The sequence below is a fragment of the Mytilus edulis genome, chromosome 8, assembly GCF_963676685.1.
Source record: "Mytilus edulis chromosome 8, xbMytEdul2.2, whole genome shotgun sequence".
In the NCBI taxonomy this organism is placed as follows: Eukaryota; Metazoa; Mollusca; class Bivalvia; order Mytilida; family Mytilidae; genus Mytilus; species Mytilus edulis.
In genome coordinates this window covers 27591887-27644941 of record NC_092351.1, presented here as the reverse complement: position 1 = coordinate 27644941, position 53055 = coordinate 27591887, and the positions used below count along the sequence as shown (strand labels likewise).

General features: G+C 31.8%; 2 protein-coding genes across 2 annotated transcripts; one reads left to right on the top strand and one right to left on the bottom strand.

Annotated features, from left to right (window-relative positions):
- The first annotated feature begins 6803 nt into the window (after positions 1-6803).
- On the top strand, positions 6804-8199 carry LOC139486953 (orexin receptor type 2-like). The gene has a single exon (XM_071271994.1). It carries the CDS (start codon positions 6879-6881, stop codon positions 8166-8168), a length of 1290 nt encoding a protein of 429 aa, XP_071128095.1. The 5' UTR covers positions 6804-6878; the 3' UTR covers positions 8169-8199.
- Positions 8200-25132: 16933 nt separating this feature from the next.
- Positions 25133-33795, bottom strand: LOC139485249 (uncharacterized). Its single transcript, XM_071269549.1, has 5 exons — positions 33640-33795; positions 31374-31401; positions 27259-27384; positions 26638-26694; positions 25133-25394 (listed from the first exon to the last, which is right to left on the bottom strand). The coding sequence occupies exons 1-5, from the start codon at positions 33685-33687 to the stop codon at positions 25261-25263; spliced, it is 393 nt and encodes a 130-aa protein (XP_071125650.1). The 5' UTR covers positions 33688-33795; the 3' UTR covers positions 25133-25260.
- Positions 33796-53055: the final 19260 nt, after the last annotated feature.

Here is a 53055-nt window from a genome sequence, read left to right as displayed (position 1 = left end):
CAAATTTAAAGGGATCTCATAAACAAAAGAAATTACAAATAATTTAACAAAAACAGCTTCAGTTAATCTATTAAAATAAAAAAGTTGTGTATTTCTGTCGAAAGGAAAAATACGTCCACCAATCCGAATTTTTGAGCAAATGTCTGAAATTTCGACCTATTTTACACGAAAAGTAGCACATAAAGATATATTTTTTTATAACATTTTTCATATAATCATGATAAAAAAAGTCTGCATGCAAATTTTCATCAAAATGTCAGTATGGGATCAGTACTGAATCGTATGCCCTTAACTCCTCGTTTATATCGACAGGGAAATGTAATCAGTATTGTACAGGCTGATTTATCCATATTATGGCAGATTTGCTCATATGATTTAATAAATTTCTATATATAGTTTCTCATAAGCCTATCTATTTTGGGTTTTTGTCTTTCATTATTGTACAACATATATTTTATAAGTATATGACAAGTATATGACACTTTTTATTATTATTATTTGGTATTTTTATAAGTTTACAACAGTTAAAAACAATGTTGATAATTATCTGTGCATTTATATAAAGTATACTCTGAGGTATAGTATATGTATACCTATATAACTTTGATTCCATGTATAAACTTTAAAGTTTTTTTTGTTTGAATCATTGTTTGTCGATCATTATTTTTTTTTAATTGTCAAGATTTCTTAATTTACTGTTCTTTAATTATAACATGCTAAAGCGTTTTGGTTTTAGAAGGAATGATTAAATAAATTTAAAAACCAGTACGACCCGAGTGACTGATGTACGTGACATATTTGGTAGGGAAAGGTGTAATTGTAATGGGCGCTATTAACACAAATTGTCGGATACGGATGGTTACATTAACAGCCAGACGCTATATTGATGAAATTTTGCAGCCAGTTGACATTCATGCGCGTGCGCATTCAACTAGATTGACTTATATACCATGAATGTGTGTAATTTATTATTTACGTTTATAAGGTCAGATTAATTAGGTGTTGTGTTTTTAAGTCCGTTAGTATATTACCACTAGTTGTCTGTTGTACAGTACGACTCCTTACAAGAAACGTTGATTCCGAACGGATTATCAGCTACAAAAACGTGCCTTACGATACCCCATATTTCAGACGCATACTTTATAACCGGGATGACCATGTTGTCATATAGCTGTGTGTATATTTCGAATTCCATATTTCCGATATGCAAGAATTTGGATGTTAACGATCCTTATGATCAGCTAGCTACCGCCGACAGCTCATTGACAGAAAACTTATAGTCGATGTTTTCTGATAGTGTTAGACCTAAATTACGGTATTTTTTTTCGTAATCTAGTTTCTTTTGTCCGAGTCTGAACACAACATCTGATCTACTCGCAGATGCCTTACGAACATGGATTTTTCAATTTTCACATTAAGACGATCTGTCCAATCATGTAAAATGTTGAGTTGAGACTGTGAGCCTTCATTTGAGTCCGAAATGAGAACGATGTCATCCGCGTTAAAGACACAACTGAACATTTCGTTTCCAACAAATGTTCCTTGAGAAAACCCTTTGATGAGTGGCACCAAATCGTAAATGAATAACTCAAACAAAGTAGGTGCGAGATTGTCTCCTTGGCGTACAACGGAATCTACCGAAAACCAGTCTGTAAACATTGTTGGTCAAAGTCTAATAGCACTTTTCAAATTTGAATAAAGACATTTTATAACTTTGAACATGTGACCGTGAATACCTGCACCTGATGAAATAGCGTGGTTATGTTATATTTCACATGGCCATAAAAAGGGAGGTTTGGCATGCCACAAAACCAGATTCAACCCACCATTTTTTCCTTAAAAAATGTCCTGTACCAAGTCAGGAATGTGGCCATTGTTATATTATAGTTCGTTTCTGTGTGTGTTACATTTTAACGTTGTGTTTCCGTTGTGACGTTTGTTTTCTCTTATTTTTGAGTGTGAATTCACATTACAATAAGACATTTCACCTTACTTATCTATCCCGAATTCATTTATTTGGTTCTGAGGTTATATTTGTTATTCTCATAGGATTTCGTCTAATGCTTAGTCCGTTTCTGTGTGTGTTACATTTTAATGTTGTGTCGTTGTTCTCTTCTTTTATTAAATGAGTTTCCCTCAGTTTTACCATTTAATGAATGGTTGTTATTTATTTAATTATTGACTCTTCACATTGAATAATCCGCGAAGCGGATTATGTTAAATGTTAAGAGTCAAACATTAATTTTATGGTTCAATAAATTCAAAATAAATTATTGCCATTCACTATAAATAAATTTCTATCAAAAATAAGGCTCAAAGATATATATTAATACGAATAACAACGTACACTGATGTTTGAGTATGAATACACAACGTTTGAGTGGGCGTGTCGCCATAAAAATTGATATCATTGAAAATAAAGCTAATTATTTTAACCAATCAGAAGACAGTAAATTTACCAAATTTATTTATTTAGTATTGGCCTGAAGGCTTTTTCAACAGTTTACATCAGACTTATACACCTACAACTTAATGGATCGCGATAGTCTTATCCCTTTTAAGTAATGGACAGATGATACTTTGGCACCAGGCATCAGGTACTATATAAAGGCAACAGTAGTATACCGCTGTTCAAACTCATAAATCCATGGACAAAAAACAAAATCGGGGTAACAAACTAAAACTGAGGGAAACGCATAAATATAAGAGGAGAACAACGACACAACACTACAATGTAACACACACAGAAACGGACCAAGCATCAGACAAAATCCCACGAGAATGACAAATATAACATCAAATTCAAATACATGAATTAGGGATAGACAAGTACCGTGACACGTCTTATCGCAATGTCAATTTACACTCAAAAATAAGAGAAAACAAACGACGCAACGTTAAATTGTAACACACACAGAAACGAACTATAATATAACAATGGCCATATTCCTGACTTGGTACAGGACATTTTTAAAGGAAAAAATGGTGGGTTGAACCTGGTTTTGTGGCATGCCAAACCTCGCACTTTAATGGCAATGTTAAATATAACATTGAAATGACAACATAATATTACAGGACTACAATACAAATAAATAGGAGAACGTATTAGACAAAGAAACACATGATGCCATTCGAAAAGCAGACTTTGTACAGTTCAAGTAATACATTAGTCAATTTCTCACTTTTCAAACATTCGTTAGGCAAATTATCTTTACCATTTGCTTTCCCGTTTTTTTAACTTAAATAATGCCCTTTTTAGTTCTTGGAATGAAATCGACTCAATAACGTCCGTAATGCCCCTGGTGTCATCTTCTTCCTGAACATCAAAATTATCAAGTTCTTGTTGGAGTTGTTGATCAGGGTTTTGCACTTTGAACTGATTATCGACGTTTACGACTTTGCTATTGAACAGATTAGAATTCTCTTCTTTCCAACTCTGCAGGATGTCTGAGGGATTATGAGACACGAACCCATCAAGCATATTTACGCAGTCAATATTTGTGCGCGTTTTTCCAGGACCTAATTTCTTAACTTCTCGCCAGATTTCTTTTGGATTTCAGCTGTTGAACGATTTTATCTTGTTCAGTCAAATGATAGTTAGGAACTCTGGGAAATTCTATCGTTATACTAGTTTATATGTTCCAATTTAAAAATACGTCTGACGAACGATATTTCGTTCCTGTTTTGGTATTATTTGATTTAGTTCCATCAATTGTGTGCTCGCTGAATGGAATAATTGTCAACTCTTTACAATTAATTATAAGTGATGATCTAGTGCGGGATGTTTTATATTTCGTAAATGGGAGTGTAGCATATACAAGGATACATCTGCTGCGTTGTATAGCTATTCAACGATATCTAAAAAAAATCTGTAGGCAGCAATCTTTGACTTTAAAGCGCAGACGTTTAATGATTGTATTATCATGTATTGGTGCGTTGATAATTGCGCTTCCTCTCCTGTTTTCATACGAAGTTATGAATTTCACGCATGACGGAAAAGTGATTGGTACACGTCCCACTAAAATTAAATATAAGACAGAAGCCGCTACTGTCAGTTATGGTATAGCTGCGTCTGTATTTGTGATTCAAGTGTATATAATGTTTATTGAACTACATGGGAAAATTGGCTGTACTTTGTATCGACACTTCCAGGGAATGACATTCAAACAGACTTGTATTCGTCTAACAAAAAAGATAAAACGGTCGGCAAAGGTGACCAATGAACAAAGCTTGAAAACGAAGTTCATTTTCAAGCTGTTAATTTCAGTCCAAAATCGGAAATCAACCAAACCAATCATAACGTAATCGACACATCGATAATTGAATTCAAAACAAACTCAGTTGTACCTCCTTGTGAATGCATAGCCCGAAGCAGCATTCTCACAGCAGGAAAAAAACCTTGAAAACTAAGAGACCAACCTCAAACGCTATTGTGGTGTACACAAATGCTCTACAGAAACGAAATCGTAAAGTAAAAAACAAATTTACACTTATGTTCCTAGCGATAACTATTGCGTTTCTCATCAGTTTTGCACCTGTAGCCGCTCTTTTGGCCATAGAAGGATTCAATCCAAAATTTTGGGAAACCTTGCAAATTAGAGAATGGAGAATAGTTCTATATTTCTACCACTTATATATTATGAATAACATTTTTAATACCTTCATCTATGCATTCCTAGACATCGAGTTAAGAAGATCCGTCATTTCCTTTTGTTTATCGTTCTGTCGAAAAGACCGTACTGGATGTAAATGTAATTGGTGACAGTATAATTTGTTTTGAATTCAAATGATAATACACACTTGAATGTTATCTTACATAGTGAGTGAACATACAAAACATTGATATCATTTAATCATAAAATTCACCAATTCAATAGAACATTAAAAGATGTGTTTCCTTTATCTTTTTGTAAATTTATAGAATTTGAATATTCTATTAAATATTATATTGTATAAATATTCTATAATTTCTTATAGTTCGGTTAATGCTTGGAGATCTTATTTCTCGAGAAAAAAAGTCAAACATTTAAGAAAACAACAATAAAAAAATTAAAGTTTCATTAAGTTAAGCAGATATCACAAACAGATATCAAACTGAAGATCTTTCGGCAAACTGTAGTTCATTTTGCAAACTGAAGTCCTTTGTGCAAACTAAATATATATAGGATGATGTGGTATGAGTGGCAATGAGACAACTCTCCATCGAAGTCATAATTTATAAAGTAAATCATTATAGGTACGGTTTTCAACGCGGAGCCTAGGCTAACACCGAAAAGCAAGCTATATATATCAAGTACCCCAAAAATTACTAGTGTAAAACAATTTAAACAGAAAAACCAACGGTCTAATCAAAAGTCCAGTCTGCCAAAAGCAAGCAGTATCAATTATGTTTCATTATCCTGCCGCGACATTATATATTTTCAAATATTTTCTTCTGTAGTTATCTTATAACTCATACTATGTTAAAACTTCTGTCATAGCTAAGTCAACTATTTTAAAGCAAGGGCTGTCGTCGTCATTTAACTCTTCACTTTGTTTAACTGGTATCTAGATCTGAAAACAAATGAAGTCAAAAGTAAAATCACAAAAATACTGAATTTATAGGAAAGTTTGATAACGGATAGTTCCTAATCAAATGGTATAATCAAAAGCTCGAATACCTCAAACGAATGGACAACAATCGTCATGTACTTGTACTAGTACAAACTATTAAAAAATTTAAAAAATGGGTATTCCCAAAATTGTGTTTTGAATACTGTGATCATAAAAAACGAGTTTCATAAATCCATGAAGGTTGATGTTTTGTATGTAATGTGATACAAAACTTTAGCCAGAAACGGAACTTGATACTAACAAAGCATATGACATTCACCCTGACGCAAAACCAAACATGAAGGAATGCTATGTTTCGCTAACGTTATTGCGTTGCAGGGCCGAAACATATATTGGAACGTTTTTGTGAAAATATAAACGATGCATTAACAAAGTTAGTGAACTCCAAGGTAAATCCAAAAAAAGAAATTCAATTAAAACTGACAAAAGCAGACTAATGAAATGAATGGAAATCAGCTGCTGTCATACACCTCCATCGGTACATGCAATGTGCATTTCAGGATGGCAATATTTAATTAATTATTATACCTGCATGGCAGTTGTTTGTAGTTCCGTTCTATTAACAACATTCGGAGAGCAACCAAAAAAAAAGAGATAAAAGAGATAATAGGTTAAGGTGACCAAAAATGGAAATCAAATATAGTCACAGACAAAAACATGTAGTTAAATTTGAATTTGAGAAAAGACCCAAGGGAACCGTTTTAGTAGATGATTATACACACATTAAATAGTATACAATTTCTCGATAAAGAAGCTTCCTCTCCAGTCGTGTTTTTCGGTATTGGGCGAATTGCATATCAGTTGGGTTTCCAAGAGAGCGTGTTGACTTGAAAAACATCATAAGTAAATAAAGTAGTATACCGATATTCATAAATCGATTTAGAGAAAACGAATCCGGGTTACAAACTGAAACCGACGGAAACACAACAACTTTTTTTCCATAAGTAACACTTCAATGCGAACGGATAAGTAAAAGCGAAAGGGATTTTCAATCCGGGAAACTGTCTAGCCGTTTATTGACTCAACAATGCCATGGAAATAACAATGAAAATTCAAACAAGTAAATCGTATTGTCCATGATGATTGTTTTATGATGACAATTGGTAATATAATGCAAATGAACACCATAGGAAGGATACACTACATATATATTAGACCACTTAATACACTATGACCGCCAAAGGCTCATAATAAGTTTATGGATGACAGAAAAAACATAAAAATTATCAAATTTAAAAAAAGGAGAGCATCAAATAGAAATATATATGTGCATGAATCTTGGTGTAAAAAAAACATTCCGAAGACTGCAAATGGCATATAATACTTCTGAAGAATTTCTAGAACAGTTGAATACGGAATTTGAAAAGAACAGTCTTGGGAACGTCATTGTGTTGTGCTTGTACATGTTATGCGGTATCATTGGTAATAGCATAGTCCTTGTCGTATATAAATACCAAATGACAGATGCTTCTGGTGAAAGGTATTTCATTCCGATCTTGGCCGCAGCAGACGTTATTGCGTGCGTGGTGTGTTCTGTTTTGGACCTTATTTTTTTGTTATTACATTTGAACTATACAAATAGTATTTATTGTAAAGTTGCGGTATTTCTGATATGCTGTACTGGAACTACGTCAATTTTTCTATTGATGTGTATTGCAATACAAAGGTATTTGAAAATATGCAAAAATATTACACTTTCATTACAACGGAGACGACTAATGATTATCTGTTCATTTGTATTTTCCATTGCAATGGCTTTACCCCTATCTTTGACTTATGATCATATACAATTTTCCAGCGGAGAATATACAATAGGTAAACGATGTGGTAAAATTGAGTATGAATTTCAACTCAAGGGAGCAGCGTATGGAATTGCTTTCAGCTCGATGTCTTTACTAATTCTTGCGTCCTTTGTTTTTCTATATGGACGAATCGGTTGTACTATCTACGGTCATATGAAACCCTATAAATTTAAACGTACCATCGCACGTTTGTCAAGAAATTTCCGTTACAGCAGAAGTACAGATTTTCAAACTAAACAGTCTAGTATAGAGGCCGATGTTGTGTTAAATGAAGAGCAGAATCAAGCAGTTTCTGAGACCAAACTGAATCACCTTACATTAACTGACAAACCGGAACCTCATAATGACAAAACAAGTATTAATGAAGGTACCGTATCTCAAAATGAAGGAAAGATTGTCACGGCAAAGGGAAAAACTTCACGTGTATCTTTTAACTGTAAAAACGAATTGAAAACCCCGCACCCTTTACACAAGAGAAACAGAAGGGTTAAGAACAAATTTTCTTTAATGTTCATGATTATCACATGCGTTTTCGTTGTCAGTACTGCCCCAGTATCTACAATTCTGACGCTTGAAGGAATTTTCCCTAAATTTTGGGAGAACTTATCAAGGAAACAACTTATCATTGTGTTATGGTTATATCATACATACTTGATAAATAATTTTATCAACCCATTGATATATGCATTCATGGATGATCCGTTTCGTAATGCTGCCAAAACTTTATTCCAAAAATGTGTGATGCAGTTTTAAAATTTGTTCTTTCGTCTGAACTCGTGAACTCTAGCATATTTCAAAATGAACAATATGTGTTTTGTATATAAAGAAATGATTTTTATTATTACAAATTTAAATGTAAAAACAATTTTTTTATACTCATAGATTTAAAGTTACATATCTCTTCTGTATGAAGTTTGATACATAATGAATAAAAGCAATGTCTGTTACCTGAAAGATGTGCTTCTAGCATAATGCCTAATAACAAGCGAAGACAGTTTCCATTATTATAATGCAATTAAAGCCCCAAAATGTATAACTTGAAGAAAAAACCTTGCAATGTTTTTTTTTTCTTTAATAATCCATTTTGAAATATTTATAAATAGAAAAAAAAAAACATTGTTGAATTTCAGGTTACAAAAACTCTCAATATTACTAAAAGCAAAGCAGACCATGAAGTGAAAAGTAAAATCACAAAAATATTAAATTCCAAGGAAAATTCAAAACGGAAAGTCTTTTCTTAAATGGCAAAATCAAAAGCTCAAACACATCAGACGAATAGATAGCAACTGTCATATTTCTGACTTGGTATATGCATTTTCTGATGCAGAAAAATGGTGGATTAAACCTAGTTTTATATCGGTAACCTCTCACTTGTACGACAGTCGCATCAAATACCATTATATGGACATCTATGCTTGAACAAAACAATCAAACATAATGGGGATAAATGTCAAAATAAAGGGTACAGCAGACAACATTATGTCATAATCTTAATGACAATTAAAACAAACAAGTATTAAACAAAGAATCACAAAAAGGCATATATCGAATTGAACAGCCTCATTCATTGCTTAATTTTAGATATCCTGGGTTATTGTGTTTTAACTAAAGATAGGTACATTGGGTTATTGTATACTATCTCATATCACCCGTTTTTAATTATAAAGTTGTAACCTTTTTTCAGTCTTGTTTGAAACAAGGCAACAGTACGAATGGTATTTTCTCTTTGAAGGTGGATAAAATTGGTAAAAAGGGGAAATAAAAAGATCTATATTTGACCTTATTTGAATATTCATTGTCACAAGACATACCCTTTGAGAACGCAACTAAATCTGCTTTAACCTGCATGGTAATAGCCTGATCTCAACGAAATTATAGTATTTCCGTTATGACTACCTATAACTGTAATGACAATCGACGTTGTAAGATGGTAACCAGGGTTTCACAACACCAAAAGGGGAAACAAATAAAAATACGATATAGAGGCATCACCGGTGTTATTATTCAAATTTAATAAGTGTGTATTTCTTACGTCCTTTCTATGTTAGGAAAAGAAATTCAAAACTAACCGAACTATTTAGCAGTTATCAATTTTACATTTTTAAAGCAACTCATCCAATAAAACATTTAAGAATGGCGGACGATAAATAACACCGTACAACTACCACATGACAAACAACAGATAAAAGAACACAATATATAAAATATTTCCTGCACATCAGGAACTTTCCCAACAAAACTGAGGGTGATATCATATGCTTCGGAGATAACAAATCCGTCGTGTTGCTAATGAAACTACACATTAAGTTATTGGTCTAAATATGCATGTGCTGTCACATTTGAAGAAAGAGAATGGGGTTGTGGTTACGATAACTGGAACATTAGAAAAGTAACATTTAAAATCTTGCCTTTCGGTATTTAACCTAAACTTTCATATCACATAACATAATTACTGCAAAATTTGTATGCATCACAACAATAATTTGCATTAATTATGCTTTTTTTTTGCTGTACTTATAATATTGATGGTTATAACGTTGTTCTTCTAGATTCGGTTGGTAAAAAACCGATTTGATGCAAAAAGTGGCAGATTGTTTAATATTATAAATAAACTACAATAGGTAGCTAAGAGATCTTAAGGAAACATTATAATCCAGTCATAGTACGTTATTTCCGTTCACAAGTACATACTGTATTCAATACTGCAAGTTGGAAAATAAAATCTGCAACATAAATCCATTTTGGCCAATATATACATGTATATACAGAAATTAGAATATTCGAAAATTCGAAAATAAATAGATCCACGAGCAGCTGAGTAAGCAGATTCTTCAAACGTATATAAACTGCAAAATTTCATTTAAAAAGTATCTTTATTTTCCTAAAACGTAAGATAATGAGATGGTGTCAAATGAGGACAAAATGTTGATACATTGAATAGAGTCAATGCAGTGTTATTTGTTTCTTTATGGACTCTTTGTGACATGAATATACGTCTTAGGGTGTTATCCATAAAAGATGCAAATTTGGGTTAAATCGGTGATCATGAATTTGATTGATTGATTGATTGACTGATTTTGGTGTTTTAACGCCGATTGGTTTTTTCTCTTGTTTGAAGTCATCAGGACCTTTTTCGTGACTTCACAATCCTACGATCAAAAGAGAGTTTATATTACGTCATTTTCAAATTTTGACCAATGACAAACTTAGATCAAACAATTGTAGAACAATCAACAGGTCAGTTAAGTATTAATCTTTTTTTTTTATTTCAATACCAAACTTTGCTGATTACTAATGTCTGGAAAGTAACACCAATTTAAAGGATTTTCTAGATATTCTTTCTATTAACTATCGTGGGTAAATTGACATGGCATTTTCCAGTTGTCTCAATATTTATCTTATCGAATAAATGCAGGATCAAATGATCCTTTAATATTAAGGGAAAATAAGAAAAAAAACTTGTAAAATTCAATTTTACATGACACTCCTTTCCGACAATATGTGTTGAATGCGCTGTCGTATTGTTCTTAAACATTGTATTATGAGAACAATAAGCACTATTTATTTAACGGATACGATTGAACGGATACGCTTCACAAAAAATTGTCTTCTCTTGTCAAAGGATGACATCGTACTTAAAATAAAACAATAGCATATGATACAGGGAACATATTTATATTACATCAACCTTGAGACAAAACACTATTTTTTTATTTTTTTTAAAACAATATCCAAATAATGCATTTGCATCATTTCCAGAATAGTGAAATATTGTATCAAAACCCGTTCTTGAGAAAATCCCTTAGTTTGTGTTTGTTTTGATCTTCGTACAATTGGTATATTATATTGTATGTAATACCACATTCCCTGTCGTTCACAAATAACAAACTATAGAGGTTTCTAGTGGACAATTCTATAAAACATTTATTTTGGCCATTGCAGACAATTTTGCATGTGTAATGTTTTCTTATTTCACATTTCTTTATTAAAATGTACTTGACTAGTGATATAACATAGTGTACAGTTGGTGTATTTATAACATGTATATGACGTAGAGGTTACATTTTTTTGTCTTTTGGTGTGTACTCAACGTACGGTAAAGGAAAACAAAATCAAAATAGCACACTGTCATCACATCTGGAACCAATGATGTTTTTTTCTTTCAGTTATATTTTCTTATACCACACGTACACGCCTGTCCTGTAATCATGTAAATATTCAATAGTCTAGACGAGGCTATTTGATAAATACGAAAAAAGAATTCAGTGACCCCATGATTATTTGCATATTTTAAAAGACAATCCATATACCAACAACATATAGTTATTAAGTAAATTTTCGGAGTAAATATTTACCACTTAATGATTTTAAGACAAACGAAGAACATTTTTGGCTCATTTCATATGCTTTCTATACAAGTATGAACCTTTTTTGAAAGTATTTAATCGGTAATATTTCAGAAATTAAAAAAGATAAATACATTATTTTGTCGATTTTCTGTTAAGGTTCAATGAGGGGTATGCAGATAATTACCAAAATATGTGACATAGCCCATTTACTGTAACTTAATTCTTTCTTTTTTTTAGAAATAAAGGGTTTAGACAGCTATTTATCAAAATCAAAGTTTAAAAGTAACCTTTCTCTAATATAGAATCACTCACAAATGTTTGCGACAAACGAGTTTCTTTCAACATTAATGTAACAACAAGCAATTAAATTTTTTATAATGGACTCATTAAAAACCATAGAACACATATTCAGGACTTGTACAAATGAGTCACACTTGAGATAGAACTCATGCAGGGACAATAGTGCAAGTTTAACCACATATTAACGTTTTAAAATAGTTTAATTTTTAACCGAAAAAGAAGAGAAAAAAAAACTAATAAAAACTGCTGTTTTATGTTACAAAGTATTATATATACACTGACAAAAATGCAAAAATGGCAGCCAGGTAAATATTTAAACATCTAGGTGTAATACTACCAAATCATAGTACGTCAAATCCGGTTGCTTCAGAAAATGGTCGAAAACAAATATTCTCTAGATTTTCATGATTCTAGTAAATTACCCTGCGTAAAATTATGTCATGCATGTTTAAAATCATGACTTTTTTTTATTTGCTGTTTCTTTCAAATATTTTAGAAACTTGAGGTTACATGGTTTCTCAAGCTTGTTTAAAGCTAAAAAGGGTGAACATTTGATAAGTTTACTTCCTGTCATTAAACATTAATAATGCGAAGTATTTCAAGTGTTTTAGCAAGGAATAATAGTTAAAAATCAATGGTAGTATTACTTCTTTGGCATCACAGACAAGATGCATATGCAGTGTACGATATATACAGAATGGTTTCATATCAACGTGAAAAATTAAGTCTCATGGACTTGCACCCGTATGTCAAAAGTAAAAAACATTTTACTTTTTGAAACTTTAAAAAAATAAAATATTGATTTCCTTCCTTTTTTGTTGTAATCTTTTCGAAATCCCACGATGTATTCCTTGTATAATGATCTACTGTGTATGGTCTGCCATATTCGTCCTTTCTCTTCTCATATCTTTCGAAAAAAATATAAAATTTAAGGTCTGTAAACAACCAGAAATGTAATATTTAAAAATAAGAAGAACAAAAAACTACATGATTATCTTTATTTAAGTCACCTGATCAACTTAAATCATGAAATATATGTGTAATATATTTAAAAAAAAAAAAAACAACATATGAATGCATATTAAAATACGATCACGGAAGATTTTAATTGCTAGAATTAAATTGAAGATGTTTACTGTTTCAGTTAATCACATTTAATTAAAATAAATTAAAAAGACACAATTAGCTGTGTGTGTTACATTTTAACGTTGCGTCGTTTGTTTTCTCTTATTTTTGAGTGTAATTTCACATTGCGATAAGACGTGTCACGGTACTTGTCTATCCCAAATTCATGTATTTGGTTTTGATGTTATATTTGATGTTTTATTCTCGTGGGATTTTTTCTGATGCTTGGTCCGTTTCTGTGTGTGATACAATTTAGTGTTGTGTCGTTGTTCTCCTCTTATATTTAATGCGTTTCCCTCGGTTTTAGTTTGTTACCCCGATTTTGTTTTTTGTCCATGGATTTATGAGTTTTGAACAGCGGTATACTACTGTTGCCTTTATTTAGCTGTACTTGTCCTACCATTATTGTTATAGGATTTACTGTGGACTAATTTTACCAATGAAGACTTTACTAAATTCACCATGGTACAAATCGCAGTACACACATGGAAAAAGAAACATTATCATGATTATGACCCTATAACAAGTTGGTCTCTTTAGTAGTACTTTAAGGTAGCACAATACAAAGATTTTATAACTCCGACTCCCAAGTTTTAAAATGCTTTAACTTTCTGAATAATGCTTAGAAATTTATAAAAGTGGTAGTTATGGATATCTAACAGATCACTCTTTCAAACTAATGCAATGTTAGTATTATGCAACAATTATGTAACCAATTATAATGTTTACTGTGGCTAAAATATTTTTCACCAAATTTCCACTTTCAATTGAAATTAGCTTCTGCATAGATATTCATAGAGGGTTGATTTTATTATATGTTGTTCCTATGGCCATTATATACAAAAGGGTGTCTCAGATTTCGGAAAAATGTATAGAACAAATTTTACACCTTATTGAACATTATGTGGTAAGGATGTTTACACTAATTAGAGATTTATGAGAGAATGGAATGCCATAGGGACAATTTGAGACACTATTTTGAAGCCCATGATGTGTTGATTAAGATTTCGTTAAAATTGTCTGTATAGTTAAAGAGATGATAGAGCTAAATTCATTCAAGTGAACTGACCGAGATTTTGCCACTAATTACGTAATAATTGATTACATAATAATTGCATAATAAAAATAGTGCATCCATTTAAAAGATTAATCTTTTATCTATCTATATATACCTCTTTTATTATTTTTTATGCATTCATAAGAAAGTTCCACCATTTTAAAGGTTAGTGATTGGATGTAAAAAAAATCTCTGTATTGTGCTTCCTTAATCCAACTATTTGCTTCATAAAACATTACATGGCATAAAAGTTTTGTTTTCGATTCTCTCGTTCTTTAAGCGTTTGCTTTGAATCTATGGTATTTATTCAAAATTTTCTATATCCTATCCTGATGTCCTTGACTAAAGGTTGCTGCTTCAAAAAAACTCTTAAAAGTTGTTTGACCGTTATGAAATATCTATAACAATTCAATCCTCACAAGAGCTACATGACGGTTGAAACATGTGGAGCATGGCCTGTATACCCTTCCGGAGCACTAGAAATTAAATACAGAATTTGTAAGGGTTCCTGGTACTCAATATTGAATTTCTATTTTGTTGTTTGCCTTTATGTAAATTATTATTTCATCTGTTCAAAAGAGGTCGTTCCTGGTTGATTTGTTCTGTGTTTTTAGGGGTTGATTAAATTTTTTGAAAATACTTTGAACGACAAAATTATTTTATATTTCTTTCTGTGTTACGTTTACATTTTCTGACGTCAAACACGCGGAGCAATGAATGTGGTTTTTAAATTTGATAGATGCTTTTTTGTACCTTTTTGTTAAATATTTGTTTGTTTTGAGATTGTTACATATTGATGACTGCTGTATCCATACGTTAACTATTTTGCCTATTATGTATGTTTTGTTTACGCATCGTTGTAAATATAATGGAATTTTATGCGAGTGGCAATAAAAGTAGAGGTTTAGCGCTATAAAACCAGGTCCAATCTCCCATTTCCTGTACCAAGTCAGGAAAATGACAGTTGTTTTCCATTCGTTTGATGTGTTTTTTTAATTTTACTTGCCATTTGATTAGGGTTTTTCTGTTTTGAATTTTCCTTGGAGTCAGTTTTTTTGTGATTTTACTTTTTAGTGATAGGGGTATGATGTTTTGCTGTGGAAAATACTGAATTTTTCCAGCAATTTAAAACATACCTATTAAGAATATTTATTTTGCGCTTTTTTTCTGACACTATAATAACTCTTTAAAAAATTGATAATCTGGATACAATAGTATAGCCCCTTCCCCTTTCGTTGAACTACGCAAGCTTACAAAATTGTACTATCCATTACACGAATAGAACAGACATCCATAGGTCATACTACCATTTTACACGGATATTGTGATATAGTTTGCGTCATATCTTACATATTTGACTGCAAATCGATATAAACAAAAATCACAGCTTCACTTAAAGAAACAACTTCTTCAAAAAAACAATCTATCTTTTCTACAGGAAAAACTCGTTATAGGAATACTATCTTTGATATTCTTTTTGGAGAAAAGAAACAAATGAATGCGTAAGTTCCAAAACAATTACCCATGCTATTTGTAGGAGCCTGAATCTGTTTGTAAGCTTTTGACGGAAAAGATGGAGGAAAACCAATTTGTATCTTTGAAATTTCCTGATGCAAAGTTTTCATGTCAAAAATGACGGCGACATTTTTTCTCTCTTTTTCTAAATATTTCCTTTGGTCTTCTAACGCAATTGCGGCCATTATCCTTGATCTTGTAGTTGCAATGAGATTCACCAATATATCTCTTTCACAACCAGTCTCCATTGTCCCATCGTGAATCCGATTTCCAAGTTCATTTATCTGGTATCTTCTTGCAGTTTTTCAGCTATTTCATCTTTGACAATACTACTATAAGAAGCAAATTTATCGCGGATATTTGAAACTCTGTGTCTATTGTGTTTTCCAACCATACCTAACCACAAACAGGTAAATTACATGTCTCAAAAATGAAAATATAATCTTCAATTCCTTACATTTATAGTTGTCTTCATCTGGGAACTTTCTTGAAATTCATGTTGTCGTGTTGCTGTTTGCCTTGTATGTAAGCCTCTACAATTTCCACAAAAAACATTGTTCACAGTCGATACAAAAATGTCTTTCTAGAGCACTACTGCAAATGTCACACGTTTTGAATGCAACCTGAGCCATGAGTTTCTCTCTAAAGTTTATATCTGGAAAGGTTAACGAGTTTCAATAAAATTGTTTCACTCTTCTTAAATTTAGTTTAGATACACATTTATGCTAAGAACAACATTTATCTTTTTGATTTATAAAATTTCCTTTAAAACAGATTCGGATTGTCATTGTGCGTATGAAATAATTTTGCATGTTATAACAATGATAAGAAGGGGAACATGGTTAAGCGTACGTTCTGCCATTGTCGTATTAAATAAAAACTTAGGCACCAAATCACAAAGATTAATTTGAAAGGTAAATAAATAATTGTCTACACTTAAAGAAATATAATGTCCTACCTGTATACTTATTTTAGATTAGACAATGTATCTTAATAACACTTCATCAGTGTTTCAACATAGCTGATTTATAAATGTAACACTTTCTAGCTATGGTAAAACCACTTTATGTTTTACATATTATTATCTATTTTCAAATTTTCAAATTTTGAGGGTTTAACAAGCACACAGCTATATGCAACCCCCTTCTTATAAAATTTAAAAAAAAATCAGGATCTTCATACTTATTTTTTATAAGAATCTTAATAATTATGAACGTATAAATCTTTAAGTTAAAACAAAAACCTTCTCAATATCCCGCTGCTGTATCGTAGTTATTTTTCATTTCATTACAACGCCCGTTATCCCATAGTGAAAAAAGCCTTGATTTTTTCATGTTGTTTATTCTCTTCTTTGATTTATTTAGATTTTTTGTAATTGCTAATTTTTTCTCTCTTAATCATTTATATATTCAAAATATCCATCTTATCACTTTTCAACTGCTATAACTTGTAATAAGTGTAAAACATTCGTTTATATTATTTTTGTAACGTTTGAATAAGGTTAGAATTAAAGCAAAATTTTGTTATAATAAAACACCTATGCGACCACGCATCCCATATTGCATGATAGGACCCGACCCTATTTTAGTGTTTCGGCAGTTAAGCTTGGGATGGTCATTTTAAGATGCATTATTTATGTATATATTGACATATTTATATTTCAATTCTTCTTTGGATTTATTTTGTTGTAATACACCAGTACGGTCAACTGATAAAGCATCAGTAATACTATCATCTATTTCCACGTTATCATAACCCCTATCTAATAATTTCACTTTGAAATTAGTTAGATTGTTTATTAATTTATTATGGTCACTTGTTTTCTTATTTGCCCTATTGCTTCACCTTTAATAAATCCTCTGAATACATACTGTGAGTGACAGCTATTTCAGTGCAGAAACAGATAAGAATTTGTTTTCTTTAAAATGTATTTCAAGGTCAAGAATGCCATATGTTGTAAATCTTTGACCTTTAATTACATCAACATGTAAGAACGACATTTTATCGTTTTTGATTTCATAGGTGAACTTTAATAAGGGGTTATAATTATTTGCTAGACGAAAAAAATCTATAATTTCATCTGATGTTCCATCATATATTATGAATCCATCGTCTCTATATCTGCCATGATAGAATATTTTGTCTTTATATTGAAATGCAGAAATAATTTGATTCATATTATTTCGAACATAAGTATGTCACAGATTTCCGGTGAAGGAATTGCACCAATTGCCGTACCTATTATTTGTTTATAAATTTTTCCGTCAAATTCAAATACATTGTTTTCTAAAATGATTCTCAACAAATGTATTAATACATTGACTGGCGAAACATTGACTTTGAAGTTTGATTTGTCAAAACTGTCATAGGCTCGTTCAACAGCACTCAATAAGGCTTCTTGAGGTAGATTAGTAAACATCTGTGTTATATAGTACGAAACCAAAAGGCTATTTGCTATAGGTTTAAATTTCTCAATGATATTGATGAACAATGTAGTATCTTTTATATATGTAGACTGATTTTGAACTATAGGAATAAGAAAATAGTCGACGTAATGACCTATAAGTTCAGTTACGGAACCACATTGTGATATAATTGGTCTGTCAGGTGGAATTATATTTAATTCCTTTAATCCATCATGTTGTATTTGTTTGAATGTCTCCGTTTCAAGACGGTGAATTTTTGGGAGAATATAAATTCTCCCCAAACGTGCATCTCTTAATTTTTGACCATTTGTTAAAAACTTAAATGATATTTTGTCGATTATGCCTTGGTCGTATAATGATTTAACGTACTCAATGACCTGGGTTTTCAATTCTGCCATGTTAAATGAATCTAATTGGCAGTAATGTTGAGTATTTAGTTGTCTTGTAACTTCTGTTATGTAGTCTAGTCTGTCTAAAATAACACAATTTGAATTTTTATCTGGCTTTTTTTATTACTATTGTTTTATGATTTCTCAAATTGCGTAGTTTCTTGCTATTTAGCATTTCTATTAAAACGATGTGCCATTTTTGAGTTCACATCGGTGGATTCTCTTAGCTACGTACCTTTGTTGATCTCACATTGGGTGGCTGAAGAATATTTAGGTTTACACATGTTATAAACCTTGAAAAAAGATCCGCCCACATTCACGTGGGTTGATAGGCGGGGATAAGATAGCAGTGAGAAATTTTCCGTGTTGATGATGTTTAATTGAGCCACATTGTTTTGTGGAATGTTCAAAGTAAATCAGGCCATCAAGTATTTTTAACTCAAGGCTAAAAGCTTTGTCAACCGGAACAATAAATTAGCACTGTATCCCATCAAACAGGAAATGCGGATCGTTCTCAATGCAGAAAACGATTCTAGGTAAGGCGCAGTAGGACAGCCGTCCTAGCATACATTTTGTTTTAATAAAACGCCTATGCAGCCATGCATCCCATATTGCATAATAGGACCCGACACTATTTCAGTGTTTCGGCAGGTAAGCTTGGGATGGTCATTTTAAGATGCATTATTTATGTATATATTGACATATATATATTTTAATTCTTCTTCAATAGATCTAGTTATTATGACATATCTGCCATCATCAGGGGTCCAACTGTCAATTTGATGTTAAAGTCTTTAACTTTGATCTACTAAGCATATCTCCAATACTTTTATGTTTGCTATATGCAACTATTGGTGCTGTATTGAATATTTGTACACAATCTTCGTCGAACTGTAATAAATGCCAGTGTTTCATTATACGTTTCTTTATTTTACGTATATATGGATTATACTTAGTTATTAAAACTAACGGAATATTTTGTATTTCTTTGTATTTATTTTATTGTAATAAATGAGTACCGTCAATTGATAAAGCATCAGTAATACTATCATCTATTTCCACGTTATCATAACCCCTATCTAATAATTTCACTTTGAAATTATCTAAATTGTTTATTAATTTATTATGGTCACTTGTGTTTCTAATTTGCCGTAGTGTTTCACCTTTAATAAATCATCTGAATACATGCTGTGAGTGACAGCTATTTCTGTGTAGAAACAGATAAGAATTTGTTTCTTTAAAATGTATTTCAAGGTCAAGAACGCCATATGTTGTAAATCTTTGACCTTGAATTACAGCAGCATCTAAGAACGACATTTTATCTCGAGCATTTTATCGTTTTTGATTTCATAGGTGAACTTTAATAAGGGGTTATAATTATTTGCTAGACGAAAAAAATCTATAATTTCATCTGATGTTCCATCATATATTATGAATCCATCGTCTCTATATCTGCCATGATAGAATATTTTGTCTTTATATTGAAATGCAGAAATAATTTGATTCATTATTTCAAACATAAGTATGTCACAGATTTCCGGTGAAGGAACTGCACCAATTGCCGTACTTATTATTTGTTTATAAATTTTTCCGTCAAATTCAAATACATTGTTTTCTAAAATGATTCTCAACAAATGTATTAATACATTGACAGGCGGAGCATTGACTTTGAAGTTTGATTTGTCAAAACTGGCATAGGCTCGTTCAACAGCACTCAATAAGGCTTCTTGAGGTAGATTAGTAAACATCTGTGTTATATCATACGAAACCAAATGTTTCCAATTTAAAACCGAAATATCTAAATCCAGGAAAGGACAGTTATTACCGAATAAATTTGATTTATTTAAAGTAAGTTCCTTGGGGTAAATTTCCGCAGTATATTGAAAAAATTCTTGATTATTTAACGAAAAAATATCATCAAGATAATGGTAAGTGTTCTTGAATTTATCAATTAAATGCAATTTCGACGGGTCTTTACTGAGTTTAGTCATAAACTGTGATTCGTAACAGTACAAAAACAAGTCTGCTATTAAAGGGGCACAATTAGTGCCCATGGAGATACCTACAACCTGTCGATAAACTTTGTTGCCGAAACGAACATAAATATTATTAAGGAGAAAATTAACAGCTTCAATCATCTCATCACACCTCCAGTAAGTATATCTAACATATTTATCTTTCTCATTAGAGAAGAAGGCTTTAAATGAGTTGCAGCAAATATATCTACATTCAGCTTTACCAAACGACCATTTAATTAAATAGGAAAACTTTTGTTTAATAAGATAGTGTGGAAGTGTAGTATAAAGAGTAGAAAAATCAAAACTATTAACAGAATCAAAAGGACCATCAAAAGCCCGTAATTTATCTAAAACATCCAAAGAATTTTTTACACTCCAAAAATGGTTTATACCACTGTGTTCATATATTTTATTACAATAGTTTATGCTAGTCTGTCTAAAATAACACAATTTGAGTTTTTATCTGCCTTTTTTATTACTATTGTTTCATCATTTCTCAAATTGCGTAGTGCTATTCTTTCGCCCTTAGTAAGATTGTTTTTTTTTACATTTTTTTCTATTGGTAGACAAGACAATTCAAGCTTTGTTAAATCTATATAATTTTCCAACGTATGGCACGTAGAGGCAGGTTTATATCCTGTATTGTTACGAAATGGATGAAGATCAGTTTTATCTTGACTGAAAATATACCGACATCGTAGTTTTCTAGCAAATTCAGTGTAGTCTTTTAATATAGACATTTTTGCATTTTTTGCTTGATGGCATTGGTATAAATTTCAAGCCTTTCGCCAACAGGATATATTCCTGATTTGATGATCTGCGTTTTGATAGATGAACTACATGCTTTTCCGCATGTGCAGTTTTTGCTGCATATTATATTCATTCAGTTCTTTTTTATTGTAGAATCGGAATTTTTGCTTTTTAGCATTTCTATTAAAACGACGTGCCATTTTTGAGTTCACATTGGGTGATTCTCTTAACTACGTGCCTTTGTTGAGCTCACAATGGGTGGCTGAAGAATTTTTAGGTTTACACATGTTATAAACCTTGAAAAAAGATCCGCCCACATTCACGTGGGTTGATAGGCGGGGATAAGATAGCAGTGAGAAATTGTCCGTGTTGATGTTTAAATGAGTCACATTGTTATGTGGAATTTTCAAAGTAAATCAGGCCATCAAGTATTTTTAACTCAAGGCTAAAAGCTTTGTCAACCGGAACAATAAATTAGCATTGTATCCCATCAAACAGGAAATGCGGATCGTTCTCAATGCAGAAAACGATTCTCGGTAAGGTGCAGTAGGACAGCCGTCCTTGCATACATTTTGTTATAAATCAGTGGTTGTCGTTTGCTGATGTGTTTTTCGTTCATTTTTGTACATAAACTAGGCCATTAGTTTTCTAGTTTGGATTGTTTTACAGTTGTCATTTCAGGGCCTTTTATAGCTGACTATGCGGTATGGGCTATGGCCGTACCGTGACCTATAGTTATTAATTTCTGTGTCATTTGGTCTCTTGAAGAGAGTTGTCTCATTGGCAATCATAACCGTTACACATCTTTTTTTTATATACATATCTTAATTTCTATTCAACTTTTGAAAATGGAAAACAATAAATTTGTTATCAAACATACTTGATTTTCGACTGATTTGAAAAGCTACAGCTGGTTTTTGAGTACTTTAAAATGTGAAACTAGGACTATAAAATTCATGACAACCAGGCAAAACTTTAATAATAATCTATAGTCTATGGTGCATAAAATATTATAAGATAAATAAAAAAATATTGTACACACGATGCATAGAAATCTAGCTATTGACAGCATTTATTCTGAATGTTGAATACTGTAATGTATATCTGAAAAAGTGATGCAGACGCAAAAGAACCAATTGTTATGGTAGCACCTTTATGGTGCCAGTCTTAAAAAGAAATAATAAAAAGCTAGGCACTGGTTTTGTAAAGCTCGTACCTGTAATTTTCACTTCAAGATTGGTTTTCACACGGTAAACACTTAGTTCTTTTATATATAAAATGTATCTATTTTCAAGTTGAAGCGTCGATCAACGATTTCGATAGGCTTATAAAGAGAATCAGTGCGGTCTTTATCGTGGTATCTATAATAGACAATAATACAACGAAAAGTCTCGTGTAGAAATACTTCAATCTCTACTTTATTACTTACCCTCCAACGGAATCGTCATCTGCGGGTTCTTCTGTAACAAATGACCATCTTTGTTGAGCATGTCGGATAAGCGAATGGAGCTGTATAAGCGCCATTGACAATTCCCTCCTAACAAGTTATGTCCCCTTGGTGAAACCGAACGCAGTAACGGACAGTTTTGATTGGATTTGAAATATTGACACCTTCCCAGAAGTAACGCGTTTATATACGCGTATAGTACAAAGAATTTACATTTATTATACGCGTTTACAAAAAAAAATCATTTTCAGCAGTAACATGTATATATACGCGTATATTTTAACAATAAAAGAGTATAAAACGACAATATACGCGTTAAAAACCACAATTTACGCGTATATGTAGGTAATATACGCGTATATAATCGTGCAAATGACATGAACGGCCACTCATAGGCCGGGTACTTGTATATCCTAACAATAAAAAGACACTATAAGTACAGATCTGAGAGTACTCGCAGTTACTGACAGCTAGTTCAAAGCCACTAACAACTGAAAAAAAATTGTGCATCTAAGACTAAATTATCAATCAGTACACACCCAACATCCAATGGATTTAGAGTAAAGACTTCATACACGACCTTGTGCAATGCCAAGATACTGATATCGACATATTGTAGATTCATGACTGTGTATATGTATACATATAATAATAATATTTAGTTTGCTTTTAATTTACTGATAACAAAATCAATATCAATACCAATAAAAACAATATTCAATGATCTAATTACAGTGTTGGATTATTAACCTTTTAGTTCCTTTTTTATGTATTTTTGCGGACAAATGTCTGAAAGACTTATGCGCATGACGAATTTACAGTGGTAAAGTACGATTTACCTAGCCTTCTAACATCTGCCTAATGATACGTTAAAAAAGGAAGGCATGTGTTTAGGGGCATTCAACACACAACATCGAAAACTAAAGACTGAGACACACAAACTAGACTAAAAACCGGAATGATCTCTGATGATTGTTAGATGCACATGTTTGTCTGGCAGATATAATCTTACCTTACCTCATTTTCGTGGTTTATTGGTCAATATTAAGTTTTTATACGCCCGTTTACGGGACGTATTATGGTATACCGTTGTCCGTCCGTCCGTCGTGAACATGTCGGACATTAACGCTTTAACCAATTTGCATGAAACTTTGGGGAATTGTTCTATTGACGTGAACTCCCTTTCGGTTTTTATAAATTTTTGATTTTAGGTTGTCGAGTTATGGGATTTAATTCATAAAAAAAGGGGGAATTTTCCGTTTTCGGACAAAAACTCAAAAATGCTTTTACCAATTTGCAAGAAACTTTGGTGAATTATTTATATCTATTGACATGAGCTCCCTTTCAATTTTAATAAATTTAGGATTTTACGTTTCCGAGCTATGGGGTTTCATTCATTAAAAAAGAGGGATTTTCCAGTTTTCGGACAATAGCTAAAAAATGCTTTCAGCAGTTCTCATGAAATCTACCTTTCGATTTTTATAGAATTTACATTTTACATTTCCTAGTTAAAGGATTTTATTCATCAAAAAGGGGTGATTTTCCAGTTTTCAAACAATACCTTTACAGTGCTTTGAGCAGTTTTCATTAAACTAAGATGCCTGGTTTATATCTATTAAGATATTATTTCCCTTTAATTTTTCATAAATTTCTGATATGACATTGAGAAGTTATGAACTTTATTCTTACAAAATGCGAGGGCGTAGTATGCGCTCATGGCGCAGCTGTTTGTTGTAATTTGGTCTGTTTTTCAATAACCATAATCAGTAGGTCAATTATATTTGATATGATTGTAAGCTGTACATGTCTGTCTGGCAGGGTTCATCTGTCCTTGACCTCATTTTCCTGTTTCATTGGTCAATGTTGAGTTTCCTTGTTAAGTCATTTCCTTACATACTTTACCGATAACGTGAATTATATATGATGAATTGAATGATTGTAAGGTGTATATGTCTGTCTGGCAGGATTCATCTGACGTTGGCCTAATGTTCATGGTTCATAGTCAAGATTTAGTTTTGATGTGGGTTTTTTTTATAAACTTCATGGCGTTGTCAGTTTGTTTTAGATTTATGAGTTTGACTGTCCCTTTGGTATCTTTCGTCCCTCTTTTAAGCAACAGGTCAACTATATTTTGTGTACGTAATGATTTTGAGGTGCATGTTCTGTACATGTCTGCTTGGATTATCGAATCTTGACTCATTTTCATAGATCATTAAATGCATAATGTCAAATCCATGGAATACTTGTTAATCTTTATTTTTGGACTAACAATATACAATAGATCATGAATAGTAAAGCAATTCAGTGTGTGCATTCTTCTTTATAATAGTAAAAACAAATCTGTAGAAAACTCATTTTATTTAGTATTTTAGAACAGCATTATTTTCCACTCTCGTAATAACGAATGCAGTCAGAGTATAGAGTAAAATCTAAATTGCTAGCCGACTTTACAATATGGCCGATTTCTAACTAAATACCATTGCTTTTACAGCATATCCCATTTGTATCATCAAATGGACTGATCTGACAGTGATATCCTTTAGGACAAGCTTGTTGATTCCTGCCACAGAAAACGTCATTAAGAGGATCTCCAACATCACAACCTGTAAGGGGAAAATGTACCCTTTGTATAAAGTAAAATATAAAGAATGTACGAAAAGAGCAAAACAGAGATTTGAAGGAGCCGGAATTGCGCATCTGGTTAAAATAAATTGACATGCAGAAAACAATGGAATAAAACATTTACTGTTATTTTTCGACAACTCAATTTTTAAAGTGGCATTTATATTTAACAAAGGCAATCACTTTCGATATTCCTAATTTCGGACAGTCAGACAAGCTGGCATGTACATGTGGATAGATATGTATATATTTTTAAAGATCGTATAGTTATATTTCTTTTTGTTTTGCATTTCTGTGTTTTACATAGAACAAGATCGTATCATCAAGTACTGTATGTGACTGGCTATATATGCGATTAATTCGAAAAGAGCTTTCTTTCATTTGATTTCAGCGAGTTATTTATTCATAGACAATTCACAAGATCTAGTTTATTTTAACAAGTGTTTTGCTTGGAATCACTAAAATATTATATAATTGGAAGCTTTTTGTTATTTTTTATTTATATTATGTTATATACCATTTGTTATTTCATTGATTAGGAACAGGGGCGGGTCCAGGTGAGGACGTAATGGGCGTACGCCCCCCCCCCCCCTTTTAAAAAATGAAATAAAATATACATGCTCCAAGTCAGGAACCGTTACATAAGTGCATTTCACAATTATTTTATGTTTTATGTCCGCTCGGCAAAAGATTTGATTTTACGCCCCCTCTTTCAAATATCCTAGGAACGCCCCTGAAGAATATTTTCGGAAGCGAGGAATTTGCATTCAAATATTAAATTTAACACGCCATAATATGTCAATGTTCTAATGTCAGGAACCTCATCTCTGATTGCCTTTTGTAATATCTTAGTTAGATTTGTTGTCCTTAAAAAATGCTGTGATAATGACATCGGTGATACTTTCTTTTTCATTCATTTATCGTTTTTAATACTTGAGATGATTTAGAGCTCAGTTACATGGTTCATTATATATAAATTGGTAATAAAAGTGTTAAAATAAAACAAAAAATGTGCAAATATTTCTTTTTAAATTTTCTTTTAATATAAATAAGAAATGCATAATACACAATGCTACTTGCATTGCTACAATGAATATTTTTTCCAATGCAAATCTTTCTTTGAGTTATTATCTCTAAATACATTGGCCTTGCTCTCAATTAAACAGGTTATGAGCAACTACAAATCGACCAGTGTAACACCTGTTTTATAACTGGTATACTTACGCATGCATGTGCTACAACATGGAGGAGATCCACAGCATTTCAGACAAGCCGTCGGTTCTAAAACAAAAATTGGAAATTGTACAATACTCTTTTGTCCTGCAATCTGGAAACAAACTTGTCAACTATGTTAGTGTAGATTGTGAAATAATATAATGCAATTTATTGAGTCAAATTATTATTGATGATCCTTTGTAATTTTACATGATTTATTTGTTATTATTAGTATTATTTCCCTCAAAGTATCTCTCTACCATATCAAACTCTATTATTACGGAACAAGGTTAAAATAATTATAATAAAATTTGAAATCATCGAAATGTAGTAGTGTCAGTTCGACAGTCATGTTTAAGCTGACGTGCCTTTGCCATGCAGCCGAGTTAATGCCACGTCGTCGTCGTCGTAATCATAAAAAAAACAGTATTTTTGATCTATTTTCATGATTTTGTCTTAAATCTCGAAAACTGTGATGGATATTCAAAACAAATCTATAAAAATCTCATTTTATTTAGTATTTTAGAACAGCATTAATTTCCACTCCTAATATCGTAATGCAGTCAGAGTATAGAGTAAAATCAAAATTGCTAGCCGACTTTACAATATGGCCGATTTCCAACTAAATACCATTGCTTTCACAGCATATCCCATTTGTATCATCAAATGGACTGATCTGACAGTGATATCCTTTAGGACAAGCTTGTTGATTCCTGCCACAGAAAACGTCATTAAGAGGATCTCCAACATCACAACCTGTAAGGGGAAAATATACCCTTTGTATAAAGTAAATTATAATAAGAATGTGTTAAAAGAACAAAAAAAAAAGATTCTAAGGAGCTGGGATGGCTCGTCTGGTTAAAATAAATTGCCATACAGAATGAAATAACACATTTTCTGTCGTTTTACGTCTACTCAATTATTTCAAGCAAAAGTGGCATTTATATTTAACAAAGGCATTATCGTTCGATATTCTTGATCTAGTAAAGGCAGACAAGCTGGATTGCACATGTGGATATATATGTGTAAAGTTTTGGATCATATAGACATTTTTTTCTTTTTGTATTGAATTTCCGTGTTTAACATAGAACAAGATGGTTTCAGCTAGGACTGTATATGACTGGTTATGGATATAGGAATAATTCGAAAAAGAGCTTTCTTTTATTTATAGCGAGTTATTCTTGCATACAAAAAAAAATAAGCAGGATAAAATGTGTAAAAATACACCGCACGTTATCCAACCCCTCCACAAAAAAAGAGCAAACTAGCATATCATTTCCTTACTGAAATCATTTATCGTTGACAAATTGTCTGACTCTGGCTTGTTTGCCTTTGTCTTTTTTATTGCCTTCGATAGTAATAATTAAAATGGTCTGTATCAAGTATACTTTTTCGTCTGTTTGTAAAACAGTTGACTTCTTGTACAGTCAATATCGCTGTCTTAGTCAAAACCACTGTCCTGTGGGCAGTCCATATGTCACGATAATGACCAGTTCTTCAATAACTATTATGTTTATTTCATTGAGGAACCATGTTTTTAAAAAATCTCATAAATTGAAATTGTTCAAAGCAAACTAGAGTTATTGTACGATTTCTATAGGAAAGAGTAAAGACCAGTCATAGTGATAACTATAAGCCACTGCCATTCATTTAAGTGCATTTTTTGTACATGAATACAAAATAAAGATTTCTATAATTTTATAATTAACGAAAACATATGGTAAATAATTCAACCACTTTAATATAAAATTGACATCACTCTAAACAGAGAAACAACGCCCCACCGGTCATTAACATGTTAAAGTTCGTTAACGACCGGTTTTCTGGTCCGTTTATTTCTGTTAAAGACCTATCATGGATTTTTTTAATAAAGAATAAAAAACGTCATGTGGCCCCTTGTTATCCAATAAGAGAAGCCAATTCTTAACCGATATGAAAGAAACTGTAATTCGTAGGAACAAATCGCTTGTAATAACTTGTTTACTATAATTTTAACTTGTGAGTAAAAACTTACTTATTTGCATCCCATTCAAATAATTATGTAGCAATGATTAACATATGATAAAGTTACTCAAAATTCAATTTTGTATAAACAATTCTTTTATGAGAACTCGAATGCCATATTTACAGTGTCAAATTACCTGGCCATACGCGTATAGAGGGGGCAATACCTTTTTATGTTAACCTGTTTTGGTCTTTTCCAAGGTGTTGTTAACTGTTGTTTGAAATAAAAATAAACTGTTTACTGTTTTCAACCCACTGTCTGTTATCTTTTATGCTATGTTTTTTGGTCTGAGTTTTAGTTTTTCGACGCTATCAATCAATTTATTTTTTTTACAAAATTTAACACTATAAGGTATAGGGAAATCAGGATTCAGAATTATTTTTTTTTTCATCTGCTTGACCACAATAATTTTTTTCATCAAATTAGGGATCAGAATATTTTTGAGGGAAAAAAATAATACCGCCCTTCCCCCCTTCTTTGAAGTTAAATGTTCGTTCCCTTAATAAAAATGTGTACTAGTTCATATAAAATGAACGTCACATAAATGAGGCCGTTAGTTTTCTCGTTTGAATTATTTTACATTGCCATTTCAGGGCCTTTTATAGCTGACTATGCGGTATGGGCTTTGCTCTTTGTTGAAGGCCGTGCGATGACCTATAGGTGTTAATTTCTGTGTCATTTTGGTCTCTTGTGGCGAGTTGTCTCATTGGCAATCATACCACATCTTTTTTTTATAGTCACACTAAACTCCAAAACATATAAATGAACCCAAATCCAAAAAAAAAAATACAAGACTATAAACAATGACCAGAGGTTCCCGACTTGGGAAAGGCTAAAAAATGTGGCGGGGTTAAACATTTTTTATGAGAACTCAACCCTCCCCTATACCTCTAGCAAATATAGTTACTCTCAGCCCCCTGCTCAATCCCAAGATAAAATCAATTAAAATAATTGAGTGTTTGATTAGTGACATTGACCCAGAGCACATGAATTGAGTTGTGAAAAATAAAGAAAGGAAAAGGGTTACCCTTACCAGCAACCCTCTCGTGCCGTTTCAATTTGCAATTCGCAAAATAACTGAACAGCTTGGCCTGGCAGAGGAGGCAGAAAAATGACGACTTGGTCCTCACTTGCTAGACTTCAGAAATGAAAAGATGGGTCAAAGGCTTTTTCTATATCAGCTCAGAGTTATTGGTACTTGGAGATCGGAGAGATGTTAGCTGCTTCATCTTGAGACACCTTACAGGGTACTTTATGATTTATACATTGGTTTTAATGATTTGCAATAGAGATCAGTATATTTTCCCAGTTCCTTTTACAAAGGCATCTAGGCTATGAATCGTATGATAACACTGAGATGTACCAATAATTTATAAGGGCCTAGTCATAAAAATTAATGGTCGGGTCCTATAGAGGCAAAATGATTGCAAAATACCCCCCCCCCCCCCTCATTTACAAAGTTGAAATTTGGAAAGGAACCTTGTTTTAACTAACGAAACAAAAATAAGGGCAATGTTTTTTATTCCAAAAAATAAAGATTTCCGTTACTTTTCTTTAGACAATTTTTACCATACCCCATTCATATTAATTCTACACTTAAATACGCAGGATATGAAAGACTTCTGTGTTTCTTTAGGGCAAAGGGAATTATAATTCACATACTTCATTATTCTAATGAGAGATTTGTATAATAGTACCCTTTAATATCTAATTTGGGAAATAGCAAAATGCAGATTATATTTATAAAACGTTTAACCGAAGACAATTCAATACTGTTGTGAATTGTACATGTTTGATCGACTCTGTTCGTTCACAACTTTTCTGCGTACATTCGGAGAGATAAAGAGTTTAAAATACTGTGTATATATTTCTCTTTTATTGAAGATCTCACATAGGCCTCTAGTTATCTTTTTGTGTTGTTGTGCTAATAATACTAATACTAATGTCTTTATTTAGAGAGAGTAACTCATTTGGATTACACCAATTTTCAATAAGGCTCTCTTAATACAATAACAATAATTACATTAAAAATTAAACAATACAAATTCAATAATAATGATAATGATAAAGATGCAATACAATTTAAATAAAAAATATTTTATGGCATTACAGTACAAATATATTAAAAGTGCATAGATTTGTAGTTATGCTTTAAAATTTGATTTTCTAATTGTGTTAGAAAGAGCATTCAAAATGTTTGGTTCACTGTACGAGAAACTAGACTTATACAACTCTGTATTTGGCTTTGGAATCATAAAATTATTTGAATACGAAAATCTCGTATTGTATTTTTGGTTTGCAGAATCTGATAAAATAAGACTTGACAAATATTCTGGAGCTAAACCATATTTTCCCTCATACATAAGTAATGATTTATGATAATGTATTCTTTGTGTTATCGGCACAATGTTACATTCGTAAAAATAATTCACTAGAAGGTTTTGTTTTTAATACTGTCTAATTGACCAATAATACATTAGGTTTTTGTCTATCAAACATTGATACAAAAGTCAGTTTATGCGCTCGACAAATTACAATTTTACGCAATGGAAGTAATTTTTGTAGCTCCGTCTAACGACAATCACATTTCCATCAACTTCTTTAAAACCACCCTTTGTAGTCAAATTCCTGTCCCGATTTTGATGGAATATACATTGCAAAATTTTTAATTTACTGTGTAGTATTTTATTTTTACAGGAATAATTTTATAAATATAAAGCTGTGGATAACTATGACTTACTATTAGGCTTCACGTCGGTTGCTAAAATCTGTTGAAAATAATAAAACTTTAATAAAGTATATAGCATATTCGAGATTTTTACAATACAATTGTTGAAATGATTTATTGTGCAACTTGTATGTAATGAGGACATAATTAAGTGATGTACATTTTATTTCATTGAAGTGTATGAATTGAAAATCTAGAATTATACTATCTATCATTTTTCATTTCAATGTGATAAGATTGATTCAAACTTTTTTTTTAATTTTCACACAGTATACTTTTGTGTAAGCCTACCAATATATATCGAAATATGATATAAAGTACAATCAGATAATCTAAGCGAAGCTTTCGCATATTTAATTAACTGAAGTGTTAGTGTATATTTGTTTTATTTTGATGATTTGTAAACTAGATACATGGTGCTTCCTTATGTTTTCTTTCACATAAACACAAAAGCCACTTGTGTAGATGGTCATATCATCAGCTCGGTGGTCAGTACTTCGGTCAGTACTTCGGTACTGACATGATTTATAACAAATTATCTAAAAAAGGACATAAAAATATAGCCAAATCCCTCTAAGGCCAACTTTGCCTGAGAGGTTGAAACCTTAGTTTCTGTATAGTTTTAAAATTTATAAACTGGCAATTTTAAATAATTTGTTATAATCATGTCAGTACCTAAGTACTGACTACCGAATTGATGATAATTACCAACGGGGACTGATAGTCCACCAGCAGAGGTATCGACTCAGTGCTGTAAAAAATGAAAACACGAAATAAATGTCATGCGTCCGAAGCGCTTTAATGAATTTACCTACATCAGGAACGCTCAAAGCCGAGTAGTTGAAAGCCAAGGATGTAAGAGGACCGAAAACGAAGAGCTATAAACCAAAAAGGACATACAAAATAGTCAAATCAATATAAGGCCAACTTTGCTTGAGGGAGTTGAAACCTTAGTTGAAGTGCAAGTATAAATTTATATAGAAATTATTATAATGATTTGTTGTTGTAACTTCGTATCTGTGCAATGAGAACAACAAGTACTTTATAAAGTAACTGCTCTTGCCACAAAAAGTTTTACATTTACTGTTTTAGACGTTCTGATTTGCCAAGTCGACTTTAAACAGGTCAGTGACACTGTGCAACGCATATTTACGAGGGCAGAATCTTAATGTTTAAAAGCCAAGTAATGCGGGGTTCACACATTGCCGATAATTGCTGTCGTTTGAGATCAGACAGCGATACGACACGAAATGTAAAAAAGTCGGAATACTAGTATCCTTAATTATCTGGAATGTCCTATCACTGTCTGAACGCAGTCGTTTAAGTTCGTAACAGATTCCTACGGGTCGGGAAGGGTCCGGATAGTTCGGCGAAGCACCCCGACAGTTATGTGCGTCCCGTAACATTCGGGGAAACTTAGCCGATTTTGTGTAGTCGGATTATAATCGTGCCTATGTCGTGACAGATTCTGCTGTATCGGATCAAAATCCTAACGATGTTCTGTGTATTCCGGACGGTGTCCTGTGGAACGGGAATGATGTGGTGGAGAAATTTTTCATTGCTATTTTTCTGCCGATTGAGTTCAGATTGCATCCAGATCTTGTCGATTGCGGACCGTTGTTGCCGAAACCGTTCCGGAACAGTCCCGTTATTAATACGAAATTCGTCAATGATACCCACGTCAGAGTCCCGACAATTACAGAATACAATACGACTGAGACCAGACAAAGCCGTTTGCAATGCGATAGAGCGGACCGTGATATGATTACGTTCCGACATGTACAGTACCCGATCATCACGAGTATGCCGACAAATTTCGAACGGATAACTTCCGTCAGCGTCGGTTCACTGTCTGGTCACTGTCTTATCTCTGTCGGATTACATTCGGTAGGATCGGGACGCAGTCGTGACAGACTCGGTCGAGTTTTCCCAGGAGAAAGATACAAATTGGATTAGAATCGGATTGAGAACGGGATTATCGGGATAAATTCGCTTGGAAACGGTTGAATATCGACGCTTCCTGAACAATATCTGATTGTTGTCGTGATTAAATTATTTGTTTTAAAAATTTTAATTAAAGTGTGAATTTCCATTCACGATTCACATGACCTTGATCAGACTTTTGACAAATTTTAATCGGGAATGGTCCTGTCAAGGACGGCAGTAAAAATCGTGAATGTGTGACACCAGCTTAAGAGATTTTAGTCTAGAAGCTTGAATGTTCTGATATTATTACTATAGCTTCACGTCTATGTGAATAAATATAAGCTTTACTTACATATCCATAATGGATCAAACTTAGCGCAACTATCCAAATCGACCACATGACAGATAAATTAGACAAAAATTGCTTGCAATTCTTCTTAAAAACCAAACAGCGCACTGAGTTAATTATTCAAAATGTAGTCACAGTCAAGTCAATATATATGGTACTGTCCACTTAAAAATACTTCATTATTCTATAGTTGAATAGAATGCATCTGTTGCAATAGAGTCAGACATAAAATGCAACAAAAGCATTGAAACCGTAGATTGAATTTTCATTTTTTTAATAAATTACAAAAACTTTCAATTAGTATTCAAAATTATTAACAAAAAGCCGGTTGATGATTCATTCTCGTGTATACAAACTATTCATAATATTTCGTAACATTTCTTAAAATCACATAATGACAAAATCTTTAAATCAAAATTCAAAATCAGTAACAAAAGCCGGCTGTTGTTTCATTCTATTCATAATATTACGTAACATTTTAGTAAAATCACACAATGACTTAAAACCTCTTTAAATTTTTTTCCATTTTTTGTGCTTTTTCAATTTGTGCAAAATGAGGATTACTCACATTGCTGATGTTGCAAATAATATTGATAATCAGGTCGATTAAAGAAAGAGAGACAATTCGTCTTTTTAGACTGCTAGAATGTTATAAATGGACTTCAACATAATAAACCTTCTACTAGGGTATTATTATACAAAAAAGAAAAATGTCTTTTTTCAAATGACAGAATAACGTTTGTTGTACAGCTTATTAATGTAGGTTTACTTGGTAGGTACAAGTCTGAATTTGAAGTTGTTTATGTCAGAATTATTTCAGTTTCCAAGCGCATTAGGATAAAGAAGCTGTAAGCTGTATCTTTCATTGTTAATATGCATTCATCGTTGATACATAAAAAGTGAAACGTTGAGGCTATAGAAGAGGGATGACATACTAGCATCTTCATTACAGAAAGGAACAAAAAACATTTCCCGGATTCAAATCAATGTTTGTCAAAAAAGAGGGAAACACTACAAGTAGAAAAAAACCATAAGTCGAATAGAAACGGGGTCCGTGTATATCTGCGTCCATTCGTTTTTCGTTTTGAAATATCAAAAACAAAAAACAAAAAACGAAAGTGTTTTCATTTTTCGTTTTTGATTTCAACCAAAAAATGTTTTCGTTTTTCGATTTTGATTTCACAAAACAAAAAACGAAAAACAAAAGTATTTCTATTTTTCAATTTTGATTTCTCAAAAACTAAAACCGAAAAATTAAAGTGTTTTCATTTTTCATTTGTGATTTCACAAAAACAAAAAAACGAAAAACGAAAGTGTATTCTATTTATCTTTCCCACACTGTTTAATTGTCATTCAAAAAATGACAATGCTGTCATTTGTCATTCATTTAAAGGTGCATCAGAGAATGAAATTATAAATAAAGGCAACAGTAGTAAACCGCTGTGCAAAACTCATAAATCCATGGACAAAAAACAAAATCGGGGTAACAAACTAAAACTGAGGGAACGCATTAAATATAAGAGGAGAACAACGACACCACATTAAAATGTAACACACACAGACACGGACTAAGCATCAGACAAAATCCTATGAGAATAACAAATATAACATCAAAACCAATTACATGAATTTGTGATAGATAAATACCGTGAAACGTCTTATTGTAATGTGAATTTACACTCAAAAATAAGAGAAAACAAACGACGCAACGTTAAAATGTAACACACACACAGAAACGAACAATAATATAACAATGGCCATATTCCTGACTTGGTACAGGACATTTTTAAAGGACAAAATGATGGGTTGAACCTGGTTTTGTGGCATGCCAAACCTCCCTCTTTTTGTTGTCGATTTTTGTTACATACTTATCGAAAACAAAAAGGGTGAACATAGAGTTTTGTATATAATTTTAATTATTTCTCGATTTATAATGTAAAATGTTTTCCTTTCTTGTTGTTCAGTCATTGATGATAAATATAGCCAATGTAAACACCCCGGTGTTCTTTCAACATAATGTAGACAAAATAGACCGCATGACTTCTGAATTGAACTACGGTGATACAGTAATCAAAGACCTTGTTTATATCTTTGATAAAGAATAAATTATTATATTTAAATATTAAACGAATCACAAATTTAAATTGTAAATTATAGTATTATATAAATATGGTACAAATAAATAGATTAATGACAACATCACACTAACAAAGGAGGTAACTACTTTTAAAACTGACACGAAAAGTTAAACTAGCCGGTCGTTAAAGTATACATGCACAGCGGTTGTCAGATCAATACTACTTTAATCGAAGATAATGTCGACGGATGCAAAAGTCTTAACAATCTGAACAATATGGGTGTGTGAACTTTACTTTTAAGTTTAGAAAGGTCGATCCAAGATTATTAGAGTTGATGAACAAGGTTCCTCTGCCAGTATTTTACGAACATCGAATACGATAATGTATTGTGCTTGATCAATTGATTAAAAAAACAAATTTCCGCAATTTCACAATTCAAACCGGGATATTAAAGCATTCAATCATTTGCCATTTGGAGCCTATTCGGTATTAATTTTGCTTATTTGTGAGGACTATAAGATGACATTAACTAGAGACCGTTGATGGGGGATTATGGAATTGAGAATAGTGGACAACAAATATAGATAATAGAGACAATGGATCAAGAAATAAATAATAGCTAGAATAATGGTGTTAAAATGTTAAGAGAAGAGAATAATGTTCAAAAAGTATAAAGAACAGAGAAAATTTGCCTCAAATATCAAATAATACAGAAATTAAGACCCCCGAATCCAGACCATCATACTGGTTGTATTGTAATAGAAAAATGCAGTTTATTGTATTTCATACAATTTATTAGTTAATGTATGTAAGTTCTACTCTGTAAACTATTTTATATAAAATTATTGTTTAACTGTTCTATACATTTTCAAAGCGTAGGGTATTTCAAATATGTCAAATAAGTACTTTAACAATCTATTGAACGTATCTGTGCAATAAAACTTCAGCCAAATGGACCTTCGATTATATGTCTAGCAAAGTTTAATAAAACATCTTAAAAGTTCGGACAACGGTCAACCTACGTCAGCAACTTTATGTGTGTTAAGCTATAAAGCACAAAATAGTTCCACAGTTACTTTTAATTAAGATCTAAATTAATATTTATAATGTTATTTTATACTATGTTATATGTATTTACGTTGTAATTGTTTTTAATTATAGTCAGGGAAATGTTAATAAATATATTTGAAACATAAGTTGGCAATTTTTAGAATAAGAAATTGAAGAGATGAAAGAAAGAAAAACCAGTTTTATGTGACGTGTAATTTTGACCTGGTTTTAGACCATAACTATATTTGAGCATTCTAAATTTTATTGATAACTCATAAATCATAAATTCGTTTGTTTGTTATAGTCTGTTAAGGGTTACTTGGACATTCAAAACTGACAACAAGTACTAATTGAATTACCAACTGTTTGTTGAAATATCAATCCTCTAAACTCAACAAATGTATTGTCAATTAAAAATTCCAGCATTTTGATAATATCTTCAGTGTATTTTCTGATAGAATCAGTTAGGTTCTTCACAAAATAAAAATTATTATAATGTATATCTGCATTTCTATTCTTATAGAAAAAGCTCTGTTTAATGATATGGTGAAGTCGATCTTTCAATTGAGCCAGGGGAATAGTAGTGTAGAAAATCAAAAGTTTTAATGCTGCTGGAAAATTGCAGAGATTGTTATCTAAGATTAAGCAATAGATCTTTAGAATTTTTGAGAATCAACTTCTGATTGACACAACTGGTTCAATATATATCTTCATAATATTTTTGAAGGCCATCTTTACTGTACAAAGAATAGTAATCAACACCTTAGAAGATGTTTAGTCGATCATCTTGACGATCGTTCTTTATACGGAGTTTTGTGAAGTTTAGGTATCCAGTATAAGACGTAAGAGTTTCTTCGTTTTCTTTGATGTTAACACCAAGTGTAAAAGGACTGATATGCGATTTTGTAAAATTTCATCCATTGTAAATTATGTTAAAGAATATTATTACCTTAGCCGTATTTGGCAAAACTTTTTGGAATTTTGGGTCCTCAATGCTCTTCAACTTTGTATTCATTTGGCTTTTTGAACTATTTTTATCTGAGCGTCACTGATGAGTCTGATATAGACGAAACGCGCGTCTGGCGTATAAAATTACAATCCTGGTACTTTTGATAACTATTTACACCACTGGGTCGATGCCACTGCTGGTGGACGTTTCGTCCCCGAGGGTATCACCAGCCCAGTAGTCAGTACTTCGGTGTTGACATGAATATCAATTATATGGTCATTTTTATAAATTTTCTGTTTACAAAACTTTGAATTTTTCGAAAAACTAAGGATTTTCTTACCCCAGGAGTAGATTACCTTAGCCGTATTTGGCACAACTTTTTGGAATTTTGGGTCCTCAATGCTCTTCAACTTTGTATTTATTTGGCTTTTTGAACTATTTTGATATGAGCGTCCCTGATGAGTCTTATGTAGACGAAACGCGCGTCTGGCGTATAAAATTATAATCCTGGTACTTTTGAACTATTAGTTACATAGTGTGCTAGTGACCTAACACGGTATATATGGGGTCAGTAAATTCCATATTCCATATTCCACACTATGTAACGAATTTATCTTACCGACTATCTTAACTTTGAAATTTAGACTAGTGACCTTTCAAAATAAGCAAGTCTTCGATACTGTTAGCAGTAGTCAACCTCATACGTATAGACCACTTTTTCCCGCGTTTTTTTCTTCTTTTAAGATTACGTAATAATGCATATTACTATTATTGTGTAATAATACATATTGCTAATTACTTATTGTTTAACAATGCATATTGCATTAATTACGTAATATTGACAATTGACTTATGCATAATAATGCATATTATAAGTTTTATGTAATACTGTGGTTTTTTTTAGTACGATAAATATGTAATATATGCATGGTGAGTAATTAGGCTAATTAGTACCTTATGTATGTCCTTTTTTTCACTTGACCTTTGGGTTTGTTTACCGTAAGATAGTTATTATCAATTTGATATTGATGGTTATGAATTAAAAATTGTCATTAAGTAATCAGGCAACAATAAGTTGGATGCTTTGTGTTATTTTGTTTTACTGTTTTTCTTCTTTTTTACCGTTTCTGTATATTTTTAATTTTTGGCTTATTTGATAAAACACAAGCAAATATATATTTTTTTTATTATATTAACACGAACATTCTACTGTCATTCCATAAGGAACTGTTGTGTAGTTGTCCTTGAGCACTTTTTTTTATCAAAAACTGGTAGGAACAATCCTCTGGGTGGAACAATTTTACATTTGATTATCCCCTCATATCTATTTATGTCCTCAAAATTTTCGGTGATTATTTTGGGGTGACCCAAAGGAATTTTCCCCGTTTTATTAAAAAACGGGTATAATAATGTTACATCATAACAATCAATTTTATCTCCTTTGGCCTCTTTGTAAGCTTTATATGCCTTAGTTCGACCTCCATAAAAGGCGTCCCGAGGTTCCAATGGATCTTTAAGGCACAGATTTTCAACAAAATTCCTCATCTGTACATTACTCTTTAATTCATTGTCAAACTGGCATTCCAAAATCGATATATACTTGTAACCATCTTTTTCAAGAAATGACCTCTTGTCCATTGTTCGCTGGAAAAGATCCGCCATGGTATTACCAGTTACCGGATTTATGGTAGATCTTTCCAAAGCATTTGTCGCAACCATGCCAGAAACAACCATGAAATTCATATACTTCTCGTTCACCTGCTTCTGTTTCCCTATACCCATCTACTAAAAACGAACCAACTTGTTTCTCGCTTCCGTTTCCTGCATGCATAATGTCGATAGTGTCTTTAACTGACAGATATTTTAATCATTTCAAAGCTTTGATGGACTGCTTATGTTTACATCTGTATCCATTAGCTGGTATGATACCGATACTTTGGTGCTCCAAGAAATTTCTTCTAAAAACAAGGTTACACGCTGATGTAACCTTTCGTTGTTATATCCATAAACATTTTTCTGAACTCTAAACAACCTTTTCGTAAAATATCGACATCAGATCTACAATATTTCAACAGGTCTTGCTGGAGGTTGAAATGATCGTACTTGTGCTCTCCATACCACTGCATAAACGTGGATCTTTTGTCCCTTGTCATTCCATCTGAATTTTAGAACTTCAAATCAGGAAGATTAGGTAAATCTATGAGCTGATTTTCTTGAGTATTGAACAAGTGTGGGAAGTAAACTTTAACCATTTCCTTTAAGCCAAATGTTTTAGGAAATTTATCTAATGCCATTGATAGAAAATTAATCGAATCAATAAATCTAATATTGCAATGGGGAACGTCGATTGACATAAACTTGGACCCTGTAACAATTACCTCTGGCAATATAGCATTTTTGTAAAGATATTGCAAGATATAATAGCTATCATAACCTTTAAAGTTGTGACACAGTACTTTTGATCCGGCATTTTTCTCCATAAACAACCAGCGGCAAAAGTCGTATCTTGATGATTCTCCACTAAATATATGTTCATGTTTTCCACATGAATCGCAATAACTGGTCTTGTCAACCTTCGTGTCTTTGCACAAATCGCATATCTTGTGAGCAATACATAGATTAGGTATGTGCTGTCTAGTTCCACACCAAGACTGCTTGCAATGTTTACATTTACGCCCTTCGATGTTTTTTTCGAAACCCATGTTGCACTGTAAGACTTTGTTTTGTGTACATTCAAAGTAAAAAAATATAAAAGTTTTTGTGTGTTTTTCTATAGTTGTTTAGCATTTTCCCCAGGTTTGACATCGTGCTTCAAAGTATCTATATTGTCAGGACATGCTGGTAACATGTAACATTTGTGTTCTTCCGGGACATAATCTTAACATGTCTTGCAATAATGTTCACCGCATTTATGGGCTGTTTTATGTAGCTTTGTATATACAGACTGATTAAACTTTCTACATCTGAAGTTAGTGTGACAGGTTGATTTCCCTGTTGAAGTTTCCTGCTTGTGCATTTCATAACATTTATCACTTTTAAAGTATCTGTTACAATCATTACAGTGTATCCAATCTTCATCACCAGACTCATGGGTTTTGTAACATTAGTGACATACATTGTTACAGGAGTGATCTACTTTATGATCGTACCCCTTGTTACATTTTGTGCAAAAATAATTTCGACTGAGAAAAGCAGGCATTGCTGTTATAACGTCATAATGATGATCGTGGAGGTACAGGTAAATTTTCTTTTCTGCAGCTGGTCCTTCGTATATAATGGCATTGTAATGCTCTTCAGAGACTACATGTATTTGGTAGCCATCTAATATTCTTTGGAAAGACTTGATCTCAGCTTTATTGTGCAACTTTCTGGCTAGTTCCCCTTGTATATTTCTGCCCTGTCGGATTGAATTCCACTTTTCATGGCCATCTAATCTGGCTTTGGCTGTCATTATTGCTCTGGCACAATATAAATCATCTTTGTTTTGAATTTGGAGGAAACATCTTTTTTCATTCAATGTCTTTTCCAAGTCTACATATTAACAACGCTTTCCAATACCACCAGATGGGAGACTTACATGCATCAGTTCAATTTTAAGTGTTTCATCAAGAAAAAATTGTTCGTATGATTGAAGAACCCTTTCTATTTCTGAGAGTAGCCGTTCGGTATGCAGTTGAGATAATTTCATAAACGGCAAAGAGATTGGAAAGTCCACTTCTGGACATTGAACTGACAGTCGAACGAGATAAGAATTATCCATAAACCATGTTATGTTCCTTATGATGGAGTTGAAAAGCACTTTTAAACTCTTTAAAATATAAGGATCTCTCTGATATATAAATCTTTAAAGGTAACTTTGTACCGTGTTGATGTTATGATAAATTTTTGCATTCTACGCTCCCCTTTGACCATAATGGTATACATATCTTCAGGATTCTCGAAGGTTGTTAATTTTCTTTTCACGGGGGGTCCATAATTTTCTTGTCCTTTTCGCTTTTAACCTCTTCCAGTCTGACCATGGGTATGTACATGATGTAACTCTAGAGATTCCGGTTTAGAAAAGTGTTGATAGCATATATTGTTGATTTTGTCGTGTTTCTTTCTATGAGTGTCCAAGTTATCTTTTCTGTAAAAATTCTTATGACAAACATCACAGGAAAATAAGTCTCTATGCCCAAGTATTCTTTTGTGCTCCTCTAATAAACTCCGCTTGGAAAAGACTGCCCCACAGTGCAAACATTCATACTCTTGTGACATTTTCCCTGATTGACGATCCATTCTTAAATGATGATTTTCTGTAGATTAAAGGAATATATATATAGGCGTAAAAAATAATTTTCACATGTGCAGATATATATATATTCATTAAATAAAATAATAAAATAAGTAAAAAGTTAACAGTTCCATTCTATCGATTTCATCCTTCCATTTGGGACTCTTCAGGATCTGTTAACTTTTTACTTATTTCATTATTTTATTTAATGTATATATATATCATTAATATATATGGAATCAATAAGATAGACCAGCCATGCCGTTGACCTAACCAAAACAGTAACAGAGCTTCTACAGCCATTCTCTCCGAGCGTTTTTAATTGTAAAATAAATAATCAAAACTGTTATGTGTGCTGTCTTTTATTTCTTACTCATATATAAAATATTTAGACCTCTAGAATCTAGGTTAAACGAAGCTGTAAAAGTGTGTTGGGTCGTACATTTTACAGTTTACCAATTAAGAAATCCCTTTTCTATGCAACCTGTTATCTCTTGTGTCCCATTCTAACACTAGGGAAGCAGCGTTATAGTATATTAATATGGAAAGCAATTCAAAATGCACTTATTTCTTTTATTTCTTTTTCTTTTGGGAGGTGTGCCTTTTTTAAAAGGAAATTAAACTTTTTCCTCATATCAAAATATTAAAATCGGGATGTCTAAACGCTTTAGGTGTTTAAACAGTTGTGTCTAGCACTGAATGTGTGCGCATTGTTTTCAACCTTTGATGAAAAATTTCTTTTTTTGGTTGTTAACTAGTTTATGGTCCCATTATTCATGGATCCAAAGAAAAAAAATCATACATCCAAATTGTCAATACTATGCTTCTCGACAGAGTGAGTAGGTAGACTTTTCCTCTCTCTCTATTTATTCTCTATTCAGTACCAATAATTCTTAAATAAAACCCAGGAAATCTTCCTTTTTAATAGATTGAAGGAGACAGACTCTCTCATAGAATTGCCAACTGATGCTTCCATCATTGACGCAGAGGCTAAGGTTAAAACTCTGACCAATGTAGTTTATTGGTTAATGTTACATATCAAAATTGTATAATAAGTTATAAATAACTTTCATTTCTTAAAGTATACAAAATAAATCAGTTGTTGAATATTCTATAGGTGCAATATCATTCATGGGATCACAGTTGTGGATGAGGAAAAACAATGCCCTGCATAAGCTTATATTTGAATGTAAAGTACCGTATAAAGATTTCAGAGAATATTGTTTTGATTAATGCAAAAATAATTGTTTGCAAACCTCCATCAAAACCTAAAATATTTTCAAAGATATTGTGGACTCAAATTATTTCCTTCTGTAACTTAAAATTATTGGAATAGTACTGGAAAAAAGTTTTTCTACGAGAAAATTTCATAAAGATTATAAAACTTAACAAAATGTGAACCACAAGGTTCATATGATAAATGTACTACAATCATTCTCGACCATACAATAATGCAGCAGTTCGTCGTTTAAATGTTAACATATTTCAATTGAAAATGCATAATTTGAGTGTTTATGTGCCACATCTGTCTTTTGTGCCACATATTCCATAGGAAGATGTTGAATTGAGTAATAAAAAAAAGATGCGATAATGAATAATGAAATGAAAGATATATTTTTTCCTAGATAATGATTGAACAATCTTTCGAGACAGAAACTAGCTGGTCTAAGTCCTAGTCGGCATATACCATGTGTTCTGTATATACCTTACTCGTGACTTAAATTCCTCTCGTATCATGTAATCGGACGTCTATGCACTCTCGATCTATACTAGTAAACAAATTTTGATCTAAAATGGTTCTTTTGATCCGAGCAGTTCTGAAAAGAATGAACATAAATTGGTAAGTCATCAACTTATGTATCCTTAGCTATTTCCACTAATATGTTATGGACATGAGACAAAAATATGATTTAAGTCTTTTATAGACATTTTTTAAATTATCGTGATATTTGATAATGCATCAAAGTGAATTTCTTCAACCAAATAGGATCTCCAAATAGGAACTCGCAGTTCAAATTAAACAAAAGAAATGGAACTTTGTATAAAGGAAAGTAAAATTGACTCAGGTGTGAAATTTAAATCGTATATATCTTTTTTAATAAACCAAAAACAGTTTACAGTATATGCATAATTTAGGAATATTTAATCTTATATACGAGTTTAATTATATAATAGTTCTTGAAAAACTGGTCATTATCAGACGGAAACCACGCCCCACCGGTCATTATCATGTAAAAGTTCGTTAACGACCGGTTTTCTGGTCCGTTTTTTTCTTCTGTTAATGACCGATGGAATTTATTACTGAAGAATAATGAATGTCATATGACCCCTTTTAATCCAATAAGAGAATCTTATTCTCAACCGATATGAAATAAAAGAAAATAATAACAAATGCGCGGAGATATTTGTAAATCTTTCGATTACAGAAAAATTGTCTCAAAGCAGTTTATGGTGCAAATACGTTTGGATCTTCTATATGCATAAGCATAATTTCTATCGAAAAAAATCTACAGAAGGATATTATATTGATCTTTTTAAAGCCGAAATTTGCCTATCTGTCCAAAACAGCAGTTTTTGGAGAAACATCCTAAAAATGAGCAATTATCTAATCGAAAAATAAAAGAGAAAGTGGATTACACCTGTAACGTTCTGCAAAGAAGTGTCCTCGGAAGTGTCATAAATACAGATTCTCTTTTCATATTTGGATTTTCTGAGAATAGAATCATTTGATATAATAGCATTAAAATACAAAGTGCCAACAAAGATTTGTTTATACTACATGAAATAGTTTTATTTAAATCACTAAAACAACATCACAGGTGTGTTTGAATTACAAAAAAATAAATTTTAAGCTTCTTCAAAAGTTAATACTTGAAATGAATGTCTTACTTGTTTGTAGTTTTCTGTTTACATTTTCGTTCACTGTTCAAATGCAATTTAAGTATAACAATTAATTGATTAGTGATATGTAATTATTACACGCCTTTATAGTTTTACAAAAAGTCCTTGACGACAGCCCAACAAAATTTCCCCTTTTCGTGTGTGTTATCTAGGATTCAAGTCTTCAATCTTTAAGTATTTTTAGTCTGGTCTTCCACGAAATATTTCAATATATTTTGAAGTGGGTTTTTCCAACTTTCAAAACTTCCCCCTTACAACTGATAGTGTGTAGTTAATGAATTAAAAAAAGGACCTACAAATACATTAAATGAAGTTTTTTGCCAGTTGAAACTTTGTCTTTCAAAAATCCGAATTGTCATGTACATTTGTTTTATGACCATAAATCTAAAATTCATAGATCACATTGATTATCCCCCTTGCAATTATATCTAAACTTGGCTCTGTTCCCGAAATATCATTACGAAGGTAAGCATGATTCTACTCTTCAGATTTTTTCATCTAAACATTTTTGAAATACATATATTCGAACACTTAATTTTTATCCTAATTTATAAATCTTCATTGCATTTTTTTTATATAAATCTTCATTTTCATGCAAGGATCAATAAAACTGTTATCGTGTGTTTTTAATCTAGGTCATTAGAAATGTTATACATAAGTTACAGTTCTTAACTACTTAAATAAAGATAAATACAGAACTATGCATATCGTCTAACTATTATTGATGAATTAGGAAAAGATAACTGTAATAGTTGGGGTTTATTTTTCTCAAAAAGAATGAATAATTAGTGCAAACTCTTTTTTGTAACAGTCCATAAACTAACTACTCTATTGCGTAGGTTAACTATTTACCCGTTGAATCATCGACACAAGCTATTATTGGGTAACGGGTTAAATGTATCTAGTTGCAATTGGGTATTTACCTATTTTGATGCATTGTTGCAAGTAATGCAGACAATCAATACGTTTAGCTTAATCAATGTCATTCAAGCTAGAAATTAGAACTTCGATTATCTAATAGTTCGTTTCTGTGTGTATTGCATTGTCGTTTGTAATTGTTGCACTTCAGTGTTTCTGCTGTTTAGTTGTTTTCCTCCTATAGTTGCTGTGTTTCCCTCGGTTTTAGTTTGTAACCCGGATTTGTTTTCTCTCAATCGATTTATGACTTTTGAATAGCAGAATACTACTGTTGCCTTTATTAGACAGTACTATAATATTTTCAACTTAATATACCTTAATGTCATTTATTGATGGTATATGAACTAGTTGTGCGCAATATTTCAAACAGACGCTTTACAATATTGTTTTAAGTATTTGGTTTCCGTTCAGTATTTATCTGGTAGTTTGAGGCGGGTCATATACTTTTATACGGTATATATCTGACAAAGATAATAAACTAACTGAGAAAAGTGGTAAGACAAAAACTTTTTACATATAGAAAAAATATGCAGTGTTAGAGGACTCAGCCTCACTTGTAATTACAGCATGAAAAAAAATCCATTGCAACACGAACTTTTTTTACATTTTTTTTCTTATCAAATTAAATAAAGTCCATGTGTGATAACCAATTAGAGGAAAACTGCTATAGCATATTTAAATGTGTTGTTTTTTAAATTCACATAGAGAAATATATGTATCATTTTACAGTCATTAAGGACAGAACAAGTATAAAAAGATAACACTTGAAAAGAAGTGATATTTATTTTATTTTTTTTTTAACATTTTGTTGAATAAAACAAACACAATGGTAGATACAATGAAAATGTAACATTTACAATATTTAGAAATTTTGCTAAATACTTATAACGTTCTCAACTCCTATGGGTAAAATCCTCGTCCTCCTACTTCCTGGCACCAACCAATTGAGCCATTAACGCTTCTCGGTATTACTATAACTTCTATCTTACTTGTTGAGTATCTATATGGTATATAAATAAGTTACCAATCCCTAAATCAAGTGTAAGGTTTCAATTTGCATTCTCTCTATAAACCCATGTTCTTTGGGATAATTGGTATATATGTGATGTAGTTTGTAAAGATATAACATAATATAGATGCATTCTTTGGCATCAAGGGTCAGTTGCTGGAGCTAGTTATGATCTTGGAAGACAATTTATGATTCCCTTCTTAAAGGCAGTATGACATCCTGAACATATGTTGTTTCATCAAAATGTCCAAGGGCCTTCAACAAATTAATTATCATGCTAGCTAATTGAGGTTCAAGACCTCTTTATGGGTTCTTCTCAAAGTCCGCATGGTTTAGACATAAATCACTAAATGTCTTATTTATGAAAGAAGTAAAGACAAAGTCCTTCAAATTATTTCGTTCTTTTGACATGGTTATCAGTGATATAAGATCCAATGTAAATAATCTAGAAAAAAAATAGTATAAAGAAAAACAGTTAGAAAGATCTTACAATCCTAAACCGAAATATGATAAAAAAAAGTTGATCTATAATAATTCAAGGGAGACAATGTAATAAACCTGAAACCTTAAATAGCAATCTGCTGAACAAAATATATAATAAGTATCAATCGAAAATAACTTATATGAACATGTGTTTGCTATATCTTATCTTTATCTTCAACAATAAAATGTTAAATTAATTCAATCGTCAAAAACTAAATTACAATAGAAAAACAATCATATGTAAGGGGAGATAATCTGATAATACGCTAAATGTGATTATACGTGCAAGATGTCTCTTCTCTAAAAATAACTAATATGTGATAAACTGGATAGAAAGAAAATCTAGTATAGTTTTACTTTAAAAATAAACTTAATACCTTGAGACTATTTACTGGATTTGTAATAACACAAGCAACACGACGGGTGCCACATGTGGAGCAGTATCTGATCTGCTTACCCTTCCGGAGCACCTGAGATTATCTCTAGGATTTGTTGGGGTTAGTGATGCTAAGTCTTTAGTGTTTCTTTGTTGTGTCTTCTGTACTAATATTTGTCTGTTTGTCTTTTTTATTTTTTGCCATGGCGTTGTCAGTTTAATTTCTATCTATGAGTTTGACTGTCCCTCTGGTATCTTTCGTCCCTCTTTGAAACATAAACTTAATAAGTTATTCAAATATAGTTTAGATAATTTAGTAATATAAGAAAAACTAATAGGATAAACTGATTACTTATATGTATATACACGGCCGACACTCGGCTAACCGAGAGATTGGTCGGGTAATCTATATTGAGTATGCGGCTATATCGGCGGTTGGTCTGTTAATCGGGTTGGCTAAAGTCTGTTAATCAGGTGTTATCGAGAAAATCAATGAAAGTTCAGCATGTTTCATTGTATAACTTTTTAAATATATTTTTATCATAAAAAATATTAATGTCTAACAAAACAACTCAATGTACTGAATCCAGTGGTGTAATTATTATTTTTCTAGCTTTGATGTACGATCTATAAAATGAAAAGGCGGGTTACTCATCAATAAATTTATACACATTTTACACACACAAAATGTACACAAAATGACACGTTGGTTGAATTTACTTGCATGCAATATTTTGAACATCGAAAAAAGACAGGCATTGTGTTTGTTAACCATATTGATATCATTGTGTGAAAAATCTACACGAAAATCTGTATTTTGGTGACATAAATCAATCTTTCTTTAAAACCTGGTCTGTTAATGGGTCGGATGTATAAAACCCGGTCTGTTAATTGGTCTGTTAAGAGTTATGAATGGCAATAAAAGTATAATTTTATTGCTATATGGGGTGTTATCGGATCAAATGGGTATAGGCTCAAGACGAGCGGCTAAAATATATATATACGGAAACAACACATGAGCAATGAAACATAAAATATACGGAGACAACACATGGACAATGAACACTTTACACAATGTAAATTGATAAAAATGGTTTCAAAAAGAATAATATAAAAGTAATATTAATTTCATCCACGAATGGTCGTATATATCATGTGGATTCTCTTTAATTGCCACGAATGACACCAATTTGTCATCTACATTGGTAACCAGTATATAAATCAGAGATAAACGTCGTAATGCAACTAAACATCTGTAAGTAAAATATATTGGGATGCTAAAATATAAAGAATAGAGAAAGAATAATGAGTAAGATAAATAAAATGTAGAGAAAAGTGACATAACAATTTAAAGAATACAGAAATAAGCAACACCCCAAATCCGGACCCTCATGGCATACACGAGAATCTGGATTGAAACGCAGGATATAGAATAATAGATAAGGACAGTAGAAAGTCATGCATTGCTAAAAAAGAGAGAAAAAATATAATAATTGTTTAAGAATACAGACCTGAAACACCCCTGGGTGTTGAAACAGTAACGGATTGAGATGTACTCATATTGGTGACAAATGCTAGAAGTTTACATGCGGACAACTGAAGTTCTCCTCGGCACTTATGTAGAAAGGAACTAAACGGAATAAAATGAATTAAAACTTTAGATAACCAAATGTAACTGCATTCGCTCCTTTCCATTTACTTCTTTAGAATGATTTGTAAACAACATATGATTAAGTAATAGAAAAAAAGAACCAATTGGATGATGCTGACGAATTAGGGTTTAACGTCCAGTGACAAATAGCATGTGCATATGAGAACGACAATAAGTTATATGTATCCTTGGTTGTATTAGAAAGACACTTTCAGTCAGATTTTAGAACGTGCTACTTTTAACAGACACAGAAATTAAGGCTGATTGAAAACGTTAATAATAAATTCATGCATATTCTAGCGGCCAATCCATATCACGCTATATTGAAATGACACACCTTTCAATAAAATGCAAAGAAAGTCAAAATAAAAATGCTTTTACTAGAAGGATACTGTTGCACCGTATTGTCATTGTTTTTACTCAAGAACATCTTATTCTTAACTTTTTCAATGGGAAAATATAAAGGTAGCAAACATATTGTCATGGTTAAATAACTCTTAACTGACACAATTTCAATTGTCCAACCCATTAACAGACTTTATTCTCATAATTTTCACTAAAGCGTGGTATTATTCACGTTATATTACAATTATGAAATAATTACTAATGTCAATTTATTTTTAAGAACCAAAGTACTATTTTGTGTCCTTTAAATGATATCTAAAATTGTTTGTTTCGCCTTTTATTAAAAAATTGCTATGCGTATAAGCATAAGTACTACATACTTGCGCGACGTCTTTTAGTTTTACTGAAAACTGTGCAGACTATGAAATGTTTTTACAGGTGGAAAATGTTCTATAATAGATATCATTTTGTCAGACACTTTTCTTTTTTTTTGATTTGGTTCTTATAAAATGCCAAAAATCTGTATATTTAATAGAGTTTTACATTAGGTTGTGCGTTTTACTCTTAACAGACGTATAACCAACCCGATTAACAGACCAATCGCCCATATAGCCGCATACTCAATATAGATTAACCGACCAATCTCTCGGTTAGCCGAGTGTCGGCCGTGATATAGAAACATAACTAAACAAGACTAACTAAGGAAATATATCAGAAGCAATAAATTATGTTGATGAAAATATGTAGGAAAGTCATAAAGTATATCTAAAAAGATATATAGACAACGATTAATTGGATCTACAAAACATAGTTTCTCATAATTGCTTACATCCCCTTCATTTGAACTTTGGTGGATAGTTGTCTTATTGGCAATCTTACCACTTCTCTTTATTTTTGTATTAACAACCAATCAAATATATTTAACAATATAAAGTGTATTACAAATATACAGTTATCAATTCAATATAGTATTGGTACACACATGTAATAAAAAAGATCAACAGTATAAATATAACTACGCATATTATTGTGTTTTTAATCTAGGTCATTAGAAACGTTATACATAGGTTACAGTTCTTAATTACTTAAATAAAAGACAACTACAGAACTATGCATTACGTCTAACTATTGATGAATTAGGAAAACGTAACTGTAATAGTTGGGTTTTTTTTCTCATAAAGGATAAATAACTAGTGCAAACTCTCTATTTTAACAGTCCATAAACTAACTACTCTATTGCGTAGGTTATTTATTTACCTGTTAAATCATCGACACAAGCTATTATTAGGTAACTACAAAACATAGTTTCTCATAATTGCTTACATCCCCTTCATTTGAACTTTGGTGGATAGTTGTCTTATTGGCAATCTTACCACTTCTCTTTATTTTTGTATTAACAACCAATCAAATATATTTAACAATATAAAGTGTATTACAAATATACAGTTATCAATTCAATATAGTATTGGTACACACATGTAATAAAAAAGATCAACAGTATAAATATAACTACGCATATTATTGTGTTTTTAATCTAGGTCATTAGAAACGTTATACATAGGTTACAGTTCTTAATTACTTAAATAAAAGACAACTACAGAACTATGCATTACGTCTAACTATTGATGAATTAGGAAAACGTAACTGTAATAGTTGGTTTTTTTTTCTCATAAAGGATAAATAACTAGTGCAAACTCTCTATTTTAACAGTCCATAAACTAACTACTCTATTGCGTAGGTTATTTATTTACCTGTTAAATCATCGACACAAGCTATTATTAGGTAACGGGTTAAATGTATCAAGGTTATCAGTGATATAAGATCCAATGTAAATAATCTAGAAAAAATACTATAAGGCCACACCAATTTAATTTCTTGTTCTACGGATTTTTGGACTCAAAAATTTGGGGCGAGCGAGCGATTTGAAAATTTTAATAAAAAAATATTTAATTTGCAAATTTTTGAGGCGAAGCTTGAAAAGTAAAGGCGAGCGATTATAATTTTTTTTTGTAAACATAAAATAGTAGGTTTTGACAATATTAAAACTTGATTTATCACTTGTACTTTGACATTTCTTTAATTTCTGAAGTATTTTTTCCCTGTTCACCAAGAAATAATTAAATCTGGTCTATGTATGTGTGACTGACAATGAGACAATTCTCCATTCAAGTCATAATCAGTTTGGGGACAACCCCTTAATGTTATAAATGTCCCTTTTACATGTTTTATGAGGGATCAATTTAAGTTATATTATATTTGTTTGTACAAAAGGGCTCATATTTTCTCAAAGAACTATATATTTATCTGGTATTAAATGGTCAAAACATGTCAAAGAATTTTGTAATATTCCTGGACTTTAACCTTGTTAAATTAACACATTTACTTTAACAGTTTAATATTATTCAAAATAAGTGGACCCCTCTTTTAGAAAAAGCTGTTTAAAATATGATGTAACTCTCCTCTTTTTGAGTACAAAATTCTAAGTTTTCAAAGGTTTTGTATAGAAGAAATATACAAATCCTTGTTATTTCTATTTTCTTTTCTACATCAGTAAAATGACCCCTTGTCTGAGGGAGGGTTGTTCTCAAACTGATAATAATTAACTGTTAACACAGGTCAAAGTACGGCCTTTTACACAGGGCTTTGATACAGAACAAACAGCAAGCTATAAAGGACCCCAAAATTATTAGCGTACACAATTCGAACAGGAAAACCAACGATCTAGATCTAATTTATATATCTAAACGGGAAAATACCAATGAACAACACCAACAAACGATAACTGCTGAACGACAGGCCCTTGAATCAATTAGGACAGGTGCACAAATATGCGGCGGCTATGGATAGTTTTGTTTCGCCAGCATACAATACAATTGCAGTTGAAGGCAAATCCTTCAGAAGTTCTTTGTACTTTATTCTTACAACGAACATTTTTTTTGATAGGGAATATAAGTAAGGGGAAAGAAACCAATCTTTTGTTCTTTACAGGTATTTCTGTTATAAATTTATTACTCCCACTTTGGATAAATAGCTAGGTTTCATGCTAAAACAAATATTCTCACAGTTATTTACACAGTGTGGTGGGGTGCTTTTATGTTTAAAAGCGTTATATACAGGTTAGACTGTGATTTAAAAACAAATGTTGATATCTTTTTATAATATTTACAAAAAAACGATGCGGGAAATGGACATGATTACATTTCCGGATGCGGGAAGCGGGAATATAAAAAAAATAAAAATATTCTATTTTGAAAAAAATAAGTGCGGGCGGGTCCGTCGAACAAGGAATCAAATTGGTGTGGCCTAAAGAAAAACAGTTAGAAAGATCTTACAATCCTAAACCGAAATATGATAAAAAAAAAATCAATATTTAATTTAAACCAACA

Coding starts and splice junctions, on each gene's coding strand:
- LOC139486953 (XM_071271994.1), top strand. CDS start 6,879: ATGTGCATGAATCTTGGTGTAAAAAAAACATTCCGAAGACTGCAAATG.
- LOC139485249 (XM_071269549.1), bottom strand. CDS start 33,687: ATGTGGTCGATTTGGATAGTTGCGCTAAGTTTGATCCATTATGGATAT. Junction 27,385..31,373: donor AACCGACGTGAAGCCTAATA/GTAAGTCATAGT, acceptor TTCCCCTTACAG/GTTGTGATGTTGGAGATCCT. Junction 26,695..27,258: donor GATATGCTGTGAAAGCAATG/GTATTTAGTTGG, acceptor TTTTTGTTTTAG/AACCGACGGCTTGTCTGAAA.